The sequence below is a fragment of the Stegostoma tigrinum genome, chromosome 18 (assembly GCF_030684315.1).
Source record: "Stegostoma tigrinum isolate sSteTig4 chromosome 18, sSteTig4.hap1, whole genome shotgun sequence".
Taxonomy (NCBI): domain Eukaryota; kingdom Metazoa; phylum Chordata; class Chondrichthyes; order Orectolobiformes; family Stegostomatidae; genus Stegostoma; species Stegostoma tigrinum.
This window is the reverse complement of record NC_081371.1, coordinates 13,374,264-13,446,352: the sequence shown is the minus strand read 5'-3', so window position 1 is coordinate 13,446,352 and position 72,089 is coordinate 13,374,264. Positions and strand designations below refer to the sequence as shown.

General features: G+C 41.2%; 1 long non-coding RNA gene across 1 annotated transcript; it reads right to left on the bottom strand.

Moving 5' to 3' along the window:
• Positions 1–15,842: 15,842 nt before the first annotated feature.
• On the bottom strand, positions 15,843–71,001 carry LOC125460648 (uncharacterized). Its single transcript, XR_007249302.2, has 4 exons — positions 70,949–71,001; positions 59,529–59,668; positions 17,009–17,199; positions 15,843–16,035 (listed from the first exon to the last, which is right to left on the bottom strand). It is a non-coding gene; the product is annotated as an uncharacterized LOC125460648 (long non-coding RNA).
• Positions 71,002–72,089: the final 1,088 nt, after the last annotated feature.

Genomic DNA, 72,089 nt, shown 5'->3' with positions numbered 1-72,089 from the left:
CATGACCATAGAGAAATTCAAATCGACTGGATCCAACAGATACATTTCTGGAATTTATGGTAGCAAATCATAGAAAATCTAATCTTTTGCTGTACTCCAGAGGGTATTCATCACCACATGCCTTAATCATTGTTCTCAGAGTCTGGTGTTGTCAAAGTTCCTTTCGTTTGTAAGTATAAGATCATGGAATTCTCTCTAAGGTTTTAGAGTAGATTTGCAGCTCAGATTATTGGTGTTGTGGTTGGTTCGCTCCCCAAGCTGGTTCATTGTTCTTCCCCAAACATTTCATTACCCTGCTGGGTAACATCATCAGTGCAGCCTCCGATGAAGCACTGTTGGGTTATTCTGCCTGGTATTTAAACCCTGGAGTCCATTGAGCTGGATTACCTCACTTCCGGTTTTCCTTTGCAGTGGAGGGCATTTGGGGTCAAGGTCGATGGGTTTACTGATGGCTTTCTTCGTGGGGTAGCAGGTTTCCAGGAGTTCCTGTGCTTGTCTCTGTTTTGCTTGTCCCAGCATCTTGGTGTTGTCCCAGTCGAATTGACGGTTCTCCTTGTCCATGTGGACTGGGACAACATCACAATCCTGGGACAAGCAAAGCAGAGACAGGCACAGGAATTGCTATGAAGAAAGCCATCAACAAACACACAGAGCTCGACCCCAAATGCACTCCACTGTGAAGGAAAACCGGAAGTGAGGTAATCCAGCTCAACGGACTCCAGAGTTTAACTAACAGGTGGGAAAAACACAACAGCGCTTCATCGGAAGCTGATGCTGTTACCCAGCAGGGTAATTAAATGTTTGCAGAACAATGAACCAGCTCAGCGAGCCAACCAACTGCGTCATGGAATTCAGTCCTTTTAGACCCACCCTGTTAAATGTGTCATGAAAAGTTTTGGTCATAAAGTTGGGACCATGATCTGGTTGCATTTCTATTGGGAGTTGATAATGAGTAAAACAACTGAGACTTTTTTTCTTCCACTACCACCCTGGCTGTATTTTTCATTAAAGGAAGAGCATCTGGAAATCATGCCATCATACCCATCACTGTAAGATATACTGGTGTGTTTTCATTTTCGATGATGGTCCTATAATGGAATGGAAAACTGAAATGGCTATTAAAGGAGCCAGTTTAACAACATTTGAGGCTTTCTCACTACCTGACAGGTGCGGCAAATTTTACAGCAGTTCACTACTTTATTGCGAAGTCTTGTCATGGTAAAATGCCTGTTTATTAATGCTTGAATTTTTGTATTCCTACATGCCCTACCTAATATTTATTTCTTTTGGCCACATGCATTTGTCAAAATTACTTTGCTGTACCTTTTCAAATTCAAATGTAGACTTGTTGTTTGCTTAAATTTCAAAACAATTACTTGCACTCTCAGGTGTGTAACAAACTGGAATTCAACCAATCTGAAGGCTGTCATTAAGTAGCTTTCACAATACGCAAAGACTCTTGGTGCAACTCTGTTCAAAGTATTTACCTCACTGTTTGACAAAGTAACAGAGCGCAGAGCTGTACTGTCTTTTGGCTAAGTACGGTGGGTCAAGTTTGGTTGAGTGACTCCCGCTGCAGGGTTGAATGGGTTTTCATGCCCAATCTTATCAAATTCTGCATTGAGTACTGTTCCGACCCCCATGGTACCACACCTGATATTGGCCTCATCTTGCTATGGAACTACTCATCATTCACCACATCTCCTGGAATTGACTGGCACCCCAGCACAGTGTGCCATCCAGCCATCTTTAAAAGACTTCTGTGCATTCAGACGAGTGCTGTCATTCTGAAGATGATTGACATGGTTTCTGACATTTGCCATGGATATTTTGGGAGTATGGGGAGCTGGCTCACTGGTTCATGGATGGGGACCTGGATGTCCTGTTGGATGGGTTGGTGCAGATGCTAGACAACCTTTTCTGCTAGGACTAGCAGCGAAGACCATGACCTAGACCATTTCAGCCTCGTCCGAGTCTACCAACCAGATCAAAGCTGTTTGAGTTATTGAAGTAAGACCCAACACTGTAGGAAGAAGGTCAATGTCACTCTCAACTCCAACAGCATAAGTAATACCATCTTCCATCCAAAACGTCACAGTCACTCTGTTACTGCACCCACCTCCCACCAATGCTCATGTTCTCCCACTCTTGCTATTGCCTGCCACATCTTCCCTACACATCACCCACACCCCAACCCGGCATGCCCTCTGTGCTGCCGACTCACTCACTCGGGACACCTCCCCATCTGCATCTACAGTTGTAGCTGTGCCATCCACTTTCCTTTTCCATAATAGCTGTCTCTCGCTCTCATTCCAGGAAGAAACAGCCCATAGTAAGGCAGAAGGAGTCAAGATAGGTGGTGGGCTGCCCGACATTCGATTCTGGAAGGTGTCAGGTCTGGCAGTGGGAGAAAGAGGTGGGTTGAATCTGGTGATGGGGGATGCACGCTTGGATCCTAGGTGTGTGGGATTGGTGATTGGTTCCAGTAAGATAGAGAGATTGTCAAGTCTTAGACATGGAGGAAAAGGATGAGAGTGTCTGCTCCAGTAGCAGGTTTGTCATATCCTGGAGCTGGAGGGGTGGTGTCAAGTCGGTGTCTGGAAGTAGTTAGGGGGTTGGGGAGGTGCCTGAGATAATTTGAAGGGTTAAGTTGAATAGTTATTCAGAACCTATACAAAATTTTTCAGCATACATGTAGTCTCCAGGTTATGAACGGGTTCCATTCCTGAGCATGTTCATAAGTCAGAATACAATAAAGTACATTATAAAATAGTTGTTCATAAGTATGAATATTTACCTTTCAGTTCTTTAAAATTACATAATATTAGTACATGCTATATGGGCTCTCATTGGTAAGTACGAGCATCTGTAAGTCCGACGTTTGTAAGTTGAAGATTGTCCGTAACTAATGACCTAACTGCAGAGGAACTCTGCACATTCTCCAATTTAAACAGATACTTTTGGAGCATTCCAGGAAGAGAGGAATTTCCCAGCAGAATCTTCAGAGTCTGTGGTGATGGGGATTCTGCAGTATCCCCATTTGCAACTCCCATCTATCCTTCAGAAACAACTTTTCTCTGTCGGAAAATCTAGGCCAGCATTTCCTGGCTGAAATCAAGCCACCACTCTTTTCAGTAGCTGCTGTTAGGACAACAGCATCAGAGATACAAGAGACGGCAAAGGCATTTGGCCACTTCGTTAAGGGACTGAAAATTCTGAGTTTCAATTCCATGGTGGTTGAGATTGACTTAAGCTGGTTCATGCCAGCACAACTAATCAAGCTAAATTATAGCTGTATCTTTACTCTAATTGAAACACAGCTAGACATAGGATATGCAACTATATTTAATAAAGAGTTCATTCCCAAAGTAGATTGCCAGCCTACTGCTTTATTGTGTTAATATGCTGAATAAGATCATTACAATTTTGCAATGGTTCAGCAGTGCATGCTGCAAAAACAATGTACATGCAGACCTGCTTTCCGCACTGCTGTTGCTAGGTTAGTGAACATCTTACCGGGTCTCTCACATTACGCTGACTGTATTCACCACTGCTGCGTTTTCATTTTGGATGCAACTGGTAATTCATGTGTAAATTGCACCTGCTTTGATTTTTTTTTAGTTGCTGGATTTCTGCACATATTCATTTGCATGCTGCTGAGCACGGTGCCTGCCAAGAACCAGCATGACTAGGTATCATTGTCGAGAACTCTCAACCCGACAGTCTGATTTTATTGAACCTGGCTACAAAATGGCAGCCCCTAGTCACTCTATCCTGGTAGGTGTCACAGGACTATTACATGTCAGGAGGCACATGTGGACAGATTACATTTCTATTCCAAACAGTTCTTTGTCCATACACTTGGTGCATTATCATGTATATTTTGAGTTACCTAATACATTCAGTTGCTGAAATGGATCGACAGTTGGTCATGCTTATCAGCCTCTGCATGTGCATTACACATATATTAATGAAATCATTTTGTAAAAGTATGCATGTGCATTGGCATTGGTCGCTCATTTGAGTGATGCTCCTTCTCTGGTGAATGTCATTCCCGTTTTACACGCTGCTGTGGTACTTGCTTTTGTTTGCTTTCGCTTGTTGGAGTAGAACAAGGAATAATACAGCACAGGAACGGGCCTTTCGACCCTTCAAAACTGTGCCGACACATTTTGCCCTCCCAGGCTAGAATGCTTCTGTTGTGTTTGCTTCCACCACCTCCTCTAGCAGCGCATTCCAGGCATTCACCACTTTTTTTGTGAAAAACTCGCTTTGTACATCTCTATTCAACCTTCCCTCCTTCTGCTGCACCTTGAGCCTGTGTCCCCTAGTAATTGAGGCCTCCACCCTGGGAAAAATTCTCATACTTTCTGCTCTATCCATGCCATTCACAATCTCATAAACGTCTATCAATTCACCTCTCAAATCTCTGAGATCCAGTGAAAACAAACCCAATCTATCCAACCCTTTTTCATAGCTAAAACTCCCCATACCAGGCAACATCCTGGTAAAACATTTCCATACCCTCTCCAAAGCATCCACATCCTTCTGGTAGTGTGGTGACCAGAACTGTACACAATGTTCCAGGTGTGGCCTAACTAAAGTTGCAGCATAACCTCTTGCCCTTATACTCAATGCTCCTTCCATTGAAGTCAGGTATCCCATAAGCCTTTTTTTACTGCCTTATCTACCTGGGCTGCCACCTTCAGCGATCTGTAGACCTACACAAACAGATCCCTCTGCATATCAAAAGGGTTCCTAAGGGTTCTGCCGTTCAGTGTATTATTTCTACCTGTACTTGACCTCCCAAAATGCATCACCTCACATTTGTCCAGATTAAACTCCACCTGCCAGGTTTCTGCCCATGCCTCTTCATTATCCGCAACTCCTTGTATCATCCACAAACTTACTAATTAGACCAGCCACGTTTACCTTCAAATCATTTATGTGGAACACTGTCAGCAGAGGTTCCAACACTGATCCCTGTGGAACACCACTAGTCACAACCCACCATTCCGAAAAGCATCCTTTCACCTCGACCCTTTGTCTCCTACGATGAAACCAGTTCTGTATCCAACTTACCAGCTCACCCCTGATACCATTTGATTTCACCTTCTGTACCAGACTGCCATGAGGGACCTTGTCAAAGGCTTTACTGAAGTCCATGTAGACAACATTGACCACTTTATAGTCATCAATCATCTTTAGCTCCTCCTCAAAAAAATCTTGATCAAGTTAGTGAAGCATGACCTCCCTCACACAAAACCATGCTGTCTATCGCTAATAAGTCCATTTGCTTCTAAATGCATATAGATCCTATTGCTGGGAATCTTTCTAATAATTTCCCTGTCACCGACATGAGGCTCACAGGGCTGTAATTTCCTGTTTTATCCCTGCTACCCTTCTTAAACAATGGGGCTACTTTGGCTATTCTCCATTCCTCTGGGACCTCACCTGCGGCCAAAGTGGAAACAAAGATGTCTGTCAATACTCCAGCAAATTGTTCTCTTGACTTCCTCAATAGATCCCATCAGGACCTGGGGACTTATCTATTTTAATACTTTTTAAGATGCAGAACACCTCTTCATTTTTGACAGCAACTTGGCTTAGAAATTCAACACTCCCTTCCTGGAGATCATCCTTCACCAATTCCTTCTCCTTGGTAAATGCCAACACAAAGTATTTGTTCAGGACCTCACATACACCTTCTGGCTCCACACATACATTCCCTCCTTTGTCCTTGAGTGAGCCAACCCATTCCCTGGCTACCCTCTTGCTTTTTATATAAGTATAAAAAGTCTTGGGATTTCCCTTAAATCTGTTTGCTAATGACTTTTCATGACCCCTTTTAGCCCTTTTAATTCCTTGTTTAAGTTCTTTCCTACTTGCCCGATATACTTCAAGGCCTTCGTCACTTTCCATCCTCCTAGACTTTGTGTATGCTTCCATTTTTCCTTTTTGCCCAAGAGTGCTATGTATTGTCTTATGTCTCACAGTTAATATGTCAGTGTACCTTTAAGGATTATGTTCATGATATCTTCTATGTAAACACAGCACGTTATCTGAGAATGTAACTGCCTAATCCTCAATCTTAACCAAGGATCACTCTAAGAATGACATGCTACTAAAAGCATATTGGTCTAAGAACCAAACTAACACCAGCCCAGGTGCTATGTGTCTGAAGCATGCAATACTTGAATGCAATTATGAACTAGAATAAACATTTACTGGATTTTCTAATACTATCATATTCACACCCAGATCTTACTTTACAAAGGATAACACAGCATTGCTGAATTAAAATATCACATTGGAGGCAAAATATCATAGTATTAGTAGATGTTACTTTAAAAAAAATCTTCAATTTCTTAGGTGCAGATACTTGGAAGACTAATTGAATTGTGAGGTTTTCCTACTAAGGTTTATAAAATCATGAGCGGCATAGATAAGGTGAAAAGCAAGGGTTTTTTTTCCCTAGTGTGGCGGAGTTCAAAACTAGGGGGCATATTTTTAAGGTGAGAGGAGAACGCTTTAAAAAGGACAAAAGGGGCAACGATTTTTTTACACAGATATTGATTCGTGTGTGGAATGAACTGCCAGAGGAATTGGCAGATGCAGGGACAGTTGCAACATTTAACAGACATTTGGATAAGTACGTGAATAGGAATGGAAGCAAGTAGGAATAATTTAGTTTGGGCACATGGTCAGGATGGACTAGATGGATTGAAGGGTCCATTTCCATGCTGTATGACTCTATAAGAACTAGGCAATAGCTTTGAACATTGGAGAATTTGGACCATTAGTAGCTTGTATCTTTGAGAATGCAGGCAATATACAGATCTCTGAATGCAAGCTTGAATCATGCAAATTTCTTCCAGATGCAATAAATTTCTCAGAGTTCATGATTTAATTAAAAATAAAACGCTGAAGTTACAAATACAATCAAAAGAAATGACTGGAACCACAGTAAGAAACAAGTTCCACAGGTTGTTCGTCCCATTATATAAAATAAATGGCAGTCCTTAAAGCACAGCTCAAACATTTCCTGAGGGGAAAATATAGCTTAAACACACTAACGAAAAAGTGGCTTTCTACAATTAAAAAAAAAGCTTACTTGTATATCAGTACCTATCAATTCTGCCATTTTCTTTCTCCATATCAGTGTGAAATTAAAAAAGTCTGCATGCATCATCACTCTATATTTAATAAAAATGCCACCTACAGGCAGAAACTGGCAGCTACAAGCCTGCAATTCTTAAAGCAACAGTTTTAAAGGGGTCATGATTGATGGAACAGCAGTTTTGTTTTAGGCTGATTCAATATTAGTGACACACAGTTTCATGAGGCAAAGTTTTCAAGGCTGAATCATGGATAGTAAGAATCTCATTATGGATAGGGCACCATCCAGGGACACCTTTCCTAAATTACACCTGTTCAAGTGGTTATATTTTATAATGCAAGCTGTAGATGATCCTGAGAAAAGAACTCTAAAAATATTGCAAGAAAAGGCTTTGCAGGATTAACAATTCTGCTCTTTCTAAGAACAGTCAGAAAGATCCAGAAAATACCTGTAAAGTTCTTGAAGATAGATCAAAGTCATAATTAACTTCAAGATTAACAGCTCATGTCACACAGATAGCAATCATAAGAGACCAGTGACTGGTTTGTCAGAAGATGCTGCAGGAAAGGGTAGGAGTAAAAGCTGTAGCATTTTATTTTCTGTATTTTTATTTATTGAGTAAAATAGAAAATAAAAGAATATTTTAAAACTGAAGGACTATGGAAAGAATGCTTGCATTGCTAAAAGCAAATCAATGAAACTACGTGATGTTTACACTTCTGTTTTGTTCAAGTAGTGGGGGAAGCTGTTGTCACTGCTGTGTGTGTATGTCTGTGTGTGTGTGTGTGTGTGTGTATGTGTGTGTTTAGACTGAGATTTGGCTGGCAAGAGGTGGCTGATTAGTCTGTGCTATTATGACTAGCTGTGGATGCGAAAGATCATCAGCCTGATGATAATTCTCAGATTGGTTTCGCGGCAGCTCAACAGTTTGTGTCTGTGAATGACATAGTCAGAAGCTTTCAGACTGCTGAAAGGACAGGCAGCCTCCCTCACTCTCACCAGTAAAAAAAACTTTAACCCTGAAGAAAACTGCTTTTTCTTTCCCCTATCAGATGCTATAAGTAGTTGTCTTTAACTAGGAATTAAAAGACTTTGTAGTTTGTGTGCCAATTGCTCTGTGTTTCCTGAATGAAGTTAAATGAATCTAGAGAAAGGAGATTGAAGAACAGAAAGCCCTCACAAGCAAAAGGATCATGTCAACAAACCCTGCAGGCTGGTGCGATTGAACTGTGGTCCCCAGTTTTTTCCCTCCACCTGTAAAATCATTGTTGGTTTTTGTTTGTGTCTGTCTGCAAGTCTGTTTGATTGGTTTAAAAGGGGCAAGAGCTTTAACTAGAACAACATATCTAGATGGCTCTTTTTTTCCTTTTTGTTTTCCACATCACCCATGCATACATATTCACAGTGACATAGCAAAATAAAACCATTGTACAAAGATTTTATTCAATAGTTTTTTGCCCAGGAAAACACCCATGTGGTTATTGAAACATTAATAAGCAAAGCCTGATAAGGGCAAAATTTACATCATTTACATTAAAAGTGAAGTGGGAAGTACGGAGAGAAGGAGGGACTAAATTAAAATAGAGTTGAAGGGGACATAAAGTAGTCAACCCACCTCTCCATAAAGGCATTGAGAACATTGGTGGGCACTGCATGCTCCCTCCCTAATGACACCTGGGCTCGAACGTAACTGTGGAAGAGGGGCGGCCTTTGGCAGAGACAACCCTCTCCATGGCCCACTGCCTGGGCCTGTTTATAGCCAGCCTGGCATCATGATGGTTCATAGCTGTTTACTTGTAATTAGAATGTATTTGTTTGTAATAAATAGTAATTATAGTTAAGTACAGATGATCTTGATTCCAACAGATAGGTAAATCAGGGATTTTCCAGCTTTGGGATTAGAATATTAGGTTTGTGGTGACCCTGGAGTGATGGGGCTTGAGAATCAGTGCACGTTCCCAAGTGGGTTGCAAAGGGACTGCTCCAAATAGAGATTGTCAGAGGCTCATTATGTTGATCACCATTTGTAGACCCATTAAAACATTGAGGAAGGATCTTTTCGGCAAGAAAAAGAGGGATATCTTAGATATTGAACAATTACATGCTTCACAATTGTTTTGGTCAGCAAAATGCAGCAATCCAACCACTGCAGTTTTTTTCACTTACCCAAAAGGTGTCCAGCCTTGCTTGCCATCTGTATATCATATGACGCAAAAGAGCATGGGCACAAGTGTGCACGAAATCTGGTTCCAAACGCCAAACCAAAGCACAGGTGGCCAACACCGCCACACTCTGAGCAAGCAAAGTGCCATGGTAACAAAGGCAAACATGTTAGTGAGCTTCAGATTCAACCAGGTAAAAAGCAAATTTCAGAAATGCCAAAGCTTTTCATGTCATACACCATGTTAATGGCATAAAGCCAGCAGAAGATTTTATAACTATTAATATTGCATGTCATGAAAAGACAGGATTGTGAAAATATACAGATAAAATTGACAAAGGAATTAGTGCCAACATATTACCATGACACATCCTTAAAGACATGCATTGCGGTAAGTGCAAATCCATGGTACAGCCTACAAGGCACCATTTCACAGCATATAAGGGATCATCAATTCCATGTATTAGCGAAATCACATTGCAGCTGAAACCTGCTATCTGGTAGATACTAAGTATCAAGCAGTGGCAGGGCTCTCAGTATACCCTGATCTTAATCTGTCACAATATAGTCAACTTCATTAGATTCAACTGTGCTCAAATATGGTGAAACAGGCCACAAATGACACAATTGAATCAGTGATCTCAAAGGATATGACTTGAAGTGAAATGCCATCCAGAAACCAGGTTGCTTCCATCTGATATCCTGAAAAGATTACCCACCCAACATAAACACTGGGATAATCCCTTTGACCTATACGTTGATGCCCTAAATGACATTCTCAAGGTTGTTCAGTTATATTTTGGCCAAAGCCAATGTCAACAGTTGTAATCAGTTACTGTCAAAGATAAACAACTACCAGGACTTGCAAAAGTTCATATCTAGAAATGCCTAGAGAGAACTAAAGAAGGATTTGAGAAGATTCATTCATTTTAGCCCTAAAGAGATGGACCTCGTATATCACGTCAAATATTTTTCAATGGCAAATAAATCTGAATACCAAAAGCATAATACCAAGATATCACATCTACGTTACTCCAGAGACGCTAGGAATTGAACGTACAGGAATGCTAACATATGAATCCTCGACCACACTGGGATGAATCAGGATATTCAATCACTTGTGACTTCATGTGAGGCATGTCAAACACATAAACTTCTGCAGTGATGGACTGTCTACATCCACATGATTTTCTATCCACTCCTTGGAAGAAAGTAGCAATAGAAGTATTTCTAATGCATGGGGAAGATTGTATTTTTATGCCAGAATGCTTCTCTAAATTTCCCTTTGTTTGATGCCTTGGCAACACTATGAGCACAACCATTGTTGAAACAATAAGTGATGGTTTATGTGGTATCCCACAATGGATAGTCTCTCATAATAAAGTGGAAAACCATTTCAAGATATGCACTAAGTAGAGAACGACCCATATCACACTGGGACCCCACTGTCCTTGCTGAAATGTTCGCAGAGAACATTTTGCATATTCCATTAAATCAATAATCATTAAATGTTGAGAATGAAATGTATTCAAGAAGCACAACTTAAGTTCAGAAAGCAAATATAAACATTGCTGTCCACCATCAATTGTCTACTCATTCTAAAACACAGAACATCCTTCTTCAAAGGCAAAATGAAAAAGGTACACGTGAGTGAGCACGTAGAGAGCGACCAAAACTGCGCACTGGGCAAAAATGTATTCCTGCAAAATTTCTAAAATATATAACCTGCCAAGCTCAGTTAATTCTCAACAGCTCACAGAGCTACTTTGCAAAAGAACAGAAGCCAGCTCAGGCCAATGTATGGAACACCCATTAGCCATGAAGTGAGTGAGGATAAACATTTTGACAATGATGCTGAATGATAGAAATGAGCAGGAAGACAACCCAAATGTTAACATGTGGGTCCCTCTCCAGATGGATATATGTGACCACCACATCATGCAAGCTGTCAAGTCTTCAAAGCATTAGTTTGAAGTTTGAAATTTCAATCTTGTAAACTTGTCCATTTGCATAATAATTGAATTGGCAATACATGCCTATGAAAAGCCATGTTTATATGCTTGGTATAAGTGTTATCTTTGGGAAAAGGGGGATTACTGTGCTATTCTCATGCTCAATATGCCAGTATACCATTAACAGACAGGCTTACGTATTAAAGCATGTGAACTAAGGGTATAAAATCTCATACACTAACTTATCCTGAGATCGCTTGAAGCATGATATGTCACACAAGGTGTGTTGTTTTGTGTAAATTATTAGCTTAATAAAGCCACAAGCATAATGTACCTGAAGACTGTAATGCCTAAATCTAATTGTTAGCTATAATAAATGTCTGTTGGATTCTTCAATACCATGATATCTATCTACACATAGTTTCTCATGTTATGACTTATAAGCATTGCAACATAAGGTAAAATACTTTTGGAGGAATAATATAATTAATAATATATCAATATGTAGCTCTAAATCTGATGTTTGATCAATGTCCTGGTTAAATGGTGAGCTCACACCTTTCTGATGGGCTGCCTCCAGTTAAATAACAGTGGTGTGTGTATCTTTGCAGTTGCAAAGGTGTATCTCTGTGTTCATTTGTATCATATATGAGGAGGTGACAACTGCTCTAAACAGATCCCAGGTTGTCACTTCAACCATTGGGACCATTACAGGTTTATTCCTTGACTGGCTCATCAAGGCTCAACTCTGGAAATGGTTTGGTAGTGCTCTCAAAACAAATAATTGGATTTTAGCCATTTCACCTTGATTTTGTTTTTCATACCTGTTACAATTTTTGTTTCCAGTAGTTTGTGATTGGAAACAGTAGATTGGGTGTGATGTGACATTAGTCCTTTTATTGTACAACCATCCATGCCTTCAGTAAGTGTGCCTCTCCAATCAAGAATTGCCTTGCATACATCTGTATTAAATTTGCATAGTTTATTTACCATTCCTTTAGCAATTTTTACTTCTCCTTAGCCTTTCCATTTGACTGCCATAGTGTGGCAGTTCCTTATGAAATGGTTGAGTTCTTTACTTGTGAACCAATGGTTATTGTCATTCATCACAATGTCAAGACTGCTGTAATGGCTAAGTATGTTTTAGGCATTTGACCATCTCAGCAGCTAGCTGGCTCACCTCTTAACTATCACAATGCTGATAAGCTCTTGTGAGTAAAAATGGATCTGTTCCTAGCTTCAGCTACAGTCTGTCTGGGACATCATATATCATCAGTGGCTCCATAACTTGCTTAGCTTGGTACTCATCATGAGCACTGCAGTGATTTGATTTATGCTTTTGTTTGAGCTCATATCTGTTAGATGTATTTGTCTCTACTCAGTGGATGATTTTCCAGAGCATGTCAAGCTGTTGCTTCACATTGGATCTGGAAGATTTCACATTCTGTCACAACGTCATCCACTGTGTTCAGCTGTTGACAGCATGTATGTCATGAACATTGGCTTCCTTTGCTTCTATGTCACAACATTCAGTTGATATCTCTGCAAGCAGAGTAACATTCTTTGAACATGCCTTGGAACAGTCAGTAATGGCTTGAGGAAAATATTTTGCAATGGCTTGTGGTTGGATTTGACTGTCACTTTGTCCCTTCCAAGTAATTGTTTATGAAAATGTGCACAAGCAAAGACAATGGCAAGGCACTCTTTCCCGGCCTGAACATAACATTACGTTATGGATGCAAAGGGAATTGGATGTCCTGGTTATATCTGGGTTGCTTCAAGTCCTGGAACACCGGTATCACATTGTCGGAAGACTTTGTCATTGATTTGTTCATGTCACAATAGTACTGTTGTTAGCACATTCTAGTATTCCAGCACTGGAGTTGCCATCTCTAATTGCTAGATTTTAGTGAACACTGCTTTGTGTGCTGTGCTCCATTGTCACTGCACATCCTTGTCTATGAATTGGCATAATAGTTCACATTCTGATAACAAATAGTTAATTTACGAAACAAACCATGGCACTGCATTTACAGAGATGGTAAGAACTGCCGATGCTGGAGTCAGAGATAACACAGTGTCGAGCTGGAGGAACGCAGCAGGCCAGGCAGCATTGGAGGAGCAGGAAAGCTGACATTCAGGTCAGGATCCTTCTTCAGAAAATTACAAAGTTATGTAAATTTTCTGAAGAAGGGTCCCGTCCCAAAGCGACATCGTCTGATGCTGCCTAGCCTGCTGTGTTCCTCCAGATCCACACTGTGCTACATCTAACACTGCATTTATAGCTGCATTACTGTTACAACTCTCACCTTTACAAGATCTGGGCTGCCTCGATTATGCCGATCTTTTCTATGTCTTCTACCTTGTCTTTCAAGTTGACCTTGAGGGCAGTAGATACTGAATCGGTATAACACTGTCATCTACTTCAACTTGACATTCTCCAGGAAGACATCCTAACTCCTTAAACACGTTGTTGTGTTCTTCTAGAATCTGTTCCAAGGTTTAGTGTGCTTCCTCATCATCATCACGGTAGCATGGTGACTCAGTGGTTAGCACTGCTGCCTCACAATACCAGGGACACGGGTTCAATTCTTCCCTTGGGTGAACTGTATGGAGTTTGCATGTTCTCCCTGTGTCTGCATGGATTTCCTTCGGTGCTCCGGTTTCCTCCCTCGGTACAAAGATGTGCAGATAAGGTGGATTGGCCATACCAAATTGTACATAGTTTCTAGGGTGGATCTGGGTGGGATGGTCTTTGAACAATAAGTGTGGACCTGATGGGCTGAATGGCCTGCTTCCACACTGTAGGAATTCCATGATCACGTAGCAAATATCTCCTGGCACATTGGAAATTACCAGTCCATGCTCTAGATGTCCAACTGAGATAAGTGGCATTTACTTGTTGCCAATGATTTGGAATTCCAGAGCTTTGTTCTTGTCATTGACATTAGGCAGATTAATCTATCATGTCAGCAACTGATCAATGGACCCTAATATTGAACATGTCTAAATTAGACATTGCAATCGTGTTGGGACAAAGCATACCTTCAAAGATTTTAAAATTACTGCAGTCTGTTTTATTTCTGTCTTTCAGAGAGATTAAGGGTGAATACATTTTGAACCATTCCTTTCCCAACATTAATAAAAGGGTAGATATAGGTAAGAGCTCTGATTTGTGAAATAACTCTGTCACAATTTTGTCATTTTGTTATTCCACATAGTGAAACTACTAATTCTGCTTCATATCACCTTTAATTTTGACGAGAGCTGGGACAGGAACCATTACAGCCATTGTGTCTTACCCAGTGCATCAAATGTGACCTGTTTCTTTGTTCTTTTTCAGTTTCTTGTTAGCAGCTTTCGCAGTTCTGTGTGTTCCCGCATTTCTCTTTAACAACGACTTCTTTTTCACAGATCCTCAACATTCAATTTCAGATCTATTTGTGACACCATATTTCACGCTCTCAAGACAACAATCTGGCCAGTATTGTGACTTTATTGAAACTGGGGGTTGCCAAATGAAATCCTCTTTGTGTGTGTGTGTGTGTGTGTGTGTGTGTGTGTGTGTGTGTGTGTGTGTGTGTGTGTGTGTGTGTGTGTGTGTGTGTGTGTGTGTGTGTGCGCACATGGACGCTCCATGTTCGAGGACATAAAACTACAGCAAGCCAGGAGGCACATTGGTCTAGATTCCTATCCTAAACAACATTCCAAAATATAATTTGTAAAATGCTTTCAAAATAATCCTTGATTTGTTTCAGAGCAGTCACTTGGTAATATTTAATTAGAATAATTGAGAATGGGTTTGCCACAAAAAAATACACATTTTAAGTCAGCATTGAATAACTGTATTGGAATTTTAAATGATTGGACTTGACATTTAAAAATATTTTTAAAAAATCTATTTTCTAGCTGGATTAATTTACAGAAGTTAGGTTATGAGTAAATTGGAAGGAAAATCAATTTTAAACCCCTCATGATACACTACTCGGGTCTGACATCCCAGAATAACCAGGTTAAAGTTCTGCAAACGTGCAACTAGTGAAAACCCCCAATTGTAATTCATTCATCATGGGACTTGGGCTGTATTGTGGGCAGCGTCTGATGCTGGTATTCAAATTTACATTGGTGTGAAAGATTATGAAGATTGACTTGAGCTGAATGCAAATTGCATGTAAAACTTGGTGATCTTCTGCCAATCATTAAGCCAACTGTGGGTTAATTTCAGCCTAATTGAAGAGAAACAGTAGGCCATGGTGTTTCACACTGTTCCTGTAGGATCTTTTTATTTGGATTATGAAAATTAAAAGTGAAGGAAGTGGGACACATGGGCCAGAACAGTTGTTCAGCATCAAATATGAATAAATAGGGCCACAAGAATCTCTCCAGATTAACCAAGATATATTTGATATATTGGTGTTTTTAAATTCTTCATTAGAACTGCCCAATTTCAGGATCTCAGTGCATCATAACATTAGATGCAAAAGCAGCATAACTTTCATGAAATGCATTGAAATATATTACATCAACTTGAATAAAATGCACCAAAACAGCATTTCAGTGTCATGTTTAATACTGATTTCTTGATCTGCAAGTCCTTTACATTTTGTTTTCTTCCTGGATTTGACCTGCTTATACTAATACAACATTACCAATATTTTGGAATGTGCAATTCACTTAAGCTATTATAATAACATGCACAAGTGCAGCAGAATTTTGTTTCAATATATGGGTGGTACAGTAAGTATGGCAAGAGTATAATTTGGTTGTAGTACATACCACAGAAATACTTCTTCCAGTTTGTACTGCAAGACAAAGAAAACACTCACAGCAAGCTTGTTAAATGATGCAGAGCTTCAGGTCTTTAGTTATAAAATTTTGTCTTGCCTTTATACTACAGGATACAAAGGTATTTCCATCTTCAAATTTATAGCACATAACATCTAATCAAACAGACTATTAAAATAGCAGGGAAAATAAAGTTCATGCTCTATGTATATGATACTTATTAACAAAGCAACAGCACATGGCTCATTTTTAGTCACACCAGACTAAGGAATTGGTTTGCAATAGATTTTATTGAATATAAATTATTATGTGACGATGCTTAGTGCAATGATATTGTCTTAAATAATAGTTTGAATTTTAATATTAAAACCGTACCTACTCTGCTTAGCGTTGGAAATAAGCGTATATACAACCAAATCTTGTGAATGAATAGAAGAGATATGAAATGCAATGGATATCAAGAAACTAACGATCCATTCAACCTGCCCTAGAAAGTTGCAATTCCTTAGAGACTAGTAGCAAAATAGTTACCTTGCTAGACTATAAATCCCAAGTTTTGGACAGGATCCAAGCTCAAATCCCTCCAGCTGAGGAACTTTCCTTCCAGTTAATTATGCATACTCAACATAAAAAGGCCAGATCAGTGATAGTGGCCATGAAGCTATTAGATTAATGTAGAAGCCTACTCATTACACTAATTTCCATTCCGGAAGTTGTTGTAATCCAATTTTGCATCTATTTGACTGCAGACCCACCAAGCAATGTGGCTGATTTGGTGTTAATCTTTAAAATGCCTTGGGAAGCCACTCAGTTAAAGGCAATTGTGGACAGAGAATAAATATTTACTTGACCAATGATAGCTAGATCCCTTGAATGAATACTGTCATAAAAGCAGCATTGCAACACAGACACCCACTAAACTCATTGAGCCATTTAACCTCTTGGAGGTGACAGCTTGGACAAAAATGCTTAGCGATTAGAGAAAAGTACCTGGAAAAATCTTCCCTGACCTCTGAGCCAAGAAACAATTGCAGTACCCATTTCCTGTGCTTATCGATCCCCACCTCAGGCAAAGATAGGTTCTGCTCCTCTTGAAGAGACTCAGTGAGTCAGCATTTAAAGAATGAGCTGGCAATCTGTCAATGGTGTTATTCTCTCGCATGGACACTCCTGCCAATGACCTTGAGCAGCAGATAAACAAAAAGAAACAAATTACATCTTGCTTGCTATTTAAGATTATCGAAGAGCCAAGAGTAGTCACTGAATTTAAAATGCTAAGATGTCAATGACAAAGCTGAAGAATCCAAAGGTGACTGGAAAGGACCAAAGCTGTGTTTGTGACTGTGTTCAGAAAATAGAACCGGGGAAGAGGACAAAGCTGCCGTGTCCCTGAGCGTGCTCCACCATCCAGTGGAAAGTATGTACCTCAACACCATCAACCCAATTATGGTCCATGTCCTACCATAACCATCACTTAATAAAAGTCTATTCTTTTCAGTTTTGAAAATTTTGATTGGCACAATGCCCATGCTTTCTGTGGAAGAAAATTCCAGATTTCTCCCTGAGATGTTAAAATTGATGAGGCAGTTCCTTTCTGTTCAACATCCTTATTTGATTACTTCCATGCTCTCTGAACAGACCTGTTCATTCACTTTGCAGGAACTTGAGCTCATAATTTCTCTATTCATTGATAGGATGCAAGTAACTATTTAATTTTTTGATTAGCCCTAATAAACATTGAGAAGGTGGTGTTAAGCTGCCTTTCTGAACTGCTGTTGGCAATCTCCCATTGATATAATGAAGGGCATTCCAGGACTGTCTTTCAATAAAAGGGACAAAAGTGAAGCTCCACGCCAGCATGGTAAAAGAATTGGAGGCTAGTCTTTTGTTGGTGCTTCCAAATACCCTCTGCCCTTGTCCTTTTAGAGGGTAGAGATTGTGGATTTGGAACATGCTGTCATAGAAGCCTTGGTGAGATGTTGCAATGTATCTTGCAGGCAGTACACAGTATGTCAGGATTAGAAGGAACACTCTGATTAGTGAATGCCAATAAAAAGGAATGCTTTTCCCCTGGATGGAATTGGGCATCTTCAGTGCTGTTGGAATTGTACTCACCCTTGCAAATCAAGAGTATTCCTTCACATTCTTGAAATGTGAATATTGTTGATGGTAGGCAGGTTTTGGGAAGTCGGGTGAAGAGCCAATCCATCTTTTGATTTGCTCTTGATGACACATTTGTTTAATGTTAAGGTTGGTGGTGACCTGCAGGATGTTGTTGATGAGGAATCTGGCAAAGGTAGTGCCATTAAATGTCAAGAGAAGGTGGTTAGATTGTTGAAGGAAGCATTTGTTTGGCATTATTTTTCAAGTCTGAATGTTTTTTAGGTTTAGCTGCATGACAACCCAAGCTTTGTCAGCACCCGAGGAACTGTGAATGGTACTGAATACATTGCGATTATAAATCATCTTCATGTCTTGATGAAAGAAAGGCTGATGACAAAACTGATGAAAATGTTTGTGTTTGAAACACACACCTGAAGATCTCTTCCAACCCGGTCCTGGAGCTATCATGATTTGCCTTCAATGATTCCAATATTTAGGTGAGATTTAACACCAACCAGTGGAGATGTTTCTAGCTGATTTCAATTGATGATGGTTTTACCAGTATTTCAAAGGATGTCAAATTCTGAAATTCAACTCTTCTTGCACATTTTTGGACCAATATTTTAAAAAGATCTGGACCTGTGTGATCCTCAGAAGACCAATACTCTCTCTATTTTTTTTTGCTTCCTGGATACTCAGCATTGACTTCCAAGATCAGAAAGCAATACACTGACAAAATGAGGCCCCATGGGACTTTGGGGGAACCTTGGTACGGCTGCATGGCAGCACAGCTTAAATGGAGCATTGCACAGGACCTGAACTGGGCATATGGTGATGAAGGGTATCTGGGCCAGGCAGGAATGTGGAGTTGAGACCACAAGCAGTTCAACCATGATATTGCTAAATGGTAAAGCAGGCTTTAGGGGCTGAATGGCCTTTTCTGAATATATATAGTTGAAAATTAGACATCAGTTAACACGTTAATGTTGAATGAACACTATGGTGTTTTTAAGCCAATAATTCCCGACTTCTAGCAGCTACCTCTCAATTCTGTTACAGCAACAGAAATCACTAGAGAAACTCAGCAAGTCCAGTAGCATCCATGGAGAGAAAGCAGAGTTAATATCTCCGATCCAGTTACCCTTCTCCAGAACTTCAGGCCTTTGAAGAAAGTTCACTGGACCCAAAACATTCAATCTGCTTTCACTCCACAGAGGCTGCCAGACCTGCTGAGTTAGCCCAACAGTTTCTGTTTCCATTTCAGCTTTCCAATGGAATTTTCCATTCTTTTTCAGAATTTTGTTATTCAGCTGAAAAAACTCAGGGCTTTCAATGTTTATCTGCAGAAGTATTGTGGTTTCTCAGCCACTGCATATCACTGGAGTGGAAGCCATCACAGTTGGTAAATATTTTTGGGTGGTCTGTGAAGCCAGGATTGCCATGTGGGTACAGTCAATAATATCCTGTATGCAGACGATACCACTAGGGGTGTAACAGTGATCTGCCACTCATTCTGAATGGCTCAATCACAGGTCAATTTCACATAATTTCAGGTCCTGGCAGACGTCAGTCATTTGTCTTATATAATTTCAGGCAGACCATTGGTGGATCTAGGATGTGTTTCAGGTGCTGGAAGGCGTTGGAGGCAGAAAAGTTAAGGATGGTGGACACTTTCACAGCCTCTGTTAACATGGGGTCACTACAGGGCTGAGGGGAGAGCAATCCTTCCTCTAGGGCCCTGTAAGTGTCTGCAGCCAGCAGGTCGGACAACTTGCATGTGCTGAAGCACTGCTGTTCTACCATGCCTCAGAAGCTGAGCCTCTGTCTATACCCCTTTTTCTGTGGGTGGTGTCTCCTATGAGTTGCTTCCCTTGTTGTTGAACTGTAAAGTTCTCCACAATAAGTTGCTGCTGCTTGTGGTGTTCAAATTGCTCTTCATTTGAGAGCCAAGCTAAATTGCCAAGGTGCAATCCATCCTAATGTTTTCTTGGAGAATTCAAAAGTCTAAAACATAAGCTTTCAAATATAATATGAGCAAGCCTGTAGGTTAAAAAAAACCTGTGAATGCTGAGTATTTGTTGCAGTATTTCCATGAGTTTTAATTAGCTTTCTCAGTTGCTGTTGTGTTCACAACTTACCTTTCAATTTTAATCAGCCGGAAACACAATGGTATCAAATCAAATCTTATTTTGAAATATCATTTTAGGTCACTAAATAACATTTGTGGATATTCATCAAACGGGCATCACGGCAGCTCAGTGCTTTGTCATAGTGCCAGGGATCCAGGTTTGATTCTACCCTTAGCTGGAGTTTGCACATTCACCTTTTGTCTGTGTGGGTTTCTTCCAGTTTCATCCTACAGTCCAAAGATGTGCTGAATGGTCTGCTTTCACACTGTAGGGATTCTATTCTAAAATTTCACTCCTTGTGAGCAACTAGTTTAATGTGCTAGAGTTAAATATCAGCATATTGGAGCTGCATTTCCAAGGCTTTTGCAATTTTTCTGGTTTGAGATCCAACCTGCACCCAAAGTGATCTTCCATGTTAAAATTCATCTTGTTGAACCTTAGAACACAGAACTGTACCTACAGCCATCATGTTGTCATTTACACTCCCTTGTTCTTTCCCCAAAACCAGACAATTTACTCCCCTCTAAATATTCCTCACATAATTACTTATAAATTACAATCATGTTCAAGCCTTTATCATGTTTCAAAGATTATTTCATGCAAGTAGGATTCAGGAAAATCCTATCTCTGAAAGAAATTGCTATATGGGGAGACAGCTGGATTTTGAAGTTGATTTAGTTAGTTTTAAGGAAGGGCCAGCGTTATATTAATGACTGACCACTCGCAATGCAGGAAAATTCTAAGGCTTCATGGGAGTATCCTTTGAGTTGGTTTTGATGGTAATCTATTGTTTATTCTGTTTCTTTTACCGTTAGATTTTGCGGGCCATTCATGCTTGATTCATTGATTTTGCCTCCTTCAATTCTTCCTCATTATAGCCCTTTTTCTTTTTACTTGCCATATGTCTGATTCATAAATTCCCCAAACATTCAGATTTGTAATTTATAATTTTCTGTTCAGCTTGGTTTCACTTTGGATAAATCAATGCCAACTGAATTCAGAATCGCATATTAGAATCAAGAATTGCGAAGTTGAATTTATTGTAACAAATGAACTCTCCAATCATTTCAACCTCATTCCCATCCCTGGATTTGAAATATGAAAATCTATTTTGTCCAACGCACAAGTCAGTCTTGCATTGCACATGCACAATAACTTCTCTAACCCGAAAAGCAAGCGTTTACCAAGTGGAACTGTGAAAGCTGAGATTAGTATTGATTTTTTTTAACATCCTCAAACAAAACAAAATAAAATAAAGAATACAAATGTTCTGTGCTATACCCAAATATAGCCTGTGCTTTGTCACATCAGGGAATAATAACTTCTGCTGACATTATCTAACTAAGATAGTTATGTTACACATTGACGTCAGCTCTTAAGTAGAAATGAAGACTATCTTTCTGAATGAAATAGCTGTTCAGCTTATGTTATTAACCTATGTGTATCCAATGTATAATAAGATCAGTTGAGACATATCAGAAGAATTTGCTGTTCTTTTTTCAGTGAGATTCTGAATGGACTCTGCAAGGCAGGTAAAGTAGTTTAACATTTTGTTTAAGGGTGACATTTTCAACAATCTAAATCACAAGACTATACTCAATTATAGATAGTAGGAACTGCAGATGCTGGAGAATCTGAGATAACAAGGTGTGTAGCTGGATGAATGCAGCTGGCCAAGCAGCATCAGAGGAGCAGGAAAGCTGCTGTTTTGGACCTAGACCCTTCTTCACTGAAACATCAGCCTTCCTGCTCTTCTGATGCTACTTGGCCTGCTGTGTTTATCCAGCTCTACACCTGGTTATCGCTTATACTCAATCATATGCTGGATAAGGTACTGTACTGGGGTTTGAGTGCACACCCTTAAAAATAGGTTCAGGACTGTTGCCCGCTTGATCCAGGCTAGAGTTTCACAGGTTACCTAATGATCTAATTTGGGTTTCTTGCTTGCTCAAAACATAGTAAGATGCCTGAGCTGATTCACCAGACTAAAGTCAGCCATGTTTTTCTCCAATCTGGCCATTTAGAGGGTAGCAGTGCACCTTGCTTTGCAACAATAGGGTGGCAGTCCTGCCCTGACGCAGCTGACTGCCTACCACAGGCCAACAATTCTCATACTCAGTAGCGCCACTGAGAAGGCCGTGCCTGGTACTAGAAGTATGACCGAGATGGTGAAGACCAAGATGATGGAATCACCTCAGTGCTTTTTGGGGGATGGCACATCCTAGGGATGGAGACCATGAGGAGAGGCAGGCCATGGGGTGGGGGTGGGGGGTGGTGGTGATCAGAAGCCAGACTCTTGAACATGCAAGATTTAATGTTGGCACAGAAGCCCTGCCGTCCCCTAACTAACAGGCTTCCAACACTGGGTGAGCTGACTCTTATTTGTCTGAGCTAAGGCTGTGATTGCTGCAGCCCAGGCTTGAGTACTGGCCCCTAATTGACCAATTAAGTTGATGGCAGTACGGGCAGGCCATAAGTGGGCGTGCCCAGCAAGAAGTTAATTTGGGTAGAAGTAGGAAGGCAGTGGGGTCCTGGGATACCATTTTTGCAACCTTCTAGCTTACAAGCCTGTCTTTTCCAGGATTAGAGGATTACCCCAAATGAAGAACTGGTCAATCTCCCATAGCCTTGTGTATTATAAGATTGTGGCTTCTCCCACCTATTGCTGCAGTGCTTATCTTATTTTTTCTGTACACGTCTTTCTGGCTATTTTTTTCTCTCGTTAATTCTTCTTCAACATCCGGGACGTTGGATGCCTTCAAGGCAGAGATCGACAAATTCTTGATCTCAAAAGGAATTAAGGGTTACGGGGAGAGTGCAGGGAAGTGGTGTTGAAATGCCCATCAGCCATGATTTAAATGGCGGAGTGGACTTGATGGGCCGAATGGCCTTACTTTCACTCCTATGTCTTATGCTCTTATGGTTTTGTTGCGTAACACTGTCCTCTTCCTCTTCCCTTTCCTTTCTTTATCTTATTTCTTTTTTGGGATGGGTGTTGCTGTCACTGTGATAATTTAGGCAGAGAATGAAGCCACTGTAAGCGTGACAAAAGCTTTAAGTAAAATGGGACTCCTCCAATTGTGCCACTCAATCATCCATACAGCCAACCCACATTTTATTCTCATTCAGTACCTGATCAAATCACTTTCCCCACGATTTCTGATGAAGGGTCTGGGCCCGAAATGTCAGCCTTCCTGCTCCTCTGATGCTGCTTGTCCTGTTGTGTTCATCCAGCTCTACACCTTGTTATCTCACTTTCCCCACTATCGTCCTCTCTTTACATTGCCCCACTTCAGTACTTTTACCTCTCCCCCTGTAGATGGCTTATTTATCCCCCAATACTGTGCCCTTGTTCCATCATCATCATTAACACTCCCACGTAGTTCCTCCACTCACTTACTCACCATTACGTCCCCTCCACATCTGCATCTGTGTACCTCATGTATTTATGCCAAGAATCCAGTGGCCACCTCATCTTCAACAAAATGACTTCCTCCCCATCCTGCCAGGAAACAGTCTTTGTTCTCCATTTTTCTGAACGAAGTTCAGTTTTTGATTAAATTTCAACTTACTACTTTGAAAATAAATCACATTTGAATGAAAAAAGGAACCTCCTGTCAAATCTTGATTGTTCTTTCTTTCTCGGCTTGACTCTGCCTTTCCTAGATTTTAACTATTAGCACTAACTATTTCTAATGGTCCAGTGAACAGAATCAGTCAGAGATAAATTTAATCTCAACAGTTAGTTGTGAAATTTGACATTTTTTGTAAATTCATCCAGTTCTGAGGAAGGGTCGCTGGACCAAAAACATTAACTCAGAATTGTTTCATCACAGATGCTGCCAGACCTGCTGACCTTTTCCAGCAACTTCTGCTTTTGTTCTTTTTTTTGTAAATTCAGCCAGCTGACATGACCCTGAGCTTCTAGTCACTTGTCTTTTCAATTCTCCACTCCACACACTCTGACCTCTCTGTCCTAGGTTTCCTACTCCACAACAAACTCAGTAAAGTCGCAAAGAACAGCACCCCACCTTTCAATTAAGCACTTGACTGTCCTCTGGAAGCAGCACTGAGTTCAAATATTTCCAATTGTACCCACTGTTCTCATGTTTTCAAACAACAACTGAAGGTAATAATTATGCTATAACCAGTTTACTCTGTCCAGACCTAAGATTTCTTTCGTCAATGCCGTTCCATTTTTGCCTAAGTACTACTCAATCACCTTCACATGCGTCTCCAACACTCTTCTTCTTTCCACCCCCTCCCAAACCCATTGTCTTTTTAGTACACTGTTAATTAAATCTCTTTCTTCACTTGTCTCCTGTTCGGCAAATGTTGGTTGTTGATCCCATAACAATAAACTTCAAACACTGGGACAATAACCCACAAAACTGAAGGCCTTCCCCAGAATCCCTTAAAACTCTGTTATGATAACCAAACACAATTACTTAAAATACAAATTGTAAAATTGAATCATAGATAAAACATAACAAAAAAAACTCATATATCACAAAAATAACTTCAAATCGACCTAACAATATAACTTTACTCATAGAAGAAGTGACGGAACAAGACTAATTCTTATCTTTGAATAACTACCTAAAATCTATTAAATTTACAAGACCAAAGGCATGGAAGAAATTGTGATACAAATTGGGAGGAAGGGGATAATGCCATTCAAGATAGTTTCTTTTTATTCATTCATGGGATGTGGACATTGTTGGCAAATGTTGGTATTTATGGTCCTGGATGCAACTAAGAGTTAACCACGTTGCAGATCTAGACTCACATGTAGGCCTGACCAAATAAAGATGACACAGTTTCTTCCATAAAGGGCATTAGTAAGCCAAATGAGTTCTTTTTTTTAACAACTGTTGACAGCGGTCACTATTAGGCTAGCTTTTAATTCCAAATTTAATTGGATTCAAATTTCACCATCTGTCATGATGGGATTTGAACGCACAATTCTCAAAACATTAACTTGGACATCTGGATTTCTATTCCAGTTCCATTTCCCTCACTACATAACCACCTTCATAGTGATATGATGAAGAATATGATTCCGTGAACATATATATAAAATATGTTTATTCATATCAAGACAATTCTCATGAAAACGGTTACAGACCAGTTTAAAAAGACTGTCCACAAAGAGAAATAAAAGTCAACAATTAAGAGCAAAACAAAATCAAAGTACTCAGCAAGTTTGTCAGCATCAATGGAGAAAGAATGAAAGTTAACGTTTCAGGCCAATAACTTTTCAATAACTTACAGAAGTTAGAGATTGACAGGTTTCAAGGCAGTAAAAAGACAACAGGTTGGGAGGGAGCGGAGGGAAGAAGAGTGTTAGCGAGGCATGTGTAGCTGATTGAAATGACAAAGGAGAGAGTAGTACAAGGCAAGAAGGGAATGACTATCACACAAGAAAGAAATCCGAGATCTGGAGTTTCGCTGTGGTTTCAGAAGCCAAGGACAGCGAGGTCAGAGTGTGCATGGAGTGGAGAATTGAAAGGACAAGTGACTAGAAGCTCAGGGTCATGTCTGATGTCTGAATACAGGTGTTCTACAAAGTGGTCATCTAAACTGGGTTTGGTGTCCCCATTGTGGAGGAGAGCCAACTGTTAATAAAAAAAACTGCATGCTTAATTGAAAGAAATACAGGAAAATTTCTACGCTAATGAATGAGGGGAAACTCTGATTGATAGCAGCATCGTATGGAAAATGGCAGGAATTATGGGCCTATTCAAATTTCCAGTTTGTTTGCTGTTTAGGTTTCAGATTTCCTGCATCTACAGCACTTTTCATTTGTTTTAACAAATGGACAGACTAACCACATATGTAATCTGTGCTAATAGCAGCTGATTAGTGAAACACCAATCTTTATGAATTGGTGACCATGAAAGTATGACACCCTTCATCATTGACACAGCACCATCTACAGGCCTGACCAGTACTACAGGTACTATAGTGTAAATTACAAAAGCAAAATTTATGCAACTTCACATAGATGTCCTTCAAGGCAAAACCTACGATGCAGCAGTATTTCTTTCTTTCTTTTAAAGTTTTATCTTGCATGTTTAAGTGAACTTCATGTTGAACACGTACAAAATAATATGGATACAGGAAATCTAGCATTAAGGAAAAAGATAGATCTTTGCTCTTTCAGTAAGTCAAGGAATAAGTGGAGCAAGTGGGAAAGTTGACTTGAAACTGAAGATCAAAAGATGATAGTGAATGTCCGATGAGTTGAGGTTGAAACCTGCACTTATTTCTTCAGTTCTGAAAGTCATCAGCAGTCTCACAGCACAAAGAGAAACAGGGTTAACATTTCATAAGCGTCAGTCTGAATCATTTATCTCTCCACAGATACTGCCAGTCCTGCTGAGCATTTCCAGCATTTTCTGATTATGCATAAAATGTGTCAATAAATTGTGCACTGACGCTCTCTGATTTTGTTTATTGCATGGTCTCAGATTGATGATGGACAATTTACTCTCCACTGTACAGATTATGACATCATTCACAATTTCTGTATTGACATTCAATGGTTTCACCAGGAGAATGTTTCTAGGGCTTTTAAATTATATCTTCATTTCCAGGCATGAGAATAAATCTGTTCTAATAGCAATATTAAACTTTCCAGTGTTTCGAGCCTTGGGCCAATACTCTGCCACCTGCAGAATTTATAGTTTCAACACAGCTGAATTATTAAAGAATTATGAAAATACTCACATGTATACCAAAAAATAATGTCACTACTTTTTAATTCAAGATCGTTAAGTTATTTTATCTGCATGTAATGCAATAATGCAAGATCTAACAATTCATTTCACCTTAGAAACATAGCCAAAATATTCAACCTTTTCAATGACACAATGTAACATTAGCAAATAAATAATTAAAGAAACGTTCTATTTTAACTGATGCTCTGTGTCTTTAGGAATCAATGTTGACATGACCATGATCAACTTTCTCACCTGGACCTTGTTCCAATAACAACTGCATTTGGACTTCCCAAGCACAAGTTTGGAGTTAGCAGGAGAAAATGTTCGTAAGGCTGCAGTCAAGCCTAGATCCCAGGAGTGAAACAAATGCAGTGATCTTCTCTGTCACCCAATCCGTCAGACACTTGTGTTGTTCAAAAGAAATGTTGTTTTTCTATCAAAAACCCGAGCCAATGTATGAGATGGCAACTGCAAACGGCATATATTTTATTCTTTTCAAATTAAAATGTTACCACTCTGATTATGGAATTTGTCACTGTCACACAGCAATTTACAAAACCGCTTTTTGGCTTTGGCAGCTGAATCCCTTGAAGATTAATGACTTGCTTCTGCGTTCTGGGAAGTCTGTTTGGGAGTGTGTGGATAAATCACGCTACAATGCAGACGGACTACCGAAGATGCAAGTGAATATAGTTTCTACACATTCCTTAGTCAAGATGCTATCTGATTTTTTTAGTCCCATTCCTGACTTTTCATATCCACACCCAACTTTCTATCATTCTTTGTCCAAAATCCATCATTTATGAAATGAAAGCTTTGGGGCAAGGAAATAGCTTCCAAGTTTCTCAAGGATCTGAATAATTGCCAATCAGTTTTGCTACTTACCTCTTAGACATCGAGTAGGGAGGGTAAAAATATCCAACAATATTATAACAGAGGATCTCTGATTGAAACAACAACTTGTAGAATCTGGAGGAGCACAGCAGGCCAGGCAGCATCAGAGGAGCTGGAAAGGTGACGTTTCAGGTAGGGACTCTTCAGCAATTTCTAAAGAAGGGTCCCGAACCGAAACAATAGCTTTCCTGCTTCTCTAATGCTGCCTGGCCTGCTGCGTTTCTCCAACTCCACACTGTGTTATCTCTGACACCAGCATCGGCAGCTGTTACTATGACTCAGCTTGTAGCATCTGGTTGGTTGGAGGTTAAGAAACAGGAAGAAGCAGCAAACAGTGGATGTACTAATTTATATGCTGCCAAAGAGCAAAGGTAATGTATGGCATTGAATAAATGAACAGATTAGAGGAATGCAAAATCATGGATGACTTCAGTCTATATGTAGCCTGTGTAAATTTAATGAGCTCCAACGCTGTGGGGAAAAAATTCCTGGAATGCTTTTTCTACTGCATATCGGACACATTTTTGAGGATGTTATTAGCAGAGTTGATGAGGAGAAATCAGTGGATATGGTGCAATTGAATTTTCAGCAGGCTATTAGTAAACCAGATTCACATACACGGGACTGGGGGTAATATGTCAGCATAGCCTGAGGATTGGTTAATGGGCAGAACGCCTAGATTAGAATAAATGGATCAGCCCCAAGTTGGTAGACACTGACCAGTGGGCTTTAATCATTCACAATCTATGATTTGGGTGTGGGGGCCATTTGCAATATTTCCAATTTTGTAGATGATACAAAATTTGGTGGGAATGAGAGTTGTGAGGATGATGCAGAGAACCTCAAAAGGATTCAGACAGGCTGAGTGAGTAGGCAAGACCATGGCAGATAAAATATAATATGCATAAGTATGATGTTATTTACTTTGGTTGGAAGAATGAAGGTGCAGAGCATTTCCTAAATGGTGTAAGATTGGCAAATGCTGATGTCCAAAGGAACCTAGACACTTGTGTTCCTAAGTTACTGAAAGCTAATGTGCAGATACAACAAGTAATTCAGAAGGCAGATGATATGGTAGCCTTTACCACAAGAGGATTTGTGTATAGGATTAAAGATGACTTGTGTGAATTATATTAAACACTGGTTAGACCACTGAAGTATAGAGGAAGCCCACCAGACCGATTATTGGGATAGTGATGTTGGGCAATATGGAGTTGTTGAGAGGACCTGTCTTCTCTGGAGTTTAGAAAAAAAGAGAACTGCTCTCATACGAACTTATGAAATTCCTAAAAGGACAAGCAGTGTGTGTGCAAAAATCCAAGAACACAGCCTCAGAACAAAAAGAGACAACATTGAGGATGGAGATAAGGAGGGGCTTCTTCGCTCAGAGCACGGTGAATCTTTGGAATTCTCTATTCTAGAGAGTAATGAAAACTCATTCATTCATTCAGTAAGTTCAAGAGAGAGGTTTACAAATTTCTAATTACTAATGACATCAAGAGATATGAGGATAACTCAGGAACATGGCTTTGAGGTAGACGATCGCGTGAGATCCAAAATGATGGAGTAGGCTTGGAGGGGCTGAATGGCTTATTCCTGCTCTCATGTTTCTATTCCACCCTTGGGGTAGGGAAAAAATGAATACAAATAGAATAAATTATAGTAACTGCACGTTAGGGAACCTGTGCCTTTCTAACTTGTGAAACGTGCACATACTTGGATGACTGCTCTCTGGAGTGTAACTTTGTGTGTTTTGGTGGGCTCCAACTGGTTCAAGGAGCTTTGGATTCTCCATCGGCATTAGAAGCTACTCCAGAGCTAGTGGCCTCATAGAAGTTGGTAGAAACATTGCAGTCTCCCCACCCCTCCGCATCATACGCCACCCAACCTGAAACCTCGAACAGCTCTAATGAAGTGAAGACTCAGCTTGTTTCTTGGTGTGGCAATGATTCAGCTGCAATTGTGCTTCCTCCCATTGTTTTTATCTTGCTGATCTTTAAGAAAATGTGGATCAATTGTTCCTTACTGCTCTGCTTCAGACCATTCCAACTCTGCCTAGAGGTTCCACTTGAAAACATAACCCATTTTCACTCTCGGTTGGTACATTTGGATAATTTCTTTCCATTCAAAAGATTTATCTAGCTTCTTCTTTGAAGGAATTAATGGATATACCGATGGCTGCCGATGCTGGTTGGTTGAGCGTCCTTCAGTGCTTTCAGTTCTGACTGAGTAGGTTACTTGCATTCTGTCTCAATCACATTTCTGTTTAAAATGCTGCGAGGCATTGGCCACTTTATACAACATCTACTCCTTTTATTTCATTGCCAAAGGCAAAAATAAAATGCAGTTTAAAAAGCAAATCATCAGCTGTGGACTGATAGGATTGGTCAAAGTATGTCAAGCTCTGACTGTAACAATATGCTACACAGCTTTGCATCCAGAAGACACCTTTTATAGTAGATTGCAAATTCAGGCATTGTATATTTACTGAGCTATCTGGCATTTTAAGGTCAAAAATGTGAAATTTTCAAGAGATTAGCCAACAATCTTTGTCCAGTTTCAAAATGGACAATCATTGAATGACCATTGTGATAAAATGCTTTTAACAGTGACGAGTTCACGTACTATATAGTAGACTATGATGTTATGAAACATTTATCTGAAGTTAAGAGTTGTCTCCACTGTTAAAACAAAATTTAATTTGCATCCAGGTTGTACAGTCTAAGCCGCAGCCTAACATCATTGGGAAAGTTATAACAGCCTTTCTTTTACCCGTTCACAACAAAATCCTATTCTTGTTCTATGCATCAGCACTAACACTACCAGACAATCATTTGTAGCAGCGTTGTGCTAAATACTAACTTCCTTAGACAAATAATCAGCTTTATTCTACTTAAAGACATTTTCAGTAATTCTTTTAAACTGCCAGATCATAGACTGTCTTCAATTTGTCACTTTCTCATCTCATGATTTCCTACTTGCCACATATTTTTCCAAACAACTGAAGTCTGCAGGTATGGATTTCCTCTCGAAAGTGCTGCCCCTGACACTGCTTAGTGCCATTTTTCTGGAACTCGCTGCTACCAATGTAGGCTGTGTGGTGTGCCTTCAAGAATATTGCTCACCCATGTGTCCTTGATGTGTAGGTAAAAGCCTCAGAGTGCAGTCCTGATGTCAAGAACGTTCCCAATGTTGTTAATGTCCAAAAATAGGGGTCACAGGCTAAGAATAAGGGACAAGCCATTCAAGACTGAGGTGAGGAAGAATTTTTTCATTCAGAGAGTTGTGGATCTGTGGAATTCTCTCCCACAGGAAGCTGTTGGGGCCAGTTCATTAGATATATTCAAGAGGGAGCTGGACGTGGCCCTTGTGGCTGAAGGGATCATAGGGTAAGAGGGGAGGGTGGGCATGGGATACTGAGGTTGCATGATCAGCCATGATTGTATTGAAAGCTTGAAGAGCCAAATGGCCTACTGCTGTGCCTATTTTCTATGTCTCCATGTCACATACCCCTGCTGGTTGTTGTGACATCAGAACACCTAACTTGGACAGCATGTGTTCTAAGATGTTCAAATGTTGGCGGCATTCTCAAAAGAATGAAAGCTGAGTTATAGGATGGGTCTTGCAAGCAGGGCCAGGCAACCACGCTGCAAATGATAAAGTCATTTATATCAGTGAGGCAGCCATTCAGCTCATCAATTTCTTGTTAGCTCTTTGCATAGCAATCCAATAATTGCGATTCCCTTGCACTCCCATAGCCCTTAAAGTTTATTTCCCTCAAACAAATTTTTCATGAAAATACATTCATGGTCTCTGTTTCCACCACATTTGCAAGCAGGTTATGACCATTTTCAGCACTAAGAAAGCATTTTCTGCTTAAATCTATATCCTCTGGTCCTTGTACCCTTAGTTAATGGAAATAAATTTGGCTGCCTTATCTAAACCCATCACAAGTTTGTGTTCCTCTACTAAATCTGCCTTCAGTTTTGTTTGCTGTAAGAAGACCAAGCCCTGCTGCTCCAATTCAAACTTATAGCTAAAATCTTTCATCCCTGGAATTGTTATGATGGATCCCTCTTTCAATGTCTCAAGAATCTCATTCCCTTGTGAAAAAGTGTTGTCACCAGAACTGGATACAACTCTCTTGTTGTAGTTTAACCAAATGTTATAAAGGTTCAGCATAACATCCTTGTTTTGACACTCACTATACCAATTTTATAAGGCCCCATGTACCAGTATGGCCTTCCACCTTCAGAAATCAATTTACAAAATCCCCCAATTCCCAGTGCCTCTGTATACTCTTTCAAACTGTGTCATCAAGTATATATTGCTGCTGCTACACCTTCTGTTAAAGTGCTTCACTTTAGACATTTATATAGATTTTGAAGATTTTTTTGCAATTGTGAAATGCCTAGAAAATGTTTTTAAAGGCGTGGGGAAAACTTGCATTTGAAGATGTCCCTGCATTCGCACAGGGAAGACATGGAATGGGACAACCTATTTACTAAGTATAACCCGGAGAGGCAAGGGGACTGGACTCTTCTTTTTAACAGGGCCTCTCCCCTCAATCAGTGGCAAAATAGTTTATTTATTTTAGTGCCTGTTAAGCACAGTGACAGCTCAGAGTGCTCTAAGAATGTTAGCAGCTTGGAACTCACTTGGTCACACAATACAATCCAGTTAATGATGTCAAATACGAAGCTTGCATACTTACATCAATGAAACCAATGCAGTCAGTTTGAAAATTGTAATCCTCAAATCTGGAAACAGGGTAAACTAATTTCTAGCCCTCAATGCCTGGTTACAGCCACTCACAGTGCACAGTGGTCCATTTATTGCTCATTCCTTCCTGTGGGAAAGTATATTGCTCCTGCTGGGTGGTCCCCTGGAACAGTTAGAATTAAATTTGCGAAAGAAATCTGAAAGGAATTAAAGGAACAAAACCCCATGGTTACATTCTTTGATATACTTGGCTATAGTTTGGATGCACTGTGATATCCTAGAGGACGACTACAACTGAATATATTCCCTAAGGCTGTGTTTACTGCTATTGGACCCACACAGGGCAGAGTCACTGTCCATGCTCTTCCTATGGCTTCAGTGCCAATTGTTGTGAGAGAGCAATGTTAGGATCGGAGGGGCCAAAGCAGCGAGTTGTGCCGGGACTAAATGGATTCAGCAGAGCATGGAGTTGGAGGCATGAGGGCCAATTTGGGAATGGGTTTGGTTAGCACAATCACAATGCAGAACAGGATATGCCAAATGGGAGTGAAAGGGGTGGGAGGCTACTGAGTGAAGCAAGAGAAGAGGACACAAAGTCGTCAGCACACTGAGTGGGGTTAGCGAGGGTTCCTTAGACATGAATGATGCTATCTTTACATGGATAAATGCACTTTCTGTCATGGCAGTGTAATGTCACCAGCATCATCTTTGCTGGGCTTGGTGTCAGTTTCACAAAGTTCTTTTTGATTAAAATAAAGATCGTTCAGTACAAAAATGTTATTTGGGAAACTCTTGCTAAAAGCAGTTAAGGACTTTAAATTTGGTTGAACCTCTAAGAATCAATATGGCAATTGGCAATATGGCCATTGATACCCTATTGTCACCTCACTCTTAATGACATCAGTCTACAGCACCACCACTCTTGTCTTATCTCATTCAAATTCACCTCCAAGTTGCCTCACCAATGGAATTCAATTTTACTTTCCCGTTACACTGTCAACCTCTTGACTGGCTCTGTGCTCTGGTTCAACATCCTTCACCGCAGTATTGGGAAGATCAAGGCAAACTCCACTTGCTTCCAGCTCCCTGGCTATTTCTACAGGTAACACCAAACTCTTCACATCCTGAGCTTTCATTTGACATTGACCTTCTGTCCCGATACACTCCATCAGACGACTGCTTATTTCTGAAAATGACCCTGTCACCACCATTCCACCTCTAGCCCTTTCTCCCACTCCCTTTCCCTGGAGTTCCCCCTACCCTCACATCCAGTCCTGAAGAAGGGTAATACCTGAAATGTTGACTTCTCTTTTCCTCCAGATGCTGCCTGGCCTGCTGTATTCTTCCAGCCTCCTGTTTGACTGCTTATTTCCACCTACCAAAGATTAGTTGCCTCTACTCTCGCCTCTTCCCCAGCATAATTAGTCTTTATATAAAGTTTTGCCACTTCCAGATATTACTACACCAAATCTTTCTTTATGAATCTTCCACCCTCTATCAATTTTCATTTGTCAAAACTGTTAACGTGGCTTGATTCCTTTAATTCCCTTTACAATGCCTTTTTCCAAAAATCAACGATGACTGCTTTGAATACTCCGCTCTGCAGGATGTACCCCTCACCCATTCTTAATTTTGAACACCTAATTTTAGAATCTTCACTTTTAAATTTCTTCATGCCCATCTCCAATCTTGTCTACCCTTGTTCACAATTGCCTGAAGGTTCATTATGGTCTTCCCACCATGTTTAGCTCTTCAGACTTTTGTACCAATTTCTGTCACCTCTAACTCCTTAATTTTTCCACTGATGACGAACTTTATTGATTAGTGATTGGCCGTCTGAAATGTCCCTCCTCAAAATGCTTGCTGTTGTTATCTCTCTTGCCTTTATAAGCCATTTCTTCCACAAAACTTTAATTAACTTCCAGAACAATTCCTTAACATTTCTTTCTATATGACGATCTGTGAATCTTCTTTTTACTTTAAATGTGTTACATTTTATTGTTATGCTATTATTGTCTCACCAAAGCCATTGTGCAGCAACACAGCATTTCAAACAAATGCAATTCTGTCTTTGATTAGCTGAAAGAGAAGAAATTTATCCATTGCCGTGTTAGCCAAGGATGTTATAGAATTTGGGGAAGTACACATTCACTGTTGCACAACACACAGTTAGGTATATCTGCAACTCTGTTAATGCAATGCAAATTCAATTAAGAAAAAACTTCATAAACTTTTGTCATCAATAATCTTGTGGGATTTAACTGCCAACCGCATGGATGTGGAATCATGACTAGTATGCTAAGAGGGTGCCTAAATACATTCACCAATGGAGGAGCAACATAACAATAAATCCCTTTTTAAAAAAAAAATGAAGTCTGCAGGATCTTTCATTTATTTCAAATATTACTAGCCCTTTATTTCCTACATTAAAACATTGACTACACCTTAGAACTATTTAATTAGCTGTAAGGCATGTTTAGGATGCCTTGATGCTGTGAGAGGTGTTATATAAGTAAGTGTCTATTTTTTCTTTTCAATACGGTTCTGCAAGAAACGTGATAAGATGCTTTTGCATTCTTAAGCAGTATGGTGAATGGAAAGGTCTTAAAGCTCAAAAACTACAAAGAAGATGCTAATGTTGCAGTGTTCCAAAGTTTTATAATTTTTATCAAGGTATTCCAACATTTTAGACTGTTAATGCTACGGTTTTCGTTCATGCCAAGCATTAGCAAATTTATCTATGTTAATACACATTTGAGAACAGTAGGACATGCCAATCTTTCTTTTGAGATTCTGAGTCACCAACTTAATTTTATTTGAAGAAAACAGTGAGTGATGCATCATTTAGCATCCTGCAGGGTGAGTAGCTCATTTAGAAATAGCACTACATTGATGTGCAGTTTGCGTCCAGCAGGGTAACTTCGCTTAGTGTGGAAATATTAAATGTTATCTCTTATAACATAAGAAATGAGGATGTCAGTAACATGATATTGAAAGATCCAAAGGATGATCATTGCAACTCACTGATGTTAGCAAATATTACATTCACAGTCACATCAATTTCTGGACTAATGTTAAATTATTGTGCTATGAGCAGTAACATGCATTCATAAACATGTCATGATCCAAGTGGCGCACGTTGAGGTGATGTCTGAGATATCTATGTTACGACATTGCACTCTATGATGCAATGATGTAGTACTTGCAAGGCCAGTATCCAATCACCAAGTCATATTCTATTTGTACATAAGCAGTCCTTGACTCTAGTCTTACCTCTTCAGTCCACTAGAAGAGTGGCAGTATTTCTCACACTCCTCTTTTTTATTTGTCAGCCAGAGCTCCCGCTTGGACCAGATTAAACAATCCAATCAGGGAACTCACATTCTACGAGGTCCAGCTGGCTGACATCATTACAATCACTACAGTACTGGCATATTGGCTGTAAGACAGTTAAAAAAAAAAGCAATATCCCAAACAGATTTACACAATCGTGTAAAACACATGGTGTCATTTCAAAAACTATACAGGTAAAAACAGATTTAATAAGATTAACATTTCAAGCAAATGAAATGCTCTGGAGATTTGACAAGTCAGCATAATCTCATGATTAGAAATGCATCTGTGGAGGTACATGTTGTTCTCTGTTGCATTTGTTACATCCCAAGTTGTCTTGCTGTTCGTCGTTGTCACTCAGCATCACTGCAATCTCTGGCAAGGGCCTGTTCCTTCATTGTTTTTGTGAATGATTCATATGCCAGTCAGTGGGTTGAGTTGGCTTCTGTTCCTTTGCATTATAGTGCCATAGTCTGTAATGTTTCCATCTGATCAGAGCTGGTTGTAAATCCTAGAAACTTTGCCAATATCCAAGTATTTTTATGTCTAATTGCCCACTGCACATTTTCGGTAATTCTCTATCTACTCGCTATTCATGTATCTCTTTTATACCCCTTTGAGACAATTGGTTGCTGGGCAGGGTTGTCTGCACTTGCCTTCCAAGCATACATAATGCTAGGGATGGTAATTCTTCCCCTTTGGTGTTGCACAAAAACACAGCACTTTAAGCAAAAATCTTGTTTATTTCTCAGTGCTTAATGATCATTGAATTGCTAGTGCGTACCATACACCTGTTAGACCACTTGTGTGTAGATAGTTAAGTAATGTGCGTCACTCTCCAGCGAGTTGGGTTGAGTACTTGTGGATTGGGAGGCTGGAAATTAGAATTTGGTGTTTGTAAAATACTAATGGGGAAAGCATTGAATGATCCCTTTAAAAGGCCTTATGCTTTTAGGGATTAAATGGATGTCTGTAAGCAGCAGCTTCAAAGTTTGCAGTACTCAGAGAGCACCTGAATTGAAACATTTGTGTTGAAAGGCCCTATAGTTAGCAGGTCATGCAGCAGTTGTTACCAAGAAAACAGGCTTTCGAATTTAGCAAATATACTTGAATGAGGTACCTAGATACCAGAAACCTATTAAATTTAAGTCTGATGGTTTTGACAACGTAGGACCAATCCTATTGTAAGAAATATTGACATGTCATCAACGTAGAAGTTGGATAAATAGCCCAGATCTATCTGCGATCCACCAGAGCTGAAGGCCCTCAGCTCTCAAAAGAGAATTGTTGGCTCTCACCGCTTCCCTTATGTCTCAGAGAAAGAACAATCTGTATAACAACGGTACCAACGACACTAGTTAATATTCCTGACAGAAGAGTCAATGGAGAAGGCACAGAATGTTCTGGAGGACATGAAACCTGGCTGTAATATCAGTATATCATTAGAATCTTGCTTTATTCAGGAAGAGTTAATAGTTACAAGGGATTTGTTCCGTTTATTAATAGTTTAGTTAATTCGTTCACCGTTAGAGTTAGATAAATAAATTGTCACTTGTAGATTTTAAAGTGAGTGTCAGGGATGTATTTGATTAGAAATTTGAAGTCACTGAAAAGCAGGTTACACTATTTTTCACACTCCTTTTGCAGATTATAGGGCGAGATGCTCCTATTTGTGTGTTTTGATTGTAGTTCTCGGAGTGGGGGGGTGGTCAGTCTCCGCTTCACTTCAGCAGTCAAGGACATTTGGCCTCGGACTTTGGGATACTCAACAACAGAGTCACCGAGCAGAGGCTGATATCCAAATTCGTTACCCTTGAGGACGGCCTCAACTTGGAACTTGGGTTCATGTGGCACTACAGTTGACCCCAACATTCTATACACTCTCTCATACGCACATCACATACACTCTCTCATAAAAACACACACACACACACACACGCACACACACACACATTCACAAACCCTCTCACACACACACTCTCTCAAGCATGCACAGACACATGCACACACACTCTCTTGCTCACACACACACACACACACACACACACACACACACACAAACCCTCTCATACACACACTCTCTCAAACATGCACAGACACGTGCACACACACTCTCTTGCTCTCCCACACACACACAGACACACACACACGCATACATATATATCTATTAGGTGAATTTACATTTGCGCATTTGTAATTGCAATTCTATTTTGTTCAAAAAGCACAAAATTTGTGGACAGTCAATGTGGCATTTTATAAATTCCTACTTTGGGAATGAAACCAGTCTGACTCCCAGTTGATACACAAACAAATTCTAAACAAGGTCTCACACTTAAAATGCATTGTCTGACCTGGGATGTCACCTCCAGTATTCTGAGGGAACTGATAAAACTTTTAGTTATCTCGGAACAGTCTCTTGAAAGAAATTTGGAAATTTGCATATTAATCATTCCTAACTAATTAAAGATTTAACAGCATCTTATGTTTGGTTGACACCACATCAGTTCTATGAACCATTGATTTTTTGCTGTGTCTGGTGCCACCTCTCTCACTAACACCTGAAGAAGGAGTGAAACTATGAAAGCTTTTGTCTTCAAATCAACCTGTTGGACTATAACCTGGAGTTATGTGATTTTTGACCTCATCCGCCCCAGCCCAACACTGGCAATTACACATTATTTCTTAAAATGGTTTGCTAGTGAATTACTTTGGGTTGTCAGAAACTCTCTGTTCCAGGATGGTGAACAAACTGAAATTAGCAGTCATTATATCAGTGACAGTTGTGCTTGTTGTGCTTTTAAGTTGTTGAACAAAGGATGAACTCTTCCTTCTACACTGTAAATAAGTAAGTTGGTACTTTTGTCCAAGAAGTGAATGGAAAAGTTTGCAAATGTAAAGTCTCCTCTTCTGCTGGAGTCAACATGTTTGTCATGCCTCACATGCATCGCAAAATGTTGAACATTCTGCTTCGTTCTTGCCTCTGCACAGATTCATGTGCAATCAACACCTACCTGTCCCGATTATACCATGGACATAACATCTTGGCACAATGTTTTTGATATTATGGTTAGTTAGCTGTTGAAAATGACTTGTCATGGTACATTCAGTTCATCTCCATGTGCTTAAAATGAATAGATCTTCGTAGGTATCAGAGATAATGGGAACTGCAGATGCTGGAGAATCCAAGATAATAAAATGTGAGGCTGGATGAACACAGCAGGCCAAGCAGCATCTCAGGAGCACAAAAGCTGACGTTTCGGGCCTAGACCCTTCATCAGAGAGGGGGATGGGGTGAGGGTTCTGGAATAAATAGGGAGAAAGGGGGAGGCGGACCGAAGATGGAGAGAAAAGAAGATAGGTGGAGAGAGTATAGGTGGGGAGGTAGGGAGGGGATAGGTCAGTCCAGGGAAGACGGACAGGTCAAGGAGGTGGGATGAGGTTAGTAGGTAGATGGGGGTGCGGCTTGGGGTGGGAGGAAGGGATGGGTGATAGGAAGAACCGGTTAGGGAGGCAGAGACAGGTTGGACTGGTTTTGGGATGCAGTGGGTGGGGGCGAAGAGCTGGGCTGGTTGTGTGGTGCAGTGGGGGGAGGAGACGAACTACGCTGGTTTAGGGATGCAGTACGGGAAGGGGAGATTTTGAAACTGGTGAAGTCCACATTGATACCATTGGGCTGCAGGGTTCCCAGGCGGAATATGAGTTGCTGTTCCTGCAACCTTCGGGTGGCATCATTGTGGCAGTGCAGGAGGCCCATGATGGACATGTCATCTAGAGAATGGGAGGGGGAGTGGAAATGGTTTGCAACTGGGAGGTGCAGTTGTTTGTTGCGAACTGAGCGGAGGTGTTCTGCAAAGCGGTCCCCAAGCCTCCGCTTGGTTTCCCCAATGTAGAGGAAGCCGCACCGGGTACAGTGGATGCAGTATACCACATTGGCAGATGTGCAGGTGAACCTCTGCTTAATGTGGAATGTCATCTTGGGGCCTGGGATAGGGGTGAGGGAGGAGGTGTGGGGGCAAGTGTAGCATTTCCTTCGGTTGCAGGGGAAGGTGCCGGGCGTGGTGGGGTTGGAGGGCAGTGTGGAGCGAACAAGGGAGTCACGGAGAGAGTGGTCTCTCCGGAAAGCAGACAGGGGAGGGGATGGAAAAATGTCTTGGGTGGTGGGGTCGGATTGTAAATGGCGGAAGTGTCGGAGGATGATGCGTTGTATCCGGAGGTTGGTAGGGTGGTGTGTGAGAACGAGGGGGATCCTCTTGGGGCGGCTGTGGCGGGGGCGGGGTGTGAGGGATGTGTTGCGGGAAATACGGGAGATGCGGTCAAGGGCGTTCTCGATCACTGTGGGGGGAAAGTTGCAGTCCTTAAAGAACTTGGACATCTGGGCTGTGCGGGAGTGGAATGTCTTATCGTGGGAGCAGATGCGGCGGAGGCGGAGGAGTCATCAATGTACCGGAGGAAGAGGTGGGGTTTGGGGGAACAGTCCCTCTTCCGCACCTACACAGGCCCCAAACCCCACCTCTTCCTCCGGTACATTGATGACTGTATCGGCGCCGCCTCTTGCTCCCCAGAGGAGCTCGAACAGTTCATCCACTTCACCAACACCTTCCACCCCAACCTTCAGTTCACCTGGGCCATCTCCAGCACATCCCTCACCTTCCTGGACCTCTCAGTCTCCATCTCAGGCAACCAGCTTGTAACTGATGTCCATTTCAAGCCCACCGACTCCCACAGCTACCTAGAATACACCTCCTCCCACCCACCCTCCTGCAAAAATTCCATCCCCTATTCCCAATTCCTCCGCCTCCGCCGCATCTGCTCCCACGATAAGACATTCCACTCCCGCACATCCCAGATGTCCAAGTTCTTTAAAGACCGCAACTTTCCCCCCACAGTGATCGAGAACGCCCTTGACCGCGTCTCCCGTATTTCCCGCAACACATCCCTCACACCCCGCCCCCGCCACAACCGCCCCAAGAGGATCCCCCTCGTTCTCACACACCACCCTACCAACCTCCGGATACAACGCATCATCCTCCGACACTTCCGCCATTTACAATCCGACCCCACCACCCAAGACATTTTTCCATCCCCTCCCCTGTCTGCTTTCCGGAGAGACCACTCTCTCCGTGACTCCCTTGTTCGCTCCACACTGCCCTCCAACCCCACCACACCCGGCACCTTCCCCTGCAACCGCAGGAAATGCTACACCTGTCCCCACACCTCCTCCCTCACCCCTATCCCAGGCCCCAAGATGACTTTCCACATTAAGCAGAGGTTCACCTGCACATCTGCCAATGTGGTATACTGCATCCACTGTACCCGGTGCGGCTTCCTCTACATTGGGGAAACCAAGCGGAGGCTTGGGGACCGCTTTGCAGAACACCTCCGCTCAGTTCGCAACAAACAACTGCACCTCCCAGTCGCAAACCATTTCCACTCCCCCTCCCATTCTCTAGATGACATGTCCATCATGGGCCTCCTGCACTGCCACAATGATGCCACCCGAAGGTTGCAGGAACAGCAACTCATATTCCGCCTGGGAACCCTGCAGCCATATGGTATTAATGTGGACTTCACCAGTTTCAAAATCTCCCCTTCCCCTACTGCATCCCTAAACCAGCCCAGTTCGTCCCCTCCCACCACTGCACCACACAACCAGCCCAACTCTTCCCCCCCACCCACTGCATCCCAAAACCAGTCCAACCTGTCTCTGCCTCCCTAACCGGTTCTTCCTCTCACCCATCCCTTCCTCCCACCCCAAGCCGCACCCCCAGCTACCTACTAACCTCATCCCACCTCCTTGACCTGTCCGTCTTCCCTGGACTGACCTATCCCCTCCCTAACTCCCCACCTATACTCTCTCCACCTATCTTCTTTACTCTCCATCTTCGGTCCGCCTCCCCCTCTCTCCCTATTTATTCCAGTTCCCTCTCCCCATCCCCCTCTCTGATGAAGGGTCTAGGCCCGAAACGTCAGCTTTTGTGCTCCTGAGATGCTGCTTGGCCTGCTGTGTTCATCCAGCCTCACATTTTATTATCTCAGATCTTCGTAGGTACTTCCTTCATGATGTCAGGCCTTCCCTGGTAAAAGGTTGCTCCTCTTGCCAATTAAAAGTGTCCACATTGATTCTGGCCAAAGTGAAGTGGATCAACCTCGGGAAGGTCTCGGATGATAGTGGATTCTATCGGACTATATGTGGTCTGTTCTTCCTCAGTGGGTGTAGTTTAAATCACATGATCAGTGACTATATGTGCACTGCAACATGATTGTACCAATGCAGGTGAGATGGTCTCTTGTCAAATGTACCATGAAGTACCACTTCCTGAGGTATATTTCTTTCAGGATGTGTAGAATATGTTGTCACCAGCTCCACGTACCAATGATGTTAATCAGTGGAAGACCTTCTGGTCACTTTAGACTGTTGACATGTGTATGGATTTTCTGATGATCAGATAGTCACTTCTGAAGCATAGATGGGGATTATGCATGTGAAATTCCCATTGTAGCTGATTTGACTAAAAAGTGAGCAGCTTAGCATTCCTGAACAGAGGATATTCAGACTGAGATAGAGAGGGGCCTAGAAGGGGACAGGTTCACAATGTTGGTAAAGGAATTATGACAATGAAGGCAGAAGAGATCTTGGAAAATCATCAAATGAGGCCATATGGGTAGAAGAGGAGCAAACAGACAGTTGTGTGTTTACTAGAGGGCCCCAACCAGTCAGGGATAGCTAGACATCAAATAGAAGATAGAGAACAGATAGAGGATCAAATGTGTACTCAAATTTCAGAATAGTATAAAAATAATAAGTAGGTGATAGCAATGGATTTTAACTACCCAAATACTAACTGGGATAGTTTTAGTGTGTCAGTTAGATGGAGAACAAAATTTGTAAATTGCATCTAGGCAAGCTTCTTTATTGAGTACATAGATTGTAGAATCTCGTCAGTGTGGTGACAGGCTCTTCAGCCCAACAAATCCATACAAACCCACCCAGACCCATCCCCCATAACCCACCTAATCTACACATCCCTGAACACTATGAGCATTTAGAATGGCCAATCCACCCAACCTGTGCAAGGAAACCAGAGTACCCGGTGGAAGTCTAGGCAGAATGTGCAAACTCCACACAGACAGTCACCTGAGGGTGGAATTGAACCCCGCTCCATGGCACAGCTAACCACTGAGCCACCATGCCACCCCTTTTTATTAAAAGCCCCATAAGGGAGGGAGCAGTTCTGGACCTAATATTTGCAAATGAACCTGGGCAGATAGAAGACATACCAGTAGGGGAACATTTTAGAAATAGTGGCCATAATGCAGTTAGATTTACAATAGTTATGAGAAAAGATAAAACTGAACTGGAAATAAAAGTTCTAAATTGAGGAAGAGTTAATTTTACTGTATCAAATAAAACATGATTTGCCTCAAGTGGACCTGGAGCAGCTACTTGCAGGTAAAATTGTGTTCGAACAGTGGCAAGTATTCAAGAGGGAGGTAATTAGAGTACAAGGTAAATATGTTCTCACAAATACCAAAAGTGGGACCAATCTGGAGAATCTGGATGTCAATAACCCTGGACATAAAAGTTTAGGGTTAAGAAAAATAGAGAAAGTTATGGGACATTCTGAAAGGCTTAACGTGACAGAGTTCGCACAGAAGTATAAATAGTGCAGGTGGGGTCTTAAATAGGTAATTAGGAAAGCAAAGAGTGCTCATGAGAAAGCATTAATAGGTAGAATAATGGAAGATCAATTTCTTTTAATACGTTAAGAGCAAGAGAATAACTAAGGAATGATTAAAGCCCAGTACACACAATAAGAGGTAATGTGTGTGTCAGTCCAGGAGATATGGATAAAGTCCTCAATAAACACCTTGCATTAGCCTTCGCAAGGAGAAGGATAAAGTAGGTATAGATATTAGAGTGGAGGGTTGTGGAATAATAGAATAAATTAATGTAAAGAGAGAGGAGATACTAGAGGGTTTAGCAGCCATAAAAATGAATGAATCTGGCCTAGGCTGTATCCTAGGCTGTTGAGAAAGACAAAGGGAGAAGATATCAGAGGCTTAGTAGGCATCCCTGGCAGAGGGATACTGCTGTGACTGAAAGTTTGTTTCCAATGGGTTCGACATGACTCAGTGCTGGGATCCTTGCTGTTTGTGGGGACATTAATGATTTCAACTTAAACATAGGAGATACAATCAAGATGTTGCAGATGACAAGAAAATTAGCAAAGTGGCAAACAGTGAGGAGAATAGCTATAAACTGCAAGAAGATATTAACAGACTGGTCAGGTGGGCAGAGCAGTAGCAAGTGGAATTCAATCTGGATAGGCGTGAGGTAAGGTACTTGAGGAAGAAGGAAAGCAAGGCAATGGATTACAATATGAATGGTACTTAAGATCAGAAGGACTTTTGTGTGTATATCCACAGATTTATGCATGTAACAGGCCAGGTAGAAAAGGTTGTTTAGAAAACATAAGGGATATTTGCCTTTTTTTTAGCAAGAGAAGAAAAAGAACTTTATAAAATGCTCATTAGGCAACAAATGAAGGACTGCATGTTGCTCTGGTCACATTATGTGAAGGATATGCAGCAACACTGAAACAAGCTGGATATGGCTCTACCCCAACTCGCGGTCTTCCGTAGACTGAGGAGCTGATTGTCCCAGCCCAGACTTGCAGGCTGGGCTGAGGCTCTGGGTGTGCAGCTAGGACAGGGTGCCTGAAGGTGAAGAAGTGGCAATCTCAATGGGGTCCTGTCTCAGAGTGGAGGTCTCATCCCAATATGGAGGTGGTCTTTGTCTTCAGCTTCCAAGTATTGCAGTAGCCTGGCAGGAGGTCTCTTCCAGAAGTGTGATCTCAGCCCTGGTGTGGTGTTCTTCTTCAGTGGTGGTTTCCAGCCCAGTATTCCAAGGACGCAGCGTGGTTTTTGCCTCCTGGAATGGGGGTCTCATTCCAGCTGCATCTTCAGGGTATTCCATTGTTTCTGAATCAGCTTTCCTTTAGCCCAGGAGCCATCAATTCAACTGTGATGAACTTTGTCTTAATTTTTCTAACTTTTACTGTCTTTGACTTCTGTCACTAATATCAGTGTTGTGATAGGGCAACATAAAATTTTTCACTGTATTTTTCATGTAAAAGTACATGTGACAATAAATTTATATTCAATTCTATCCTTTTCCTAGACTTTCAGCGCATGTTTTAGGCAATAGCTTAAATTGCATTTAAAAAGTTGCAACTTTTTTTAAACCAGATATGAAACATGACAATAGATGGCATAATCTCACCAGTCGGTTAATGTTCAACTGTCAAATACCCACAGAGATATCAAGAACCTCAGAGACACACTTTAGAGTATCTGAAGTCTCTCCTTTCACCTTCTCAAAACTCATCTCTCTCTCTTCGATAGCTATCTCCAGTTTCCTTGACCTTTTTTTGACTGACTGAGTGTTCAGACTCCCAAGGTGATCAGTCTCTTCTCCTCCCTTTGCAAACTGCTGCTATCAGCTCCTTTCTCAGAACAAAAACACATTAGTCCCTACTGTGATAACATGATGTAGAGCTGGATGAACACAGCAGGCCAAGCAACATCAGAGCAGGAAAGCTGGTGTTTTGGGTTGAGACCCTTCTTCAGAAATGTCCCTACAGCTCTTGGAAATAGCTGTCTGAGATCTAAACTGCCTTACCTCGATAAAGTACATGAATGTTTCATTGCCTTCTAACCCCATCCCCATATTTCTTCCATCTCTGTATTTCCACAGCTGCCACGACACTAAAACAGCTTTGATCCAATTCTCTGTGATTGTGAAGCATTTTCATTCCTTTTCTTGTTAGGTCTTCAATGTGCTTACTGAACTCTCACTCTTCAACACCTCTCCACCCTTGTCTAGCTCAGTTAGTTCCATTCCCACCTCTGCATTTAAAGCTAAAGCATTTCAATCAAAGTACAACATTATTCACTGAGCTAATTCCAATAAAATCAGATTAACATCTGACTTGCTGTTGGTTGGACTGATGCATGTTTGATTTACCTTTTGTATTAAATGGCCAAAGATATTTCCTGAAGAGTGTAACAGGGAAGGACTCAATGGTATAATAAGATCATGCAGAAATATAACAGGTAGACCAGAAAAAGGATCCTCAAACAACATTATCAATAGGGAAATATAACCAGAAGCCTTTCCGAAAACCAAAGCAATTGCAGCTAATTTTTACATTACACACTTTTACATTAACCATTGTTAAATCTGTGCACTTTTAGGCTTTTATTGCCTTCTTTATTGCAGCTGCTGGCACATAGGGAGTTACTGTTTAAATCCTAATAGTTTCATTTGCCAATATGCTCTCATTATAACAAGGTTTTTTTCTAATATCATGCACAAGGTCATTGAGATATGAATTTGTGCAGAAATATAACTAATTTGAGCAACCGAATGCCAAAACGCTAGCAAAATGTCTTGAAAACCAATGTAATAAAAATCAATTGATTTTATTCTTTTGCCTTGTATCACTGGCCTTTAAGTTTCTTCAAAATTAATTTTTCTTTTTTATCGGAACCGTTGTCTATTTGTAAAGCTCATTTTTTGCTTTTGTGAATCTTGTAAACTGCTGTAGAAGGACAACATATAGACAACAATCCACAAACAGGCTACAACAGTATTAGCCACTTAACTGGTGAAAGAATGAATAATCATTTGCCAAATATTATTGGAGACAAACTGACCTTCAATAGTGAAATAATTCTATCTGTTAAATTACCGCTTTCTCTGTATTACTTTGAGCGAAGCAGCGAAAAAAGATTTTTTTGGCATTCTCTGTAGTTAATGATTTAAATACTTGCGTTGCCATGAGAACATGGATCGGATGTAAATAATGTGACTTCAGGCGCAGTTCCTATACTAATCTCATCCTCCTGCTATTGTTCTCTTAAAAATACCACCTTTATCTCTCCGAACATTCTCATCATTATGCCCCTGTGATGCAACTTGAATTGAAAGATGGAATATAAAAGCAGCGATGTGCTTCTGAGACTTTATAAAGCATATAGTTAGGCCCCATTTAGAATACTGTGTCAAATTTTGGGCCCCACACCTCAGGAAGGACATACTAGCCCTGGAGCGTGTCCAGCGGAGATTCACACAAATGATCCCCGGAATGGTAGGTTTAACGTATGTTGAAAGGCTAAGGATCCTGGGATTGTACTCATTAGAGTTTAGAAGGTTGAGGGGGGATCTAATAGAAACTTACCAGGTAATGTATGGCTTAGAAGGGGTGGACGCTGGGAAGTTGTTTCCATTAGGCGGGGAGACTAGGACCCGTGGGCACAGCCTTAAAATTAGAGGGGGTAAATTTAAAATGGAAATGAGACAACATTTCTTCAGCCAGAGAGTGACGGGCTTGTGGAATTCATTGCCGCGGAGCACAGTGGAGGCCGGGGCTTTAGATGCCTTCAAGGCAGAGATCGACAAATTATGGTCTTATAAAAGATGTTAATGTAGCAAATCATTTCAAAAGCTACGCAGAAGACAAGTGGAACCACAGTAGAGGTATCAAGAGAGATGGCTGAAGATGTATTTGAAGTAACGTGGCATCCTATATGTCCCAACATTCAATCCACCACCATGATTACCTAATGCCAACACAGCAACGTGGGTCATCTCTACCACTGCCTCAGTTTATCTACTCTAAACACCCTCAAGCATGATTTTGTTAACTACAGAGGTGACTAATCTACTTCTGTCCTTGAAGATCTCCAGCAGTACACTCTACAAACTTCATATCATCCAATTTCTGCTGCCTGTATTCCATGAAGTCCTGTTCACCAATCTTTACAATGTTTGCTGAACGGCATTACCTTTCAGTCTAACAATACCTCCAATTCAGATTTCTTGTCCTTGTGTTTAAAATTCTCTAAGCTCTCCTCCCTGTCTGCCTATATATTATCTTCAGCTTTAACTGTGAGCTAACAGATGTTGGTGACCTGGGGCCAATATGACATTTGCATTTCTTTATCTATTAGCCTCTGTGTATTTCTGACTCACTGCCCCTCTTCATTAGTGGCCATACTTTCACTTGCCAAGGCCCTAAGCTCTGAAACACCCTCCCTAAGCCTTTTTGTTTTATTATCTCTCTTACCCTTTAAACTGCTCATTAAACCTCCCTCTTGTCACTTTTTAGATGGATCACTGTTTGGTTTCAGGATATTGAAATGGTATTTAAAGGGGCTTTTAAAAGTGGTGTGAGATGTACAGTGGAATAAAGATCAAGATTAAGGCGCTACTGAAGATTGTGGCTCCAATGGTGATGCCGAGGGAATAGCACAATCACATGACATAAGAGAACTGAAGACTTTAGAGAAGACTAGTGCTGCAGTTAGATACAAAGGTAGAAGGTTTCAATAAGTGGCAGGCAAGCTCACAGCCTTCCAGTCAAGGAAATTAGTGTGAACCGTTGAGAATGGGGTGATGTACAGACTCTGATAGGACAGATCAACACATAAGATTAAGAGGCATTGGATCAGAAACCTAGTGAAAGGGTACAGGAGAAACTAGATTGAGAGATGTCAATGTGGAAGAAGAGCATATTTATATGTTACTGCTGCATTACATTTCAGTATTAACTTCGATGTTTAGTAGCCAGCTTGTGAAAAGTAAAATATAAATATGTTGTATATTGATGGTTTGGCGAATCTTTTTAGTCATGGAGAAGAATTAGATTACTCTCTCTTGTTTTGCCTCTCTTTTGGATTCACATGGAACAGAAACAATTTCAGAATATCCAAGAACAGAACAAAGCAGTGATTTAAATTTTTAAAAAATTGATAAGGTTCTGGACAAGCTGTGACCACAAGCTAACAATACAAAACATTTATTAACACTACAGCAGTACCCTAGTATAAGGCTGTAAATAAGACGCAATGACTGAGAGTTATTGATTTAGCACAGAGATCCCAGACCAGAGAAGTAGTGTACCTTTAAGATAGCTAGGGATGAGCCAGTCTAAGTCACAGTAAACAGAGTTTGTGAGGTTATGAGATCTAATAGCAGTATAATTAGTTAGCGTTGTTAATAAACTTCAAGATATCAGCCTCAACATGCATTCACTCTTTGTTGCATTTGTTACAAGCAGCATTCATATCATAATGGTAGTGATGTTTTACCTGGAACCTATATCAGCTATTACAATGGAGAGATAGGGAAGTTGTTGAAATATAAAGATCTTTAGTCATCAGCTGTACAAAATATCCTGGTATGTCCTACACAAAGAGCTGTTGGAGCAGGTAACTTCAGGTTGGATCATGACTGCAACCATCCATCCTTTATTTCTGTTTTCATGAGATCTTCAAGGAATTAGAGTGATGAAATCACAAGCGATCACATTCGCCTTCAGAAAGTAAACTTCTAAATCTTCAGAAACAGCAATTATAAAATACTGGAAGCACTCTCAATCAAAGTGACAATAGTATCACACTCATACCAAATCAGTCACACTTTGATCTTCCCTGCTTTGTGGATTGTCAGACAGGCTCTACACAGTCACCACTAGAACAGTGAAATTATTTCAAGGGAAGAAACTTGGAGTAATCATTTGGAAATTTCAACTCTAGATACTTGTGAATACTCAGTGATTCAGTAAATCAAAGACAGTGATCAACTTATTTAAGGGCACTGAAGGAATCAAGGGATACGGGGATGCTATAGGAAAGTAGACTTCACATAGAGGATCAGCCCTAATCTTATTGGTAGTAGAACAAACTTGAAGGAACAGGGTCAAACATCCAAATATCTGGAAGAGTGTGTCTCAGGCAACGCTCAAGACATGGATGCTCACATAACAAGGCCCCTATTCAACATCGTGTTAGTGATAATGGTCTAAATCAATTTCTTGCCAGGCGTTGACCAACTCCATGGCTTGTTTATGTAAAACTGTAAAATACATTAAAAGTTATGAAGCAGATGTTAAAAGAAAACAACTAATTTTTGTGTGCAACTTGTATGTGAGTAGGCTAACTGTTTGCAACATTGTATAGATGCAGCACAGAGTCCTTAAAAGTGAACTATTTTACAGGCAAGCTATGCATGCGACATTCCCCTTCTTGCCAAAAGAAAAGTTTATTTATAATAACAAGTGAGCCTGTCAGTTTTGATAGCATATACATAATTTGCTGACATGCCCAGATCTCTTGATGGTGAATTTTTCTGGATCGACACAGTCAGGGGGAGATATTGTCTCTCAGTGCTGTTTGTGTTGGTGAGGTTTTCTTTCATGAACTGCAGTTGCTGTTCCAGAATTTCTTATCCTGCTGCACTACAGCCAAATTTTCTTTCAGATTTGTCACCGACAGAACTTGCTCCTCAATGTGTCTCAAGTGGTTCAAGTCTCTTGGTATTTATTATCTTGTCCCATAAATGCTCCCAGATCATTTTGAAGCTTTTGATTTGATACCTTAGATTCAACTAATTCTATCAAAATGTTAGTCTTCTGTTTATCCAACACATTTTCCCCTCCATAACGCGCTCTAACAAATGCCTAGCCTTTCAACTTTATCATTAAGTTTTATTTGAAGTCTGGACAATCTGCTTCACAGGTTGAGTTCTTTCATTAGCCAATAATTTCTGGCATTAATTTTTTGAAGCTCTGTCTCATGAGTGATTTGTAGATTTTTATTTGACGCTGTATGTCTCTACCTGTTCAAGCCAATGTTTCTGCTACTGCTCTGGTCCAGTCTAATCTGTTTTACATGTTAGTTACTCCAAGTCCTCCTGCAAACCAGCATCTTTTCATTTCACTGATGAGACAGAGCTTGTAGTTCACCTGTTTCTTTTCTTTCTCTTTCAGCTAATTGTGAGCTGAGTCGAGGTATGCCAAAGACCCCATCATGTGAGAAATTATATTCCCAAATTTGGATTTCCCAAATTATCTTTTAGTCTTCATCTTTAATTTTTTTTCCATAATCAAGACCTGGGATTTCAGCTCCACTGATTCAGAAAACGTCAAGTGTTCTGTTCCACTAACATTCAGTTCAGCAAGTATTTCATGAATAGCCTGCTACAGTTTCTGTTGTGTCTCCGATGTTTAAGAGATCCTATTGATCGTGATTAGTCCAAGGTCACAGCATGCTGGTGTGCCTTCAATTGCTGATTCAGCAGTGCCTGCAATGTAGAACATCTTTGAGGAGCAGACAGTTTAATTGTACTTGCATTCTAGCACTTATAAACCTTCACTTGTTGGAGTTTCTGTCCTGGACTCCCATATTTGTGGATACACAACATTTTTAGAATTCACAGGGGGTAGCACTTTGGCATTTTTCAGGATAGTTACCAGTTTTCTGAGGTCAGGTAACTTGAATTTTTGCAATAGTTGATGATATTGGTGTTATCCATGAGATAGACGGCTTGAAATGTGTTAGAGATAATGGGAACTGCAGATGCTGGAGAATCCAAGATACTAAAGTGTGAAGCTGGATGAACGCAGCAGGCCAAGCAGCATCTCAGGAGCACAAAAGCTGACGTTTCGGGCCTAGACCCTTCATCAGAGAGGGGGATGGGGTGAGGGTTCTGGAATGAATAGGGAGGGGGTGGTGTGCGGACCGAAGATGGAGAGAAAAGAAGATTGGTGGAGAGGAGAGTATAGGTGGGGAGGTAGGGAGGGGATAGGTCAGTCCAGGGAAGACGGACAGGTCAAGGAGGTGGGATGAGGTTAATAGGTAAGAGATGGAGGTGTGGTTTGAGGTGGGAGGAAGGGATGGGTGAGAGGAAGAACAGATTAGGGAGGCAGAGACAGGTTGGGCTGGTTTTGGGATGCAGTGGGGGGAGGGGAAGAGCTGGGCTGGTTGTGTGATGCAGTGGGGGGAGGGAACGAACTGGGCTGGTTTTGGGATACGGTGGGGGAAAGGGGAGATTTTGAAGCTCATGAAGTCCACATTGATACCATTGGGCTGCAGGGTTGCCAAGCGGAATATGAGTTGCTGTTCCTGCAACCTTCGGCTGGCATCATTGTGGCACTGCAGGAGGCCCATGATGGACATGTCATCTAAAGAATGGGAGGGGGAGTTGAAATGGTTCGTGACTGGGAGGTGCAGTTGTTTATTGTGAACCGAGCGGAGGTGTTCTGCAAAGCGGTCCCCAAGCCTCCACTTGGTTTCCCCAATGTAGAGGAAGCCACACCGTGTACAATGGATACAGATTACCACATTGGCAGATGTGCAGGTGAACCTCTGCTTAATATGGAAAGTCATCTTGGGGCCTGGAGTAGTGGTGAGGGAGGAGGTGTGGGGGCAAGTGTAGCATTTCCTGCGGTTGCAGGGGAAGGTGCCGGGTGTGGTGGGGTTGAAGGGCAGTGTGGAGCGAACAAGGAGTCACGGAGAGAGTGGTCTCTCCGGAAAGCAGACAAGGGTGGGGATGGAAAAATATCTTGGGTGGTGGGGTCGGATTGTAGATGGAGGAAGTGTCGGAGGATGATGCGTTGTATCCGGAGGTTGGTGGGGTGGTGTGTGAGAACGAGGGGGATCCTCTTGGGGCGGTTGTGGCGGGGGCGGGGTGTGAGGGATGTGATGCGGGAAATGCGGGAGACGTGGTCAAGAGCGTTCTCGACCACTGTGGGGGGAAAGTTGCGGTCCTTGAAGAACTTGGACATCTGGGATGTGCGGGAGTGGAATGCCTCATCGTGGGAGCAGATGCGGTGGAGGCGGACGAATTGGGAATAGGGGATTGAATTTTTGCAGGAGGGCGGGTGGGAGGAGGTGTATTCTAGGTAGCTGTGGGAGTCGGTGGGCTTGAAATGGGCATCAGTTACAAGCTGGTTGCCTGAGATGGAGACTGAGACGTCCAGGAAGGAGAGGGATGTGTTGGAGATGGCCCAGGTGAACTTGAGGTTGGGGTGGAAGGTATTGGTGAAGTTTGCCTCATCTCGTACATTTTCAGATTATGGCTTTTCGGTTGCTTCATTTGTACACCTCTGGCTGAATTCTTTATTATAGTTTGAAGCTACTCCTCATGTGTGGTCTGTTGGGTCAATGCCTGGCTTTTTGTTGCTGCATCGGCCTTTGTTTCAGTGCACAGCCTCGGCCAATAGCCTTAATCGGCATGTACCTTGCAAAGCAGGTGAGTCTAGAAAGCTTAAAACAAAATGTAGATGAAATTTGAAACACTGGTTATTTTCTGCAGGATGAAGCCACAACCTTTAGAACAAGAATTTTTACAAAACAGGAGACAACTGATGAAACACCAAATAATACTAATACAAGTATCAATTAACAGACAAATTCTGGTTGAACATAAACAATAACTTATACCTTAAAGTGCAACTAAGATAGTTCCTAATAAATTGCCTTAATATTCCTATCAGATTTTAATGATCACCTGAGTCATAAAAATCTGCAAAATCTGTTTCCTCATGAGCAATTTTCAACTCATCTCCTCCTGGAAGCTTAAAATGATTCTCACCCAAACATTTCACACAACAAACCTGGTGCCCACATGCACAATCAGCACCATTTGCACATATCTGAAGAATCTGCTCAATTCAGTCTGTCTGAGGTAAACTCAGCAATGCTAACCTCAGGAACAAAAGCACTGCAGCAACTTGTTCCCAACTTCTGGATATGTACAAGATAATAAAATGTGAGGCTGGATGAACACAGCAGGCCAAGCAGCATCTCAGGAGCACAATCTTGGAGCTTTTGTGCTCCTGAGATGCTGCTTGGCCTGCTGTGTTCATCCAGCCTCACATTTTATTATCTTGGAATTCTCCAGCATCTGCAGTTCCCATTATCTCTGATTCTGGATATGTACAGTCTATTTGAGTCTCTTCGCTTTGCTTAAACTGTGTCAGTGGGAATCACTAGCTACCATTGAGCTTGAGTTGACATTTTTCCTTTGATGTCTTTCAACAGATTCCAGCTTTGATTCCTTACTGACTGGGAAGTTCAGGTTCATTTTTACCTTTTCTGCTTTTCTTTCAGTTCAGCTTCGTTTTGAAGTAAATTAGGTTTGAAAATATAGAATCACTCGCATGTCATTTCCACATCCTTCACCAGGATTTTTGCTCTGCCATTATTTGATATTTCCCAGGTCAGAGTCTGCTACTAAATAACTCTCGCACCACCTGCAGCCACAATGTAACTTTAGGAAGCTTCTGAAATTGCTTGCCATTCAAGATATTGGTCCCTGACTGATTTCTCCAGCCAATCAACAGCAGGATCACTGCTGGATCAATACTAAAGTTGGCATGCAGCCTGCATTGCAATCAATGGGTGTGAGCTAATCACATATCTGAATCCCGAGACTTGTTTGCAATGCAATTGGATTTATCTATCACTAACTTCAGTTTCACTTCATGCTGCACTCTTGATGAAAATTGTGCAATGCAACACTGAAACACGATAGATATTGATGAAAATTCAGCTTTTACGCCATGCTACAGAGATTGAAAATTGCATTACACCAGAGTAAACAACTTTGTTCCACTGCATGAAATACTGCTCATTACAAAGCACATGGAATTAATTCAAGCTATCTAAATGGTCACAGTTGAAGTGTTATTCATTAATAAAGTGAGAGTTAACAATAATTATTTCACTTCCGTAGAATTCATGCCACATTTAAATGTGGCCCACAATTATATATTTAATCCATCAAGGGTTTGCAATAGCATCAGTTGAAAGATTTCACAACAATTAATTTCAACTTGAATGCATATTCTGTTTGTAGCCTTTTCAAACAGAACTCCATATGCTTCTTGGGAAAGAAGAAAGCAAAGCAATTAAAGCTCTTAAGAATTCAAATTTTAGTGGGTTAGAAGGCAAATCAGAAATATTCAACCTGAAATAACTTGTATTTGTTGTTCTGATGAGGTGTTGGGCAGAAACATATTGAGGCATAAGGGACCTTGTCTGCACTTGGGAAAATCTGAGAGACTCCTGTGTTGCCCGTTCCACTTAAGGCCAAGTAAGCCCATGTCAATCAGGCAGTTGGCAGGCATTCCCCTAGAAACAGGACCTTGGTAATGGAACACCTGCATAGCAACAGTATCCAGCTAACTACAGGCCAGTAGATGACTCGTTCAGCATCGCCCTGGAGGAGGACATGGTAGCTGGCAAGAAACCACCCTCCATTCCTTCCATCGAAGAAGGGTTAGGGACACAAGGGTAAATTATGCCGGGGGCCCAAATGATTTCAGGTTGAAGGTCTCAGGAAAAGGGGTTCAAGCATCAATTTTCAACATTTTTTCCCTTTAGTCATTTCATTCCCGCTATCTGCTCCAGTCAAACAGTACATCTCATTTAGGAAGTGCAGATTGGCTTTCAGTGATGCTTACAGCTGTGAATTTAGTACTCCCCATTCATGGGTGGATCAACTCAGCAATAGACAATAGACAATAGGTGCTGGAGTAGGCCATTCGGCCCTTCGAGCCAGCACCACCATTCATTATGATCATGGCTGATCATCCACAATCAGTATCCTGTTCCTACCTTATCCCCTTAACCCTTGATTCCACTATCTTTAAGAACTCTATCTATCTCTTTCTTGAAAGTATCCAGAGAGTTGGCCTCCACTGCCTTCTGGGGCAGAGCATTCCATATATCCACCACTCTCTGGGTGAAGAAGTTTCTCCTCAACTCTGTTCTAAATGGCCTACCCCTTATTTTTAAACTGTGTCCTCTGGTTCTGGACTCAGCCATCAGTGGAAACATGCTTCCTGCCTCCAGAGTGTCCAATCCCTTAATGATCTTATACGCCTCAATCAGATCCCCTCTCATCCTTCTAAACTCAAGTGTATACAAGCCCAGTCGCTCCAATCTTTCAACATACGATAGTCCCGCCATTCCGGGAATTGACCTCGTGAACCTACGCTCTACTCCCTCAATAGCAAGAATGTCCTTTGTCAAATTTGGAGACCAAAACTGCACACAGTACTCCAGGTGCGGTCTCACCAGGGCCCTGTACAGCTGCAGAAGGACCTCTTTGCTCCTATACTCAATTCCTCTTGTTATGAAGGCCAGCATGCTATAGCTTTCTTCACTACCTGCTGTACCTGCATGCTTGCATTCATTGACTGATGTACAAGAACACCTAGATCTCGTTGTGCTTCCCCTTTACCTAACTTGACTCCATTGGGATAGTAATCTGCCTTCCTGTTCTTGCCTCCAAAGTGTACAACTGCACATTTATCCACATTAAACTGCATCTGCCATGCATCCGTCCACTCACCTAGCCTGTCAAAGTCACCCTGTATTCTCATAACATCCTCCTCACATTTCACACTGCCACCCAACTTTGGGTCATCAGCAAATTTGCTAATATTACTTTTAATGCCTTCGTCTATATCATTAATATATATCGTAAACAGCTGCGGTCCCAGCACCGAACCTTGTGGTACCCCACTGGTCACTGCCTGCCATTCCAAAAGGGACCCGTTTATCACTACTCTTTGCTTCTGGTCAGCCGGCCAATTTTCAGTCCAACTCAGTATTTTGCCCCCAATACCATGTGCCCTAATTTTGTTCACCAATCTCCTATGCGAGACTTTATCAAAGGCTTTCTGAAAGTCCAGGTACACTACATCCACTGGTTCTCCCTTATCCATCTTTTATAGATACATCCTCAAAAAATTCCTGAAGACGAGTCAAGCACGATTTCCCCTTTGTAAATCCATGCTGACTCTGACCTATTCTGTTACTGCTATCCAAATGAGTCGTAATTTCACCTTTTATAATTGACTCCAGCATCTTTCCCACCACTGATGTCAGGCTAACCCATCTATAATTTCCTGTTTTCTCTCTCCCTCCTTTCTTGAAAAGTGGGACAACATTTGCCACCCTCCAAACTGCAGGAACTGATCCTGAATCTGTAGAACCTTGGAAAATAATTACCAACGCGTCCATAATTTCTAGAGCCACCTCCTTAAGTACCCTGGGATGCAGACCATCAGGTCCCGGGGAATTATCAGCCTTCAGACCTAACATTCTATCCAACACCATTTCCTGCCTAATATAAATACCCTTCAGTTCATCCATTACCCTAGGTCCTTCAGCCACTACTGCATCTGGGAGATTGCTTGTGTCTTCCCTAGTGAAGACAGATCCAAAGTACCTATTCAACTCATCTGCCATTTCCTTGTTCCCCATAATAAATTCACCCGTTTCTGACTTCAAGGACCCAATTTTAGTCATAACCATTTGTTTTCTTTTCACATACCTAAAAAAGCTTTTACTATCCTCCTTTGTATTTTTGGCCAGTTTTCCTTCATAGCTCATTTTTTCTCTGTGTATTGCCTTTTTCGTTATCCGCTCCTGCTCTTTAAAAGCCTCCCAGTCCTCCGGCTTCCCACTCATCTTTGCTACGTTATACTCCTTCTCTTTAATTTTTATACAGTCCTTAACTTTCCCCGACAGCCACGGCTGCCCCCGCCTCCCCTTAGGATCTTTCTTCCTCTTTGGTATGAACTGATCCTGCACCTTCTGCATTATATCCAGAAATACCTGCCATTGTCGTTCCACTGCCATCCCTGACAGGGTATTGTACCATTGAACTTTGGCCAGCTCCTCCCTCATAGCTCCATAGTTCCCTTTATTCAACTGCAATACTGGCACATCCGATTCTCCCTTCTCTCTCTCAAACTGCAGATTAAAACTTATCATATCGTGATCACTACCTCCTAATGGCTCCTTTATATTGAGGTCCTTGATCAAATCCGGTTCTTGCACAACACCAGATCCAGAATTGCCTCCTCCCTGGTAGGCTCCAGTACAAGCTGTTCTAAGAATCCATCTCGGAAGCACTCCACAAACTCCCTTTGTTGGGGTCCAGTACCATCCTGATTATCCCAGTCTACCTGCATGTTGAAATCTCCCATAACAACTGTAGTGATACCTTTGTGACAGGCCATTTTCAACTCTTGATTCAACTTGCACCCTACCTCCTGACTACTGTTTGGGGACCTGTAGATAACTCCCATTAGGGTTTTTCTACACTTAGTATTTCTCAGCTCTATCCATACTGGCTCTACATCTCCTGACTCTGTGTCCCCCCTCGCAAAGGACTGAATATTATTCCTCACCAACAGGGCCACCCCACCCCCTCTGCCCACCAGCCTGTCCTTTCGATAGCACGTATAACCTTGAATATTCATTTCCCAGGCCCTGTCCACTTGAAGCTATGTCTCAGTTATCCCCACAACATCATACTTGCCAACTTCCAACTGAGCCTCAAGCTCATCCACCTTATTTCTTATGCTTCGTGCATTCATATATAATATTTTTAATTTGTTTCTCCCCTCACCCTTCCTATCAATCCCTATTTCACTTGGTCATACTGTACGATCCCTTCTTGACTTTTCTGCTCTGTTGATTCTGTTGTCCTTCTTAACTTCTCTTATTCTCACTTTCCCTTTAACTTGATTCTTAAATTTCCAGTTTGGCCCCTCTCCCCCATTACTTAGTTTAAACACACCTGTGTTGCAGTGGCAAACCTGCCTGCCAGAAAGCTGGTCCCCCACCTGTTAGGATGCAAACTGTCCCTCTTGTACAATTTTTTCTTACCCCAAAACATACCCCAGTGATCCAAGAATTTAAATCCTTGTTTCTGGCACCAGTCCCTCAGCCACACGTTCAAGTCAATTATCTCTCTGTTTCTGCCCTCTCCAGCCTGAAGAACTGGAAGCAAACCAGAGATAACCACCCTGGAAGTCCTGCTTTTCAGTCTTCTTCCGAGTTCTCTGAAGTCCCGCTGTAGAATGCTCCTCCTTTTCTTCCCGACGTCATTAGTGCCGACATGCACCACCACCTCTGGGTCTTCACCTTCACCCTCGAGGATTCTCTGCACTCTATCAGTGATGTCCTGGATCCTGGCAACAGGAAGGCAACACACCATCCTCAAATCTCGCCTGTTGCCACAAAAACCCCTGTCAGTCCCTCTCACTAATGGAGTCCCCTATTACCACAGCTCTCCGTGATGTCTGACTTCTCCGCTCTGCCTCTGCACCAATTTTTGACTTGCAGACCTGTCCACCTCTCGGACTGGCAGTGTCGTCTGTCTCGACAGTTTCCAAGAGAGTCAACCTGTTTACAATAGGTGCTTCCCCGGGGTCTCTTGTACTTCATTCATGTCTTCCTTCGTCATCGACGTCCCCCTTCTCCCTTCTGGTATCCTCGGTGTAATGACCTTGCTGAAGGTCCTGTCCAGAAAATTCTTGTTCTCCCATCTGGTTCTTTCTTCAGTGCTGCAACAACCTCCTTCAGAAGCTGAATGTGTACACACTTACCACAGTTATAGGAGCCAGAAACATCATCAGTGTCCCTGACCTCCCACATCATGCATGCAGCACACTGAATCAGCTTGGCAGTCAAGTCTTCACCCTCTTCAACAGAGGCGTAATCTCCTCACTGAGCCTCTTCGCCGAAAACGCGCACTTTACTCACCAGGCACTTCCCTCAGCCCTTGTGTGTTTGCTGAGAGTCTGTGGACTCTTAACTAGGTTAGAGGAGGAGGGTGGGAGGGAGGCCCTCCCGTGTAGGACCTGGGGCTGAGAACACACCTACTTAAATAGCACTCTGCTGCAAAAAGGACCCGCTGGCTTCGAGGAAAGTACTTAAATAGCACTCACTTACCTTCCCAACTGCCTCTCTACCCTGACCTCGCATCCGCCCGGCTCGCGCCACTCTCCGCTGCAATGGCCTTGGTATTGGCTGCACCGGTTCAGTCAAGAAGTCGAACAGCAGCAAATGTTAGGTTTACATGTCACCTGCATCTAAAATAAAGGGGCATGAGTTAATTGTGGAATAATGATTCCTGTGCTGAGTTCTGGGACTTAATCAAATTTCTCAAAATATAATTCTGTGCAGCATTTTGTTCAATCTTGTTACTAAGCTCCAAAAAGGTTAGTGTTTGTAACTGAATTAATCCCACCCAAACTGATGCTATAAAGGAAAAGGGGATAGGCCGAAAATATGTTAGAACCTTAGAGAATGAAGAATAAAATCCATTGTTAATGTTTCGGGTCTGGTTACCCTTCCTCAGAATCAGACCTGAAACGTTAACCCTGATCTTTTTCTTCATAGATGCTGCCAGACCTGCTGAGCTTTTCCAGCAAATTCTGTTTTTGTTCCTGATTTACAGCATCTGCAGTACTTTTGGCTTTTAACAAAATCCATTGGCCTCCCACTAGTAACAATGTCTGTCTTACATTTGTAACGTACCTAGTTACTATCATGTAATTAACTAAACCATGTTTAGGGCAAGAACCTCTTACCATTGGTGGTTTTTCCCTATAAAGTTGGCTCTTTTGTTGACTGGGTCAAAGAGAATGGTGGCGGCAAATTGTCCCCAATGCAAGTTGATAGCGATTGAGATCACAGCACATTCAACAACCCTCTCCCCATTATCATATCGAACAGCTGTACTCCCAATCAACTTTCTCTTTAGGCAAATTTTAATCTGCTTCAGCAGTTTGCCTCCTCATCTGTGTGTTGACTAATTGCTTGTATGACACAAGATATTTAGATTCCTTGGAGGCTTTTACTATCACATCCAAATCTAAATTCTGCTAGCATTGAGAATCCTTTGGCACTTTGAGCTACATCAGTTAGTGTAATTGTCAAGATAATAAAATGTGAGGCTGGATGAACACAGCAGGCCAAGCAGCATCTCAGGAGCACAAAAGCTGACGTTTCGGGCCTAGACCCTTCATCAGAGAGGGGGATGGGGGGAGGGAACCAGTTCCCTCCCCCCATCCCCCTCTCTGATGAAGGGCCTAGGCCCGAAACGTCAGCTTTTGTGCTCCTGAGATGCTGCTTGGCCTGCTGTGTTCATCCAGCCTCACATTTTATTATCTTGGAATCTCCAGCATCTGCAGTTCCCATTATCTCTGAGTGTAATTGTCAAATGCTTTATGCTTTAAGTCAATGTTAACTGCTGCCAAACAGAATTTACATTTAAAAGTTCAATCTCCCTTCTTTCAAGAAGCCTTTAATAGTTCACCTACAGCAGATGGTCACATCGCTGGCCTGCGATTTCTTATGTTGCAACTGTACTTTTTTTAATGTTTATGTTATTTCCAGTCCTTAGGTACTATTTCAGTTTCCAAGAATTCTCCAAAAGATAATTGATACAACTTATAAATGATTCCAATAACTACTGTTTTAAAGCACCTTGTATGTCTTTCTCTAACTTCCTCAGACTGTCAATTGGTTCTGTACTTGCTCCATTCTTTCAACCCCTCCTACCATTGGCACACCCTTGCTCTTCCACCAAAGCATCTGCCAGAAATTCAGCTTTCACTTTGGAATGACTATTTGATAATTTACCCCATGAACACGCACTAAAAAACCGCACAATGCCTTAGCTATTTAATATTAGGTCACTATAAAGGCTATGTACTTAGTTGGGCCATTTGTGTCACCTTCTTGCTATGTAACTAACATTTTCTTTAATATTCCTTGCTCTCCTGAGTTCTCCTCTAATTTGGCGTGGCTGAAGTGATTTCACCTTGTTTATTTTCATTTTTTCCTTTGACATCAACAAGTCAGTTTTGGAACGCACATCAATGTGGTTGATTTATTTTAGGGAGAAGTGTTAACATGTTCATTTCAAACAAGCTAATGTCAGAATTTAAACTGCATCAGTCCTTAGCATTACTCAGATCTTTGCATTACTTAGAAAGCTTATTTCAGTTTCTTCCTTGTTATTGCACATTTTTGAAAAAAATTCAAGCCTCCTGATTCTGACTCAACAAACGAATACCTACTATTTACGAAGATGATCATGGTTGTCAGTCACTACTCTATAAGAGCTCCTTGGGGTAGTATTCCAGGCCCAATCGTCTACAGCTGCTTTATCAATGACCTTCCAACCATCTAAGGTCAGAAGTGGGGATGTCCGCTGGTGATTGCACAATGTTCAGCACGACTCACAACTCCTTGGATCTGAAGCAGCCCACGGTCATATGGAGCAAGACCTGAACAAGGATTGGGTTTGGGCTGTTAAGGGACAAATGCCATCTGTTCCTCACAAACGCCAGTCATTTCCAACAAGAGAGGATCCAACCATCACCCCTTGACATTAATGGTATGACCATTGCTTACTCCCCCACTACATCCTGCAGGCTACTAATGACAGAAACTGACTTCCCAAAGTCTGTTCACCATCTACAAAGTACAAGTAAGAGCGTAATGTAATACTACCCACTTGTGGGTGAAACTTGAATGAATTTCAAGAAGCTTGACGCCAAACAGGATAAAGCAGGACAAAATCGTATCAGTGATAATGGGAACTGCAGATGCTGGAGAATCCAAGATAATAAAATGTGAGGCTGGATGAACACAGCAGGCCCAGCAGCATCTCAGGAGCACAAAAGCTGACATTTCGGGCCTAGACCCGTTATCAGCCCGAAACGTCAGCTTTTGTGCTCCTGAGATGCTGCTGGGCCTGCTGTGTTCATCCAGCCTCACATTTTATTATAAAGCAGGACAAATCCTGCTTGATTGGCATCATAGCAACAAACATCACTCCTGCCACAATTGACACTCAGTATCATCAGTGCATTAAGATGCATGGTAGAAATTCACTAAGGATTCTTAGATATCCCTTCCTAAACCCACAACCACTGTATCTACAACTGTGTTTACTTGTTTGATTTATCCTCTATGGGCAACAACTTGGCATCTACTTCGCAGTATCATATACCCTCAAAAAAACCTGCAATGATTGTAATGAGTTCAGCCAAGTAGACTTCATGGAATACAACTTTCCTGAATCAACATGGTCCAATTAGGGAGCCTTGGCTGACTGTTACAAACAGGAGTGTTAGACATCTGTTCACACTGACAGCTGGCTTTGAGGGAGCTGGATCAGTGTCAAGGACTTTCCATCTGTGCTTAAAGGGTGAGTTGGTGATGGGCTATCAGCCTCTATAGGGTTATTTCAAAACCCAGGTCAGCAAAGTTTCAGGAAGCTTCTCTCTTTCGCAGACTACAGAATCTTACATATCGCTTGCTCACTTTAGGACTCTTAGCTCTAAGTAGAAGAAAGTAATCTTTAGTCTTGGGAATCTGCTTAACAAGGAGGGGGCATTAAATCTGAATGAGGAATGAAGGCTTTAGAGTCTGGGTCCAAAATTGAGCTCTATCTAAACAATTCTTAAACATTAAAGCTACTTGAGTTGGTGCTTTCTACATGGGTGGGGTTCACAACTAGGCTGGTTGTTTTTTTAACTGTTTGAAAATAAGCTAATGTCTAGGAAAAATCTTCACAAGATTACCTAAGAATCTCAAGTAATTATCATTATGAATAAAACTTGATGAAGATTCAGGTATGGTGGATACAGTGATCAACCCTCAAGACAGCAACTATAAAAAGATAGATACATAAAAAGAAGTATAAGTAGGCATTTAGCAACCGAAAACTGCACTTCACTTGTCCATAATTTACGGTTGAATTCATATTCAAATTGGCACGTGATGGAAAGAAAAATACACACCATTCCTTTAATTCAAAGTATTTTAATTGGTATTTATTCGCACTGGGTTTTGCACAATGTAAGATACTTTTCTTCAATAAGTACCTAATTTGGATCTATTGGTAATTCACTTTTTGTGTAAATATAACTGAATAATCATGAACAGTCTGTAGTTATGAAATAACTTTAAAAATCATGAAGTTCCAGATCTAAATAATTTTGAGGCGGTGTGAAAAAGGAAGAAGTGTGTTGTGAATTACAACATCTTAATTTTCACAAAAGCACAGCATTATAAATATGAATAGGTTGGCACTCTGGTCCTTTAATTACATACAGGTATAAAAGGTGGGATCTTGTGCTCTCAGAGTTTAGGTGGGAAGGCAATTTCATTAGGCAGGGTGATATCAGACCTGAATCCTACATATTCCCCGATCCACAGGAATTAATTCCAAAACAGAGAGGTCAATACTTGATATTCCAAACTACCACCAACTGAGGCCCTTAAGTGACCAATTAAAGGTCACCCATGTAATCAAGCCCACTGCCATTGTATTTAAATTAGCGGCAAGTGGGCCTGACACCATGCAGCACACCTGGTAGCTCAACCAGTGTAGACAGCAGCAGGGGTAAGTAGTGGATGGGGGACATGGTCCCTTGATCAAAAACAAGCAATATCTAAACCCCAGAAACACTGTCCTCCCGCACAAATCACTTGGCTTCTTTGTGATCCTGGGACTCCCTCCAGTTGTAGACACGGCTGTCTACAGGAGGCCTTGATTTTGCAGGCCTTGCCTTAAAGAATCAGGTGGGTCTTATAGCAGTTCTCATATGCTAACAAGTCATCCCCGTCTTCTCAACAAGATTCTGCCTATAGTACATTTCACTATTGAAAGAAGGCTGGCTTAGTATGGACGTCTTAAATATTGAAATGCAAAGAGAGCCTTAAAAATGAGTTTTAAAGTGTTTTTTATTCGAGCAGAAGATATTATGGGACACTTTGGTGGAGGGCTTTAAAACGATGGAAGCAACTGGATGCTGTGTAGATAAAGATTAATTCCAATGATATGACTTCTGTAGAATTTAGCTTTAACCATACATCGCAATGTCCTGAGGGATTGAAGGCAATGATGAAAGTATATTTTTTTAGACACAGAGATTTTTTTGAGTTTGTGGAACTTATTAATTATTGATACAAAGGCCACATCAACATTTAAAAAGAGATTGGATAGGTAGCTGAAGGCAATGGAAGTAAAAGGTGCATGAGAACAGAGCTGACCCAGGATTGCTCCTGTGAAGGTTAAACAGCTGCCTGGGTTGAATGACTTGTATCAATGTTCTAATTTTCCTGCAGCTTTACACAACTTTAAATTTGAAGTTTTACTATAACAGTGAACACTGGTAGAATACACATGAAAGAATACAACCCATCGCAGTTTTAATCCGAAGTTTGGCCTTTAATCAAATCAGACCCTTTGATTATATTCATCAGCATTTGGCAGATCTGAGATGCATCAGTCAACTCAACAATGAATTTAGATTTTTCAATGTGAGTTGCTATTAGTGAGAATTACCTTCCAATTACCTTTGACACAATGCCAAATTATAGAGTTTTAAGTTAGGAAGACTGAAGCTAGCAAAGGTTCTTTGACAGTTGTATTTTTGCGATGGAGTTAAAAAAAGGGAAAAGATGATATACTGTACTTGATTTGGAGCTAGAATCATTTCAGTGAACTTTATAATCAGCTGTTTTCTGGAAGCTTGTGAACTTCTACTGAAGTTGACAACAGCCTTTGAACAACTGCCAACTATAATATTCTTGGTTTAACTGGACCGTCAAAGATATTTACTGAGTCTGCTGAGGTAAGGAAAACATTGACTTTACATAAGAAACATCTTACTGTGACTTTATCTTGCCACAAAGCTGCAAGGGTGAATAAGATCATATGACTTTTCATTGCTTTTTGTAATGATGTCTCAGCAGAATATCACACAGATTTAACCACTTATTTAACAAAGTTCGTAATACAGGGAGCCCCTATTTAATGTTGTTGCATATTAACATATTAGTAAGTTATTTGTACCAGAAACCTTGCTGAATGTTGTGAGATTTGATTTTACATTGTTTACGGCAGTACATTACTGGAGATGATTGGTACCATTTTAGCACACTTCTCCCTCTCGCAGTTTTGAGGTCACTCCCCGCTTTCTAAACCTGTGACCTCTTTCAACGTAGGCCACTTTTCTAATTTCTACCATGTGGTACTGCTCCCACCAGAATGCCAATTGATCCAGTCATCACCTCCAGACACAATGCAACCACTGACACCATCCCTCTGAGAGGCCAGTACAGAGCCGAGGACCTGCCTGAAGACCATGTAATCCTCCTTCCTGGTCTATGGGTCACAAGCCACCCTCCTCCCCCCCTTCAAACTAAGCTTGGTGAATAATATCCACCCTCCTCACCAAAGTGGTGGCAGGAATGACAAGCCCCCTGTGGAGAACTGTGACTCACAGTGAGTGGAACAATGCAGCAGAACCACCAAACTCTCTCTGGGGAACAACTAGCCACGAGGAGCAAATGCAACGAGCAATGGTCCCAGAAGACCTTGGAGGCAGCAGACCCAGAAAGAACAATTGCTACAGCTCTCCTATAATGCAGCACAACACCAACTATAACCACAATGTGGTAAGGACCAAGTGAAGGCACCAGCAGTTTGCCTACATCTTGATCAGTGAATGCGTTGATAAAGACCTTGGATAGTGACATTCTGACTCTACAGTCAGGTGGTTCACGACAACAGTAGTGTTACATTTTTCATTTATAGAGGCATTTTTAAACTTACTTTATTTTAACAGTTATTTCATTTACTAACGTAGGAATTTAATCATTTAAAGTACTGTATTTCAACTTGGAATGTTACAAGCATAATGTTTGATTTTTTTTCACTGTTACTGAATACCCTGCAAACCAACTTCACTTTTAACATTGAAAACTACAGGAATCAATGCTGTGCTTAGATTTTTCTGTTAAATGCATGCTTATCAAGGATGCAACCTTAGCTTTAAGTGAGGACACGCTGGACTCCTCTTCCAAAATCATTTAATGTTTAAGAAGAAAGTCCTGAAAGAGAATTAAATGTTTAAAATGGTCTCACATGAGTAACAGTAGATTCATTAAAAAATAAATAAAAAGAGTGAAGTATTCTTAAAGGATAGTTAGGGGAAGAATTCAGAGAGATGAAGTAAAAGGATTTTGGATGTGATTTCCTATTTTTTTTGCTGCAGTATTTCCTTTTAGTAAACCATGACTGATTGGCAACTTACATGAGGATTGAGAGATGTCTCCAGTTCAATTTTGATGACTGCTCCCAATCACTGGTTAATGGATTAATGAAAGGTTTGTTTCCCTTAATTACTTCCAAGAGTGGGAGATTCAGAATTTCCCTGTGACGTCGCACTGCCTACAAAGGAAAAGTGGTACTTCTTAGGGAATGACTAATGTTGGTCTTTGAACAAAAATAGTTTCAACTAATAGAAAATAAAATTTAGGACAGGGACCTTTATATCCTGTGCACAGACAATTTCAATACCTCCTGATTAAAGCAAAAATCTTTTGTTCATTTTTCTCTTTGATGCAGCTTCAAAACCTTACTTGGTCTGTTATATCACAATCAGAAGGACCCAAGTATTCTTCTAGCCTGTCATCAAAATAATCTTTCAAGCCAAACAAAGAGGAAGGCCCATGCATCGCCAGGTTGACTATTCTTACTGTGTAGCCTTACAGCCCAAGACCAACAAAATATGTTTGCTGCTTAGTTTTCCAGAGCTAATGTTTATTTGTGTGAAAATTACAATTCTTAATACTAATGCCCAAAGTCTTATCAGCTTTAATAAGCCCAATGTCATTCTTCTGAAGACAATGAGTTTAAATGAGTCTGAAATGCCTGCTGATAGTAAATTCTACTATAAACATCACCTCACTTTTGAGCTTTGGCACAAATTATTAAATATCTTCCGGAAAATAATCAGAAAATTGTTTCACACAACTCAACTGACCGCCCCAACCTGCGGAGTTTCTATTTCAGAAGGAAGAGAGATGCAGATGATTTCATTCAATATTCAGAAAGGTTAGCTGTGAGATTGCCAAAGTGTTTTCCTGTGTAATATCAATTTAGCTCCAGAAATACTAAGCTTAGTGTCAGCCATTCCAAATTCTCTCCAGACTTGTTGGAAGAAGCAGATCTCGGAGAAAGCCTTTGACTAAAGGAGGAGAGAGAAAAAATTAATGATGCCTATCCTTCACTTGTCTCCACGTGGAACATACTTAGAGTTTAACTGTTCTGAAGAGTCCTGCTTCCCATATCTTGAAGTGTTCTTTGAAGGTGCAATTAACAGAACAGATAAAGAGGAAACTGCAGATGTAGTATATTTAAATTTCATAATGCATTCAAGAAGGTGTGATATAAATGGTTTCAACACAAGAAAACAACTCACGATGTTGAGAGTGATACATAATTTTGGATAGAGGACTGGTGAGTTAACAGAAAACTGGAAGAGAAGCTATTTGGGTCCGTTCAGTAATGTATAGTAAAATACCACATAGTGCTGGAGCCCAAGTTATTTATGGTACTTATTAATGAGCTGGAAGGAATTAAATGAAGAAACGGGGACCCCTGGTTATCAGTGAGGCAGCGGTGGCAGCAGATTCTGGTTGAGGGGCAAGTGTGGGTTCAGCACACATCAGCAGCCCTTTGGCGAGGTAGGCTCAGTGATATAGGAATGGCACCTGAAGAGTGGTGTTTCTAAGCTGCAGTGCAGGCATCAGTGAGGTGGCGGAAGAGGGATGGCAGTATAGGTGTCATTGGTGAGCTAGTCCAAGGCTCAGGATTCATGGTGGGGGTGGCAGAATGGAAGTTGACTCATTCAGCTACATCTTATTGTTCCTTTTATCCTTAGACTATTCAAAATTGTGCCAGTTTGTGGCAGCAGTGAAACTTTTCATTGTATTTTACTGTGTTGTTTGTTGTAGATATAAGTGACAATAAATCATCATCATCATCATTCAATTTAAATGGCAGCTGGATTCACAAATGTCATGAAGATAGGTAGGAAAACAAGCTATGTCTGTAAATAGGTTACGTGACAAAAATTGACAGATATTCCCAATACTCACTTGTCTCCATACATATAGACAAGGAAGACCACCAGAGATAATGGGAACTGCAAATGCTGGAGAATTCCAAGATAATAAAATGTGAGGCTGGATGAACACAGCAGGCCAAGCAGCCCTGAGATGCTGCTTGGCCTGCTGTGTTCATCCAGCCTCACATTTTATTATCAAGGAAGACCACCAGTTTGTTTGGGACAACTTCCAGATCCTAGGACAAGCCAAACAGAGACAAGCACAGGAATTCCTAGAGGCCTGGTTCTCCAACAAGAAGGGGATCAACAAACACATGTATACACACAACTGCAAAGAAAAAACAGAAATGATGTAATCAGCTCCAAAAAACCCCAGAGTTTACGTAGCCAGTGGGAAAATACAACAACGCTGCATCAGAGCCTGCACTGATGATGTTACCCAGAAGGACAATAAAACATCTGCAAACTAATGAACCAGCTCGAACCAACCACAGCATCCATAATCCAAGCCTACAAACCTACTCAAGAATAGCATAGCCTATCCTTCAAAGGCCTGAGCCAAACTTTCAAAAACTGAATGGGAGACTTTAGCCTTGGCCTTTGCAAATCAGCTTTTCCACAAGTACCCTTTGGAAAAAGCATTTGCTGCAGAAACCAATCACGAAGATTATCTGGCATAAACATGGACTAGTTCATGATCCAGATTTCAGCACTCATTCATTACTGAGACATGTGCTACAAACCAGGCTGTTTCATGGTCACATCAGATAGGTGGGTGGGTAACTAAAATTTTACAGCAGTCTTTAGGACTCAGCTGTTGGCCTCTATCTGGATAGCAGATTCTTTAAAACCAAAGCAAAATACACTCCCAGTCTGCGTGTATCAGCGAACGTCATTAGCTTTCAGAGATTCGTAAAACTATTACATTGCATAATTGTACATTCAAACACATTCTAATTTTCTTTCAATGTAATGTAAATAGCCCTGAATAGTTAAGGATACACTTTTCAGTCAGAAAAGAAGGGAATGTTGTGGTATACATTTGAAGCGTGAATCTAAAATCACTGTGCATCAGACAAATTTCTCAGTTGAACATCAGGCAGAAGATAGGAGCATTTTCAGCAATTAGATAGGTAACTAGCCATTTAGGTACTTTCAGGTACAAAGCTTTATCTCTTCAGTAAAGATGAATTTATCAAAGTTATTTAGCAATCCTCTTCTGAAGAAGTCATACCAGACTCAAAAAGTTAATTCTGTTTCTCTTTACAGATGCGGTCAGACTTGCTGAGTTTCTTCAGCACTTCCTGTTTTTGCTTCAGATTTCCAGTATCTGCAGTGTTTTGCTTTTATTCTGATCTGCTTCACCTGGTTGTTGTATTTGTGAATGGCAGAAAACACAAGCTGAGCTGCATACTTCTGAATACAAAACACCATTGAATCACGTCACAAAGTTAGCCCAACATAACGTGAAGGGACATATTGTATCACATAAACTGGAGATACATGTCAGTTAGCAAAACTATCTCAGTCCGTTCTTGTAGGTTTGTAAGATGAGGACTAGTAACAAGGGACAAGTTGTAATGCAGGCTGTTTTGAAAAAAGACAGAACAATGCAACACATGACAACATATACAGTGTTTTGATGATTAAATCGGTTTGCATTCTGTAGGATTCATTTTTTATGGAAAATATCAGTGCAGTTAATGTCTAATAGCAGCCTATAAGCATTCAATCAGCAATCAAAGATGATACAGGCCACTGCAGTGACTTGACTTCAAACATGTCTTGGCAACCTGATCTCCAGGTCAGAAATAAGGGTAGTTTTAGATTTCAGAAATGTAAAAACCCTCTGGATACATTTTGCAAATTATTTTATCACCCTAATAACAATGAACTCACCAAAGTAAGTTACAAAACCTCTTATTGATCTTGTAACGCACTCGAACTCATTCCCCCAATCACACTGTTCATCGTGGGTATAGTTAATACAATTTGTATATTTCTTACAAAATGCTACCCAGATGCATGCTGTCTGCATCTGATAAATGTAAATGCTCTCACAGTGATTGTAAATTACAAATTATCTTCCGCTCCTTGAACGCCAATGACAACAGAATTAATCTAAATAAAGGCTCACAACTGTGGTAATGTTTGTGATATTTATGTTAATTCTGCCTAAGCATCCTTATAAACAGTTATTACTAATCAGGTTCATTTCTTGCTATTGTGCAAATACATTAAGTTGTATTTGGCATTAATTTCTTAGCAATTATCAATACCAAGTATTTAGTCAATTTATGGAAATGAAATATACTTGGAGATGACAAAATAATTATTTTCAAATCTGGAGCAAATCCTAGTCAAGGTCAAACATATAGAAACTCTTGCAGCATACCAAAACACCCCAGTTAACATTAACATGCACATACTCACTAACAACCGCAACCGCATTTAAATAACATCTTTAATGCAGTAGAACATCCCACACTCTGCAAACTCACAGCATATGTACTTTGGAGCAGAACAATCAAATATCTATTTGCTTACAAGCTCAAATATTACAGGCCACTTAGTTGAGGCTTTGTGTGTTCTGAGCTAGAGAGATTTGACAAGTTTGTCACAAATACAGACAAATGAGAACAAATACATCCTGAAAGCAATTTTTCTCACAAGAGTCACTTAATAGGATCCATAGAGAAACTCCATTATCACTAATTACATTCATGAGTCACTTAAGTGATGATCTCATTCCATCACTGAGCTTAGCACTATAATTAATTAGGATTCCTGTAACTAAAGAAGAAAGTTAGTTTTTGTCGGAATGTTTATACCGACAGTGTTCCAGCGCCCATTTTGCTAACAAATCCGACGAGAGTCCGAAGCTGAGGTAGACAAATCACCTGACGGAGGGTCTCTGAAGACCACTTTAAACTGTCCCAAACAAACTCCAGTCAAGATGGTCTTCAATGCTGATTAATACGGTCCATTATATGTACTGCATAACCTCAATGTAGAAACACAAGAGAACAAAAAAATCAGTTCTTATTTATTATGGGGGCAAATGCCTCTTCTGACTTAAACCAAGTATATGTGGAATGAAGTAAGGGGGGCAAGAGAACTTCAAATGGTGGAAAGGCAAAGGCAGATTTACATTTGGATTGGTGTCAAACAGGGCTGCATTATCACCCCAACACTGTTCTCGATCTTAGATAATAAAATGTGAGGCTGGATGAACACAGCAGGCCAAGCAGCATCTCAGGAGCACAAAAGCTGACGTTTCGGGCCTAGACCCTTCATCAGAGAGGGGGATGGGGAGAGGGAACTGGAATAAATAGGGAGAGAGGGGGAGGCGGACCGAAGATGGAGAGTAAAGAAGATAGGTGGAGAGAGTGTAGGTGGGGAGGTAGGGAGGGGATAGGTCAGTCCAGGGAATACGGACAGGTCAAGGAGGTGGGATGAGGTTAGTAGGTAGCTGGGGGTGCAGCTTGGGGTGGGAGGAAGGGATGCGTGAGAGGAAGAACCGGTTAGGGAGGCAGAGACAGGTTGGACTGGTTTTGGGATGCAGTGGGTGGGG